Genomic DNA, 72,089 nt, shown 5'->3' with positions numbered 1-72,089 from the left:
AGAGGAGGAGATCAGAAACGCAGCAGGGCTCATATCTAGAAGGACTTTGCTCTTTGTCCTCTAAGAGCTGGGATTCCTTTGAAGGGTTTTAAGTATCTGTGCATCAGACCACTCCTGAGGCAGAACGACATTTAGAAGGCTAATGACATATACTGTCCTGACAAGAATTAAGTGGCCTGATCTGAAGATGCAGCACTGGCAATAAAGAGAGAACATAAGTTTAAAAGCTATTTTGAAGGTCAAATCAACAAAGATCTGTGACATACTGAATGGAGAGCATGGGAGTAAGGTATTTAGGATGACTCCTGGGTTTCTGATCTGGGGAGCTTGAAGGATGGAGGTATTGGTCATCAAGATGGGCCATAGAAAATGAGGAATGTGTCCAAGAGGAGGAAGAGGAAGCATATTGGGGTTGTGGTGCCTGTGTAAAATACACAGATGGAGATACAAAGTTGGTGTTAGAAATGTGGGCGTGAAGTTAGAAGAACATCAATACAGATGCTACAGTTTTGAGGGTCACTGAATACACTATATGAATTTTAGCAGCAGCCATGGGCATGGTTGAGCTTGTCCAAGAAGAGAATATTGGATGCATTGAATGAAAGAAGGAAGGGCTGATGATGAAATTAGAACCTGTGTGCCGCAAACTACAGAGCCCACGCGCTGTGGACCCCACACACCACAACTACGGAGCCCACACGCCCTGGAGCTTGGGCACCACAGCTAGAAAGAAGCTCCGTGCCGCAACTAAAGATCCCACATGCCACAACAAAGATCCCACGTGCCGCAACTAAGACCCGATGCAGCCAAAAATAAATAAAATAAATAAATAAATAATAAATAAATCTTAAAAAAAAAAAAAAAAGAGCAGGCAAAACGAAGATTCCAGCAAATATAAGACAGGTGGCAAGATTCATGGTTTGTAAGCCTAAAGATAAGGTCTTTTAATCTGGGTCCTGTTCAGGAACTGGGAGGTTGAAAAGGATCCCCATTTTTTTCTAGCCGTCACAGAGTTGGATGAGTAAATGAATTCAGCATCTTCAGTGTCCTTCTCACCTTGATTATGCTCATGCTTTTCAGTCTCCCACGTAGCATCATCTAATGGGAAGAATAAGGACTCTAGAGCCAGCAAGATCTGGGTTCAAATTTTGGCTAGGCTACATATTAGCTGTGTGGCCTTGGAAAAATTAATTAATCACTTTAAGTCTCAATATTCCCATCTGTAAAATGAGGAAATCTGCTTCTCATGGTTGTTGTATAAAATGAGTGCTCAGTATTTGGAGATTATTACCAGTAATATTTGAACTCAAATAAAATCATCTTTATTGCCAACATTCGAGTCCAAGGAGCCTACCTTCTTACTGCCATTTCTGCATTTATTAGACCTCTGCTGCCCTAATGCAGTTTTTAAGAAACTGCTGGCTTTTCAATGACTGTATTATGAGCTGTGAGGGATAAAAGATGCAGGAACCCCCATTCCTGCCCTCAATGAATTTAAAATCTATTAAGGTATAAGATACAGAACTTTAAAAAATAATAAACAAAACAATATTTACATATTCGGAAATATGTGAATGCATAAAACAATGCATGGAAAGACGCATCAAACTGGTAATAGTAATTATTTAGGAGTGGATTTTGGGATTAGGAGAGTTAATTGTACTGTCTAAATTTTACAGAATGAGAATGGATTAAAAATTAAATAGAATGAGAGAGCCAGGAAAAAGAAACAATAACTAGTAGTAAATGTAGCAACATAAAGAAAAGAGAGGTCCCTTTAGCCAGTGCCACAGGCATTACTGGCTGGGATCACAGTAGGAACAATGGCCAAGGGCTGGGACTGCCCAAATGAGTTTAGGAGACCATGAAGACAGACCATTTGAGTAAAGGCAGAGTGGGAGAGAAGCTTGGAGTACTAAATTGATGCCAAGTAATGGAGGGGAGTTGAATGCTAAAATATTTGGATTTTCAGTGCCCAAATTAAGCACATTCCAGAACTGTTATGAAGCCTTCAGTCTCTCTCTCCCACTTCATAATTAATACTGAATTCCAATCAAATCTTAGACAATTTCAGCTAAGCCATTGGGGCTAGTCACAAACAAGAGAGGTCCAGCCTTAACATGCTGCCATTGTGAGTTCATAGGCACTGGGGAGCCATTGAAGGTTCTTGAGCAGCAGAAAAATCGTGTGTTAAGAGTATCTGTCTATAGAAAAAAAAAAAAAGTGCTCCAGTTGGGGCATTGTTGTGAGATAAATACAGCTTTGTTTAAAGTTTATCTTTCCCTCACACCTGCCATGCTGTGAAGGAGAGTCTGTTTGGTGTTTGTTTTGTCTGATTCACCACCCACTGAATTATTCTGTCATGAGTGTAGCAGCTTCAAAAGTTAGGGTAAAGGCACAGACTAGAGTGAGTTCCAGATTCTATGTGACCTCGATCAACTCAGTCTGAGCTGTTTAATTTGTATTCAAGAGATGTGACAAGATTCTGTTTTTTAAAGGTGACAATGGGTCACCTAGTATTCTAGACTCAATGTGAATAAACTGTAAAAATTCACTTCCATATCTTTGTGTCTAAGGTGTTTTGTGTGTAAAATACTTGTGTGGTATATTCCTTTTATTACTTCTATAAATAAAACTGTATTCTTACTGTCTCAAAGAGTTCATATTACTCATATATGAAATCTCTGAGTTTTCAGTATTAAAACTAAATTTTCTTGGGTGTTAGAGAGTTTTTTACACACAGGCTTGTCAAGCACATTTTTTCCTGGCCCAAATGCAAGCACCAGATGATGTCTGACAGGATCTCAGCTGGGGTTCACCACTGAATTGGATGAGAGACATTTAGTGCCACTGCAAGGGCACCAGATACTGTGGTTTAGTTTCCTACACTGGACAAAGGGTTGATAGGGAAAAAAACCAAAACACAAAAAAGCACAATGTAGACTGGCCCCAAGAAGATAACTTAAATGAGATGTGCCTTGTTAGAGACTGGCTCAAATAAGTACTTGATACTTCCCTCAAACTTCAGGGACTTCTACAACTCCAGATTTCTTCCCATTCTCTCTCTTCATTTTATGTTAATTATTGTAGTATTCACTCTGTGCCAGACACTGTTCTAAACATTTTATCTACATGTATAATCATACAGGGTATGTACTATTATTTCCACATTTTAAAATTGGGAAACTGAGGCACAGAGGATCAAGTAACACGTCCAAGGTAACACAGACTAGTTAGGGTCAAAGTCATCATTCAAATGCTGGTGGTTCAATTCCAAGGACCATGGCTCTGGCCACCATGCTGTCCTACTGCTTGAATTTTATACAATGAGAATGTGTATGTATTTGGGGATCTCCTTATCTTCACCCATAGCCATATCCTTTCGAGGTTAGACTCTCCTCGTTTGATATTAATCCAGTTCTTTCCAGCTCCTTCAGTCCCTCTTCTCAGAGGCTCCTTTCCCACATATATGGTCAGTTGAGCTCCATTCTTAGAAAGCAAAATTACTAAGGCGCTCTCTCTTCCCTTTCTTCACCACCAAACTTCTTGGAACATTCATCTGAATTATTCCTCGTAGACACTTGAACACCTTGCAGTCAGGTTTCTATTTTGAGGCTCTACTGCAAACGCTTTCTCAGAAGTCACCTAAGGCCCCGTAATTACCACCATCTTGTGGCTTCTTTGCAACTCCTTTGCCAAACATCTCTGCTGGTTTGACTCTGTGGACCATGCTCTCCTTGCAAATCCCCTGCTCCCTTGAGGGTTACGACACCGTGACCTCTTGCTGATGCTCTTTCCTCCCAATTCTCTCTCGCCTCCTGTGCTCACCTAGCACTCCTGGCCCGCTTGCCCATGAGTGGGTGTTCTCCGAGAGCCTTCCTCTGCTCTCCCCTCCTGTTTGCTGTGCCTGCTTCCCTTGATGATCTTGTCCACATCCACAACTTAAATGATTACCTCCCTTTGCATCTCTATTTCTAGTTCCAGCTCCCTCTGACATCTACATCTGCATTTCCAACTCCATCTGGAGGCTCAATATGTTGCAAAGTAAACCCAGGTGTATCCCCCAGGACTCTCCTTCCACCTGGTAGGGCCTCACTATCGATTGAATACCTCTAGGATCAATGCACTTTTAATTCTGCCTTTAAGAACTATCAGTTAAAATGGTGACTCATTGCTAATAGCTCCCTATTAATGTAAAATAAAATTAATAGGGAACATGAAGTATAAATATGAATCAGATGGAGAAAGAAAGAACAGTTCATATTTTATATTGGCTATATTATGACTAACCAGGACACACTTTCATGTACTGTTGATGTATTCATTCCTTTCCCTGTCCATGGTTTCAAAAGAGCCATCATATTTTACCCTATTCTGTAAATTCCACAGATTCTTAGATTGTCCCCAGGATTCTTCAGATGAAAGTTTAGGGGCTCCTCCCTTTCAAACAGCACACTTGAGACTGTTTTCTCTCCTTTGATTAAGATCATGTATAATGGATCAGAACCTTGACTCCAGCAACACTACAGCTTAGCAGCAAACTAGAAGAAACTGGAAACTGTTAAGTATCATCTCTTTTGGGGTTTCCCTGGTGGCGCAGTGGTTAAGAATCCACCTGTCAATGCAGGGGACGTGGGTTCGATCCCTGGTCCGGGAAGATCCCACATGCCGCAGAGCAACTAAGCCCGTGTGCCACAAGTACTGAGCCTGTGCTCTAGAGCCCGCGAGCCACAACTACTGAGCCCACGTGCCACAACTACTGAGCCCACGTGCCACAACTACTGAAGCCTGCACATCTAGAGCCTGTGCTCCACAACAAGAGAAGCCACCGCAATGAGAAGCCCACGCACCACAATGAAGAGTAGCCCCTGCTCACTGCAACTAGAGAAAGCCCGCACGGAACAACGAAGACCCAACGCAGCCAAAGATAAATAAATAAATTTATTAAAAAAAAGAAAAAGAATCATCTCTTGGCACAACAGAAAGCCATAGAACACAATTGGAAAGAGATCTTTAGGCAAACGGAACTCATCCAAAACAGACAGTAGATTAACAATCTCTTTGTTAAGATTTCCAAGAACGGACACATGTCCTTCCTTGGTAACTCATTCCTGCAATTAAAGAATTGTTACAGACTCTCAGAACTAAGAGTAAGAGGCATAAATTGCCTGCAGAGATATTTAAATGTGTTTCGGTCTCATGTCCAAAGGATCTGTTTCAGAGCAATTGAGCCAAGCTGGCCCGTGTATCCTCTCCCTGATTAAGCAAAGAATGATGATGTTTCTGTGGGCATGTTCTGAGGAAGCTCTGCATGTTCTGTTGACCCTGCAACACAGACCAGGGAACAGACCATCCTGAGGGCAGGATGAGTCATAAGTCCTGGCACATAGTGAGTCCATTAACTCTGTGAGTGAGAGAGCAAGCACAATACAAGAGGAGCAGGGCAGGAAGGGCCAAAGGAAGGGGCTCAGGAATAATTCAGATTATCAGACATTATCCTGAAGGGCACTGGGATGATAGGGACACTGAAGGGGTTAACAAACAAGTGGATGGGGAACCTGGTCGGTAAATGAAGACTCTCTCAAGTGGGCAGGCTCTAATTAACCTTTTAATATTTCCCTTCATGGCATCACTCTTTGTGACACAAACCCTCACAACCCTGTCCCCAGGCCTTCCTCCACAGTGGAGAAAACCAGACCGTGTGGAGCCCTGCCTCTCATTACTGCTTTTACCTAATTTGCACGTGGTTTTTCTGATTATACTGCTCTTGCCATAAGATGGAGTCTTTGCCAGGGAAACCAGTAACGGAGTTTGCACAGCATCTTGACTGGGATCTTTATCTCATTTGGTCAGTGTTTGACTCAGTTCTTGGCCACCCTCACTTCTGTGGTTAAAAGTGTAAATCATCACATAGGTTTGCCTATTATCTCACCTTTTTCTCCCTCTTTCTCTTTATATGCATTTAACTCTGTTTTTCTCCTCGTTAAGGGTGGTCTCTTCTCACTTCCTATAGATTATCCCTCTAAGCAAGGTTGCCCACTGTACAAATGCCTTGCCCATAGTGGTCGTTTAACAAACATTTCGTGAATGAAAGAAAGAATGACTATCCTAATCATACCATCAGTTATGTCTATACTCTTGCTGCTTACTTTCTCAGCAAGCGTCAGATCAATCCCTCATTGTTGGCCAACTTTTCACAGGGAGGGCTTGGGTTCTAAATCTCTGTAAACATAATAGAGATTTTCTGCTTTTTCATTTCTCCCTCCCCCAACCCCTGACCAAATTCAGCATTCAGGAAACTCATACTGGAAGATGACAGGCCCTTTCCTAGACTCTGTCTTCCAGAATTGCTTCCAGGAAACAGAGCTGTGCCCAGCCTCTGGATGCCCAGGGTATGTCTGTCTTTCTAAGAGGAGGTCAAGTCAATTTGGTAGTCTGAGTTCTCACCTCCAGAAGCCTGACTCTACTGGCTTATTCACAGATACATGGCCTGTTTTCCTCAATATATCACAGCCTGGAGCACGGCAGAAGGTCACAAGAAATAGGCAAGAGGAATAGTTAACAATTCTAGACAGAGTTTCCCAAGACCTACCGGCATGAAGTTGCAGAGTAAAGAGCAGACACCTCCTGGGGGTCATCCTTGGGAATCAGCAGCCCCTATGTCTGACCTCTGGTCAAGGCTCCTACTAGACCTCAGCAGAGAACCCGAATTCTGACCCCTGATCTATCACCAACCAGCAGTGTGATCCAGGATGAACAGACCCTGGGTCTGTTTCTTCTTCTGTGAAATGAGCACAAATATAATTTTCCCACTAAGACAGAGAATTTCTGTGAAAACCAAAATGACACAAAATCAGAGCCTGGTTTAAATGAAGCAACAGAGGTTATAAAAGGAAAACGATTTGTCCAAACTTCTACAGCTTTTTTCAGAGTCCCACCCAACCTAAACTCCCAGCTTCAACTGTTCTGAGGGCCCCAGACTCCCAGCTGCTTCCACTGCTCCATGCTGTAGGTGAAAACACTGGGGAAATGATAATGTGCTGGGTTTGATATATTACTATTTTTGTTATTATTATTATTTATAATCCGTATAAAGATTGTTGAGAGTTCTTGTCCTATAATAGTATGGCTGATTTATATGCTCTCATCTTCCTTAAAAATAGAAATGACAAAATTTAATCATTACAAAACCAAATTTTTACACTTCCGGCTTTATTTTTTGGTATCAGACAAAATAACAACAAAAAACTTTCCTCTCAGGTTTTGAAGCCTGTTTCCTCCCTCCATAGCTCCACCTGTGTGTAGACACTGTGGTTCCAAGGAGACTCATATCTGTTTAAAAATAGAAAGTACCACCTACCTTCTCCCCACCCAAAATCCTTCATGGACTTTGGCCTGAGTCCATTGAAGAATGGGCAAAGAGTAAAGGTGGAATTCTTGGTGGCAGTTGTGCAGGGTGATCCAAAAGGTGAAAAAAAATCTGCCAGCAGTTTTCCAGGGCTTGCACAATTATTAAAATGAGAAAACAAAGGGCGGTGGGGGGGGGGGGGGAACAAAACATCTGGCGATGATAAGCTAACTCAGGAATTAAAAAAAAAACAAAAAAAACTGTTGTCCAGAAAGGAGCATAGCACTTCAAAACAGATGTTTTGCTTGAAATTTTCCAGAATGGAACAAATGAGAGAGGAGAAGCAAGACCAAGAACTGGAGCACAGACACTGGCCCTCCAAGAGTTAATGTGCATTTTGAACATGCACAGGCCCTTCATTTTTCACTTCCAAATTCTATCCCTTCAAAACTCCCTTATTTGTCCATGCCACATCCCCAGGTGCAGGGAGAGGTGTGCTTAGTAGCCAACTCCAGAAAAAAAAAGCACACCTATGGAAAACAACAAGCCAAAGGCAAGTCTCCTTTGATGAGAAAATGATTCCAGGTGGGGGAAGGAGGGAAGAGCTAAATAGAACCAATGGCGCCCCCTGGAATAACCAAGTTACAAACACAACTCAGGAACCAAGTTGGAGATCCAAAAGTAGGAAAAGTGGTTGAAGTTCCCTGCTCCTTTCTATTATCTAACCTGGGAGTTAAGCATGTGCACTGGAGTAAAAGTTGTGAAAGTCACAGACCAAAGTGTCACTGAAGATAAGATAAGGAACAACATGCAGAGCTGCAACGTTAACCTACAGCCGAAGGAGGCACTGTGTGCGGTACAGGAGTGTTCACAGTGAAGGGTTTTGAAAGCTCAGAACAGGACTAAACAAGTCATAAATGATCTTTTTCCTTCCAGTTTTATTGAAATATAATTAACATACAGCACTGTATACATGTTTAAAATGTACAGCAATAATGATTTGACTTACATACATCATGAAATGATTATCACAGTAAGTTTAGTGAACATCCATCATCTCATATATTGATAGATACAAAATTAAAGAAGTAGAAAAAAAGTTTTTCCTTGTGAGAACTCTTAGGATATACTCTCTTAACAACTTTCATATATAACGTACAGCAGAATTAATTATATTTATTATGTCATAAATTACATCTCTAGTACTTATTTATCTTATAACTGGGAATTTGTACCTTTTGACTGCCTTCATCCAATTCCCTCTCCCCCCACTCCTCTGCCCATGGTAACCACAAATCTGATCTCTTTCTCTATGAGTTTGTTTGCTTGTTTGTTTTCAAAGTATAATTGACCTTCAACACTATGTTAGTTCCTGTTATACAACATAGTGGTTTAATGCTTCTATACATTTTAAAATGATTACCATGATAAGTCTAGTTACAATATATCACCATACAAAGTTTTTACATAGTTACTGACTATATTCCCCACATTGTACATTTCATACCTGTGACATTTATTTTGCAACTGGAATTTTGTACCTCTTAATCTCCCTCACCTATTTCTCTCCTCCTCCACCCCCATCCCCATCCCCTCTGGCAAGCACCTGTTTATTCTCTGTATCTGTATCTCTGTTTCTGTTTTGTTATGTTTGTTCATTTGTTTTGTTTTTTAGATTTCACACGTAATTGAAATCATACAATATTTATCTTTCCCTGTTTTACTCATTTCACTAGGCATAATACCCTCTAGGTCCATCCATGTTGTTGCAAATGGCAAGATTTCATTATTTTTTTATGGCTGAGTAATATTCCATTGTGTATATATGGCATTTAGGTTGCTTCCATATCTTGGCTATTGTAAATAATGCTGCAGTGAACATATGGGTGCATATATATTTTTGAATTAGTGTCTTTGTTTTCTTTGGATAAATGCCCAGGAGTGGTATTGCTGGATCATATGGCAGTTTCTATTTTAAATTTTTTGAAGAATCTCCATACTGTTTTCCATAGTGGCTACACTAATTTACATTCCCATCAAAAGTGTATTAGGGTTCTCTTTTCTCCACCTCCTTGCCAACACTTACTTGTTGCCTTTTTAATAATAGCCATTCTGACAGGTGTGAGGTGATATCTCATTGTGATTATGATTTGCATTTCCTTGATGATTAGTGATGTTGAGCATCTTTTCATGTGCCTGTCAGCCATCTGTATGTCTTCTTCGGAAAAATGGCCATTCAGATCCTCTGCCCATTTTTTAAAAATTGGGTTGTATGGGCTTTTTTATGTTGAGTTATATGAGTTCTTTGTATATTTTGGATATTAACCCCTTATTGATATATCATTTTGCAAATATCTTCTCCCATCCAGTAGGTAGTCTTTTAGTTTTGTTGATAGCATCTTTCACTGTGCAAAAGCTTTTTAGTTTGAGGCAGTCCCATTTGTTTTTTCTTTGCTTTTGTTTCCCTTGCCTGAGGAGACATATCCAAAAAAATATCACTAAGACAGATGTCAAAGAGCTTCCTGCCTATGTTTTCTTCTAGAAGTTTTATGGTTTCAGGTCTTCATTTAAGTCTTTAATCCATTTTGAATTGATTTTTGTGCATGGTGTGAGAGAGTAGTCCAGTTTAATTCTTTTGCATGTAGTTGTCCAGTTTTCCCAACACCCTTTATTGAAGAGGCTGTTTTTCCCCCATTGTATATTCTTGCTTCCTTTATGATAGATTAATTGCCCATGTAAGTGTGGGTTCATTTCTGGGCTCTCTATTCTGTTCCATTGATCTATGTGTCTTTGTACCAGTACCATACTGTTTTGATTACTGCAGCTTTGTAGTACAGTTTGAAATCAGGGAGCATGATACTTCCAGCTTTGTTCTTCTTTCCCAAGATTGTTTTAACTATTCAGGATCTTTTGTTTTTCCATACAAATTTTAGAATTATTTGTTCTAGTTCTGTGAAAAATGCCATTGGTATTTTGATAGGGATTGCACTGAATCTGTAGATAGCCTTGCATCATATGGTCATTTAGGCAATAGTAATTATTCCAATCCATGAACACAGTATGTGTTGTGAATGATTTTAAGACAGTCATGGCTACAGTATAACAATATTTCTATTCAAGCATCCTTTAGCACCATGCAGCTGTGGGAAAACTTAATTGACCTGACCATGTTTTCTTATACAGTTACTAAGGCAGGTCTTTCATGTTCCAGTAAACATGTGACTCCAGACTAGCACTGTCCAAGAGAGATATAATGGGAGTCACATATGGAATTTAAACTTTTCTAGTAGCCACATTTTTCAAAAGGTAAAAAAAAAAGGCAGTGTATTGTATTTAACATGATATATCCAAAATATTAACATTTCAACATGTAATCAACAAAAAAAATTAAATATTTTACTTTCTTTCTTGCACTAAGCCTTCAAAATTTGGTGAGTATTATTCACTTACAGCACATCTCAGTTTGGACTAGCTACATGTCAAGAGCTCAGTAGCCACATGTGACTAGTGACTGCCACATCTAAACTGTCTAGCACAGATCTAAACTGTCACCAGTTTGACATAATGATTTTCCTTTAACCTATTATTTTTTGAAAACTGTACCTTAACCTTATTGCAAGAACTGCTGACAGTGTTTCATCTAACCTATCACAGAACATAATACATATCTTCAGTTGAAGCAAGAATAAATTTTACAGAACAATGAAAATTTGGTGGCACTCCTATTAAAGAGTCACAGTATGTCAGTGTGTCCTGACATACCTATTAGGAACCACTGGTATAGTGAGGGAAGGAGGGGTTGAGGAGGAAACAAAATGTTTCTAAAAAAAGATTCAACCCCAAATTATCAGAATGTCTCTTTGATGTCTTCAATAATAAATTGTCAACCTAAAGCACTTTGGAGCATCTGGTTCAACCTCCTTCATTTAATAGAAATAGAGACCCAGAAAAGTTAGTGTCTGGTTCAAGGTCAGCAAGAAGCTAGTGCCAGGACTTAATGTCTAATAGAACATTGAGGGTTTAATTTAGATCAGGAGAGTTAAAGGATCAGGAAACTATATAAATGTATAATATATGTTACGTGTGTATAATTATACATGTTTTAGACTTATTTTAAAAGTATGAAGGCAGAGTGCAGGGTGATTTAAATAACCTTCATCTGAAACTGTTTTATATTTTCATCACCAAGATGTTTTAAGACTATTCATTGTTATTATGTTTTCTGTGTAAATAATATTTGCTTTAGAGTTTAGAAATGCCCCTATGTTGAAAAAAAAAAAACAACTAAATTAACTATGGACATAGAGGTTGAAGGAAAGTGCTTTTGCCTTCTGGTAGAATAATTCACATTTTTGAACAACAGCCAAAACACTTAAAGAATATGCATTTGCATTCTGCATTTAATGTAACAAACAACAACAGAAAACATAATTTAGACACACTTCCCCTTATTAATTTGCTTTTCTGAAGTCAGTTGTAAATATGTTGATTCCCCTCTCTCCCTTTGTTTTTCTCCTGGGATGGTGCCTAACCACAGTGAGGCCGTAATTGGAGAACATAGAAGGATTGATTTGAAAATGTCACGAATGTTGTTAATAAACTCCCATTGACATAAAAGATTCATTAATTTATTCTGCAGGCAATCAAGTTCACCATATTGTAGAGAATGAAACTAAATGGCTGAAAAGACGATAAAATACACTTTTGATTATTTTAATTTTAAAGTAAAATAGCAAAAAATGTAAATCTCAGGGTTAGAGTTGCCAAAATGCATTAGGCCTTTATGTATACAACATTTCAGCTAAACAGCTCTGGAAAAAAGTCCTTTGACCACAGAAGAGTTTTCTTTTCACTCCCTAGTTATCTCAATTCACTGCTAAATCTTCAGTTATAATTTAATCTATGCAGATTACAATGACTTTGTTTTAGGGATCTAAATTTTTAAAAAAAGGAAATAAACTGCATATTCCTTAAATCACCCAGTCAAGGTCAAGTTTATAACTGATATTAAATTGACTTGATTTCCACAGTTGCTTTCAATTAGATCAAAACGGCTCTTTTTGGAATGTACAAAAAACAGAAAGGTACAAAATTCTTTTTAAAGTGGATAAAAAGGTACCCACAACTTCATTAGTTGTATTTTTCCATTGCATACTATTTATTAGAATAGTGCGTCAATAGCCTTGATCATATATGATCTAGAAGTCAAACTTATACTGAGAAATTTTTTACTTTGCCGTGCAATTCCTCCATTAAGATTTCATTTGTCAACTGAGAAAAATGTGAGTGAGTGCCTCTATGACATACCATGTAGTTAAACTCTGCATGAAATTTATAGTTTGGCTAATGAAGTCACTACAGAATTATGGAAGCTCTTTGTCACAAACTACTTAAAATATAAGATGAAGTTCAAAGATCTTTACATAGCTTGGAATTACTTACTAGAATGTGCTACTTTTACTCTCAGTATCTCAGACAATCAATTACAACTTATCTAGTAGCTGTAGTTAATAGTTAATGCTCATATGCCTTGAGTAAGTGGGTTGTTTTTTTGAGGAAATCAAGGAAAGGAGGCTACATTTTACTTCTGGATGGTTTAGAGCCTGGCTTAGCTGAGAGAAGGGAAATATGGAAGAGACTAGAGTGGGGTTCTGAGATGCACTGAAAGAGGAACCTGAAGCCAGAAATGAGGATGGAATTGGAGCCCTGGGGAAGGCGCATAAATCTTGAGAGGCCTGTGGTTGGAGGGACTCTAGCTGACTTCTGGAATGCAGAGATCTAATGAGAACCCCTGCCCACTTAAAGGTGACTGATTCAGAAGTCTGCGTGTGGGTGTGACTGAAAAGAGAAGGCCTTTCATTCTTAGCTACAAGGAAAGTCTCTGAACCTTACATTCCTAAAACAATAGTGCATTCAAATTTTACCCAAGCAGTGCTCACCATATCATAGGTACCTATTAAATAAAATTCAAAAACCAATTGAGCAAAGCTAAGGGAGTTTGGCACAATTCTAGAGGTGAGTCTGTGCTCACGTGTAGGCCCACACAGGAACAGTTAAACAGTAACTAAGTAAGAATGGGGCAGTCAAAATCAGTAAAACAAGGATCTTCACTTAGACAAATCAGATGTGCACATAGTGACTTGACATGCTTTTCCTAACCGATTTATGCTGGGAGGTAATTTTTCTTTCAGCCAACACAGGTATTCATACGTATTCCAATACATTGTACATTCAAAAGAAAACTAAATCTGGCTTAAATCAGTAGTAACACACTAATTACTGAAGAAGTTAGATTCTTCTCTCAAGATACCCAAGAACAATTTCCGAATAAACCAACCACAAAATCTACCACTGCTTTGGTGGTAACTGGCTTCTGAAAATGGCATTTTTACTGGACTGGATGTCACTAAGGACATCCTTCCTCCTTGAAAAACAAATTAGAATTATAGCATATTCCTCTTTAGTCAGCAAGTTATCATTGAATACCTTCTCTATGAATCATCTAGAGGTAATGGGGAGTATTATCTACATGGGAAGACAAGACAAACATATTAATTTAATACATATTTTCTTAATATATATGCAAACCCTACATGGCTGTCCTCCCATGGGAAGACGCTGTTATTGTCGTATACAAACTCTTGAGGTCTAACTCAGCCTAGGCTTAGCCCCAAATAGTAAATACACCTCACTAAGCATTAGCAAGCAATGTAGATTTACTGAAACTTTTGTGAGCACACAGGAAACAGGGTTTTAACTGTATACCACATAGAAAACAACCTCAAGGAGCTCCTTTTTGAACCTTTTTAAAATTTTCTCCCATAGCTTTTTTTAGATACCAGTTACTGGGCCTCCATTTCCCATCAGAACCCATTCCCCAAATCTCTGTTATTGTCCCAAACAGTTCAGCTCTAATTCTAAAGGGTGTGCACTCCAAGACAAAGCAAAAGCTGGTATAATTAACCAGGCCAAAGCTCGCTAGAAGTCAGTTAAGCGACTATATCCCAACATGTCCCTTGGGGTGAGGATGTCATCCCCAACCCAAATGGCTTATCTAATTATTCCCCTAACAAAAACAAACATTTCTGGCTCAGGGGATGGGGAGAGAAATTCTCTGCTAAGGAAAAAAAAATGAATTTTCTCCATGTCTTTGCTTTTACAATATGCAAGTCACCATAGCAAGGGCCGTAGAACATATAAACTTGTATAAGACATAGTACGTGGGAGATTTACTAATGATCCATTTATGATCCTCTCTGTGACAGGAAAGCAGGGAGTTCCTGTATATAGGGAATTTCCTATAGAGTGTTGTTGTAAGTTACTCAGCTTTGGGAAAGAATATGGAAAAATCAAGGTAAATATGTTTTGGTTTGGAATGTACTGATTTGACATTAGTGAATCAAATAGATTTTTGTGTTGGTCAATGAGACCTGGCCATAAAAATGTCCCAAATTACTAGTATTTGCCTTCCTAGACATTGTTAAACAGTTGATCCAATAGCCTAGGTCTAATAACCAATAGGCTAGGTAGGCAGAGTCTATGTTCTGATGAATAGGAGCAGGGAGGTCCAAAAAAGAAAACTGAAGCAGCTACTTGCCTTGTAATATAAGGAATCATGTTATGGAAATCTTCCTACTTTGGGTTGAGGTCTTCTAGTCTGTGGCCAATGGGAAACCACTGTTAGTTCATGAAGAGGGAAGTGAAGTGATATAACTGGTTTTTGTGAAGATTACTTTGAAAACTCTCTACAAAATAGCTTAGAAGTAGCAGAGAAAGAAGGCAGGGAGGCCAGGTATGAGGGTCTAGATAGGTAGTATGAGAGAAAGGAATGGGCACACAAATGCCGAGAATTGCTTTGAAAAAGTTTCCTAAAAATTGCTGACTGATCAGAATTAGAGGAAGAAGTGAAAAAGGGAAGAGTCAAATACAACTCTGATTTGGATCTCAAGTTACTGAGGTAACAGTAATGGCATTTATAGAAATGGGGAACTTGAGATGAGAGGCCAATCTGAGGTTGGGGTTAGTCAAAATTAGTCAGTCAAGAAACATTTAATACATGCCAATCACTGGGCAAGGTGCCAGGGATACAGGAGCAAGCAAAGTTGACATGATCTTTGTCCTCAAAGAGCTCACAGATGGGGGAAAAGACCAATATTACATAATGATTAATATAGTTTATATGTAATATAATAGGGGTAATAAATTCTGTAGAAAGAATAACCTACATTTTGTGTGGTAGTTTCAGATTTAGAAATGTTCAAGCCACTTTTTGTTTTTGAATGACTACAGAGAGGAGAAAAAGGAGCAAGCAGCAGTCAGGGCTCAGAAATCAGCCTGTATTCATAGCAGCATTATTCACAATAGGCAAAAAATGGAAGCAACACAGGTGTCTATCAACTAATGAGTACGTAAATAAAATGTAGAACATCCATACAATGGAATATTATTCGATTATAAAAAGGTGTGAGGTTCTTAGTCATGTTATAACATGGATGAACTTTGAAAAATTATGCTAAGTGAAAGAAGTCAGTCACAAAGCATCACATATTGTATAATTCCATTTATATGAAATGTCCAGAATAGGCAAATCCATCAAGACAGAAAGCCGATTATTGGTTGCCTAGGGCTGGGGGTTGGGAAGATTGAGGAGTGACAGCCAAAAGATATAGGATTTCTTGTCAGGGTGATGAAAATGTACTAAAATTGATTATGGAGATGGATGCACAACTCTGAATATACTCAAAACCATTTAATTTTATACTTCAAATGGATGAATTGTATGGTATGTAGATTATATCACAATAGAACTGTTTTTTTAATCACCTTGTGTGGTAGAATAAAGAGGTCAGCAATAGGAGAGAAAATGTTTATTAAAAACCCAGGAGTTCATTTTGAGTTCAGTTATATGTAAAGTGGTTAAAAATAGGTACAATTCAGGAACAGTCATTATCTTCTACACTAGCCATGATTTATGGTTTTCTACAATTATCTAAATATTGAGGTTTAAATGTCAGATGGGCAAAGACAAGCTCTGACCTAAAACTATGTAACAACTTTGGATGCTAGAGAACAGAGCATATCACATTTGGTCACACTTAGGACATTTGCTTAGTCACTGAGTTATCTAACCAAACTTCTTAATTTAGCTAAGCTGTAAATTCAGATTCCCCATAACCATTTTACAACATGGTTTCTGAAAAACAAAAATTTTTAGTCCCAATTGTTGTGCTTCATAACTTTCCTTTAACTGAAACTGATTTCCTTCTCAAAGGGAAACCAGTTGTTGTTGTTTATTTTTCATATTTTTCTTTCTATTTAAATTTCTTTTTTCTGCCAGGTCTAAGAGCCTAAGTGGGAATCTGATCTAGTCTGGGTGGTCAGGGAATGCTTCCGTAAGGAAGTGACATTTAAATTGTGATCTGTAGGAGTTTGATAGGCAGAGAAAAAAGAAGGAAAAAATGTCAGTCAGAGAGAAAAGCATGTGATTGGATCCTGGAACAGAAGAGATCCTGGTACGTGTTGAAAGTTGTGGATATATTAGAGGTAAGGAACTACCCAAATAGCATTGTCTGGTGGTTGGTTTTAGATACTGGATTAGAGATCAGGATTAAAGAAGAATCTTGAGATGTCATCAAAACAGAAGTAACCACTGAGAAGAAAGAGAGCAGGAAGTAAGAACTGCAACTGGGGAAATGCCCACAACTACAGAGAAAGCTGGGAAGAGGAGCCGCTGTGCGAACAATTGGACAAGTAGGAGGGAAATCAGGGAAGAGCAAAGGTACAGGAATGAAAAAGAGGAGACAGTTTCAAGATGGGCACAGTGATCAGTTGTGTCAGATGCTAGAGACATTATTGAAGGGGAATGAAGATCAGAAAAGGCCTGGAATTTGTCAATGTAAGTTCAAGAGACTTTAAATTTTTAAATAATTGTCTAACTCTCCCTCCCCACATTAAGAAATGGATAGAATAGCTGAGAATCAAAAACCCAACACTACATCTCACTACAGGACCAAGAGGATCAAATCATAATGAACCTGACATGCTTCCCCCTACAAAGTGAGTTTTTGTAGTGACGTGTGTTCTAGCTGATACTAATGCAGGGGAAATAAATAAAAAGAGAGCGTATCTTTTGCAGACCTATCCCCCAAAAGCTCAAAGAGTTATTTTGGAGGACAAAATTAGGTTTACCTTGAGAATTTTTTTTAGACTCAAATGAAAACAAAGACTAATTTAGAATCCAGGGGTTGATTTTACCATTTGTTATTTCTTACAATGGGATTTAGCACAGAAAGTCATTTAACACTGAACAGAAACAGTTGAGTTACTTGTCGATTTTCAATGGCTTTTTTCTTCTGTGTTCATTTATTTATCCTTGCATCAACAATTACTTGAGCCTTACCATATGTAAAGTGAAAGGCTTCACTTCCCTTTGGAAACAGACCTCCGTATTGAGTACAGTATTTCCAGAAACACAAAGAGTCTTCTGATTCAGAGGAAGTGACATGATGGTCTATATTTCAACAGTTCTTTTACAGTGAACTAACAAGACTTTGTGGGATGACACCGTGAAATTGGGCTTTAAACCCATGTGGGGGCTGAGGAGCAGGAGGACAACAATGAGGCTGATCCAGTCAGACCCCTCTGGGTGTTGGATTCGTTTCCTGTTCCTGCTATTACAGATTACCACAAACTTCGTGTCATGAAAGGACACGAATCTATTCTCTTACAGTTCTGGAGACTACGAGCCCAAAATCATTTCACTGAGCTAAAATCAGAGTGTGGGCAGGGATGGTTCCTTCTGGAGGCTCTGGGGGAAAATCTATTTCCTTGCCTTTTCCAGCTTCTGGAGAATGCCTGCACGCCTCGGCTCATGACTTCTTCCTCTCGTCACTACCATCTCTTGCTTTCATTATTACTTCTCCTACTTCCTCCTTTGACCTTCTTGGCTCCCGCATACAAGGACCCTTGTGATTACATTTAGGGCCCATCCAGGTCATGCAAGATAATCTCCTCATCTCAAGGTCCTTGACCCAGTCATATTTGTAAGTCTCTTTCACCACACAGTATTCACAGGTTCTGAGAATTAGTTGCAGATGGCTTTGTGGGGCCATTATTCATCCTACCATGGGTGGATTTCCAGTCCTAGATTTCCCTTCTCTGAGAATTACCTCTTCATCCACAACGGGGATGGAACCCTGCAGCCGTGTACTATACCTCTTGGCCAGAGCTATTTGAACCATGAATGAACACTCTCTCCAGTGGATTTATAATTAGGAAACAGAGGCCAGCAAGACCCTGCTGGAGTTACCCAACTCAGCTGCAAAGAGACCCAAAGCCCAGGTGGGATTTTAGCTTTGTGTCAGGGTGCCTTTTGAATGCATGTGCTAATTTAACAAGTTGCCTACTATTAAGCTATAAACAGTGAAAGGATGGAAGCCAATTTAATCTGCATTTCAATCTCAGACCTTATTTATCTTGTTTATAAAGTTTAAAGACATTTAGAAAATTTTGCCAACCATTAAAACTTGTCAGTCATTTCTTTCCTTCACTCACAATGTCACAAATGGTTATAAAGAGAACCCAGTGGGGAAATTCAAAGTAAAGATTAATGCCCCACTTATATGTATAAGTAAACTCAGTGGTTCATTTATCAGCTCCCACTAAGTTGCATTAACTGTCTTTCCAGATTATAAATCATTCTTATTAAACCAAAGGCATTTCAGTGGAAAGTTGGGCACTCTAGCCAGGGAGATAACTCACCCTAAATGCTCTTAAGGCAGAGGGGTCTGGATCACCTTCACCCTAAAATCAAAGGTAAGATTCCTTATTATCAGTCATGCATTGTTTCTCCTTCACCAAAAATATTTGATTTCACACTGATGAAATCACTATAATGAAAATTACCAATTCACTTATTTATTTAAAATTCTTCTTAAATGCATTTCTATCCCTCACTGCCTTCCACATTCCACTAAACAAGATTTAACCAAAGACAAAAGTGCTCGCTGAAGAACAATACTTAGCTCTCTTTTTATTTTAAAGGCCAAGAGTTTCTTGGCTCACTGAGGCCCTCGTGGTGTGTGGCACAAGACAACAAAAGGTGCTCTGCTTTCTGTAAAGATCTTAACTGCAATGGCTGAGCCCTGGAACCACATTCTAAATTATCCATTGTTCTTTGTAGGCATCCGCTGTGCCCCATCATGTCAGATAACCACAGCTAACATTCTGTAGGCAAACATGGCCCCATTCATTACATCAAGCAGTGAATAATTCATATAGCATGTTTTACCCTGGGCAAAATACACTGACATCAGGAGCATTAAACTGGAGTCATTCAAGGAACAAAATGGTTATTCATGCTTTCAATGTGAACCATTAAATCTTGCCAATTAAGTTAAAGAATGAATTAACTCAATTCTTTGGACATATCACACAAGTCCATAAGAACACAGTTGCACAAGCAAGTTTCTTACTTGGAGTATTCCTACCTGAGAACGGAAATGCCAGTCATTGTGTCAAGCAAGTCTATACTGGTCAGGGGAGGGGAGTGGTGTGGGGGAACCACTGCTTCCTTTGAACTCCCCTTAGAAGAAAATGGTTCCCATTCATCATTTTTGTTTTATCTTGTTCCTACCCTCATCCCCTTACTATTTTGCCACCCACCGTAGCCAAAAGAATGGTTCAAGGGCTGCTGGCTTCTCTCATCAACTAACTTGTGCCTAGTTGGCATTTGTTGGCTATTGCTGACTATGTGTCCACAGTCTGCTTTTTAAAAGAAGGATGAGGGGAATTCCCTGGCAGTCCAGTGGTTAGGACTCCTCGCTTCCATTGCAGGGGGCACGGGTTCAATCCTTGGTAGGGGAAGTAAGATCCTGCAAGCTGCACAGCACGGCCAAAAAATTTTTTTTAATTAAAAAAATAAAATAAAAGAAGGTTGAGAATGGTGGCTACTCAGGCCTTTTAGAATTAATTTTCCAAAGTCAAAGGCACAGTACATTTGATGATTCCTGAAATGGTGCTTCCCTTTGGCCTCCAGTCTCAGCTCTGGCTCCCGATAAGAATGGTCTCCCACAGACACCTGACTTAGCCAAAATTCCTCAGTCGGCCTCTGAGGAGAGTAAATTTTTCTCCAAGAAAAGGAAGGTTTCCAAACTGCGCGCGCGCACACAGATGGGTTTTCCAACCAACTTCCTCCTAGCAGCTGACCCAGCCTTTCTCTCCAGAGACCCTTGGCACCTGCAGTCAAACCCTTTATTGTGAAACTCAGGTTATTGTGTTTAAGGTTTCCAATCAGACTGAAGAAATCTGGAAAAAGAGTAAAGAGAGTGGCAATCAAATACACATAAGAAGGAAATAAATCCCAAGAAAACTCCAGGCTGAAGTATCATAAGTGCCATTATTGAGGTGTTCTATAGCATCATGATATTCCCGTTCCTATAACTTCTTCTCCCCAAGTTGCAGGTCTCAGGTGACCAGTAAACCATTGTGAGTTGATATTAGACTTTTAGCATTCATTATAGAGAGGAATTGACGATATGAAAGATGCAGAGGTGGGGAGAGAGAGGACCAACACTGTATATGTCAGCTCATTGAATCCCACCTCTGAGTCTGCATTATTAACATCTGCATTTTATAAATCAGGTTCAGAGGGGTTAAAGGACACATTCAGCTAATAAGTAGTTGAACTGCAATTTGATCCCTAGGGCTTCAAAGTCTGTGCTCTTTCAGCTACCCTACAGTGCTGCAAGATGATGATGTAATCTTTCTCTCTAGGGAAAAATAAAATCCTAAGTAAAATATTTAAGTATTCAAAGCATACACCAAACCTGCCTTTCTCAGCATAACTCTCGCTCTTTTCTTGCATAAACCTTCTCTAGCCAATCAGGTCTCTCACCGTGCCTTGAAACTGCTAGATGTAATTCAAAAGAATTTACAATCTAGTTAAGGAAAATGAATAAAGGAATGAATGGCTAAAATTTTTTTCAGAAAGTGCTGATTTTCACCGTGAACCAAACAGTTTTTTTTATCACTGTAAATGTCAGTCTTTCAGTCTTTTAAGACAGAATCAGCATGGAGTCATTTGTTCTTATACAGGTCAACAGACACACCAAGGCCAAAGGTTCTTTTTTTTTTTTTTAATTGAAGTACAGTTGATTTAGAATATTGTGTTACTTTCAGGTGTACAGCATAGTGATTCAGTCATTTTTTTTTCTGATTATATTCCATTATAGGTTATTATAAGATATCGAATAATTCCCTGTGCTGTACAGTAAAATCCTTGCTGCTTATCTATTTTATGTATAGTAGTTTGTATCTGTTTATCCCATACTCCTAATATGTCCCTTTCCCCCTCCCTCTCACCTTTTGTAACCATAAGTTTGTTTTCTGTGTCTGCAAGTCTTTTTCTGTTTTGTGTATAGATTCATTTGTATTATTTTTTAGATTCCACAATAAGTGATTTCGTATAGTATTTGTCTTTCTCTGTTTGACTTACTTCACTTAGTATAATAGTCTCTAGGTCCATCTATGTTGCTGCAAATGGCAGTATTTCATTCTTTTTATGGCTAAGTAATATTCCAGTGTGTGTGTGAGAGACATCTTCTTAAGCCAATCGTCTGTTGATGGGCACTTGGGTTGTTTCCATGTCTTGGCTCTTGTAAATAGTGCTGCTGTGAACATTGAAGTGCATGTACCTTTTTGAATTAGAGTTTTCTTTTTGTCTGGATATATACCCAGGAGTGGGATTGCAGGATCATAGGATAGCTCTATTCTTAGTTTTTTAAGAAACCTCCATACTGTTCTCCATAGTGGCTACACCAATTTACATTCCCACCAACAGTGTAGGAGGGTTCCCTTTTCTCCACACCCTCTCCAGCATTTATTATTTGTAGACTTTATGATGATGGCCATTCTGACAGTGTGAGGCAATACCTCACTGTGGTTTTGATTTGCATTTCTCTAATAATCAGCGATGTTGAGCATCTTTTTGTTTGCCTGTTGGCCATCTGTATGTCTTCTTTGGAAAAATGCCTATTAGGTTTTCTGCCCATTTTTTAATTGGGTTGTTTGTTTTTTCAATATTAAATTGTGCGAGCTGTTTGTATATTTTGGATATTAACCCCTTGTTGGTTCCATCATTTGCAGATATTTTCTCCCATTTCTGTAGGTTGTCTTTTCATTTTGTTGATGGTCTTCTTTGCTGTGCAAAAGCTTTTAAGTTTGATTAGGTACCATTTGTCTATTTTTGCCTTGCAAAGTTTATTTCTTCACACTTTTCAGTTTCCACTCTTCTCCTCTCTGGCTCTTCCACCCTTTATCTAGTTCTGGAACAAGAGAAAAGGGGAAATAAGACAGTCCATTTATTTCGTTTTAGGTGGATAAATGATTTCAATGTAAACTTAACCTTGCCCACTATAATAAGGTAGCAGAGTCCAGGGACAAAAGAATAGGTGTAAAGACATTATTGGGAGAATTGACAAAATTTGATTATTGGCTGTGAAGTAGATAATTGTATTTATCAATGTTAAGTACCTGATTTTGATAACTGTACTGTACATATATAAAAGAATGTAACCTGGAGTATTTAAGGGTAAAGGGGCATGATGTCTCCAACTTACTCTCAAATAGTTCAGAAAGAAGAATATGAGAGAAAGAGTGAGAGAGAGAGAACAATAAAGCAAATGGGGGAAAATGTAAACAATGGATGAATCTGGGGAAAGATTATATGGAAATTCCTTGTGCACCATTTTTACAACTTTTCTGTAGGTTTCAAGGAAGCTCAAAGTAAAAAGTTAGAAATAAAAATGTTCATGGAGTTAGTTTCAGTATCTCTTGGGGGAAAAAACAACTAATCATTACGGCAAGAAACAACTTTAGAGATCTCCCAGGCAAACCCTTCAATTCAAGGATGGGGAAATTGAGGCCGAGAGGTACAGGGTAACTACCTGTGTGAGCAGCTATAAGAGGCAGGGCACACAGGCATGCAGCACCAAGCCCACAGTCTCCTACTTGAATCCTTCAACAAGGCTATCCCTTTTTTCTCAGAGTTTTTCTTGACTACTTATATCCCATCTTATTACCTTCTCTGACTCTCTCAACTTCCCTCAAATCATTCCATGCATAGCACAGTGTATTCTATGCATAGCACAGTAATTCTGCAGGATTTTAATAGATGTTATATAAAGAAGTCTACGCACAACTAATAGCCTTAAGAAATATGGGGTCAAACAAGGTAAAACAGACTTCCCAAGGCCTTTAAAACACTAATGTGGGGCTTCCCTGGTGGCGCAGTGGTTGAGAATCTGCCTGCCAATGCAGGGGACATGGGTTCGAGCACTGGTCTGGGAAGATCCCACATGCCGCGGAGTGACTAGGCCCGTGAGCCACAGTTGCTGAGCCTGCACGTCTGGAGCCTGTGCTCCGCAACAAGAGAGGCCGCGAGAGTGAGAGGCCCGCGCACCGCGATGAAGAGGGGCCCCCGCTTGCCACAACTGGAGAAAGCCCTTGCACAGAAACGAAGACCCAACACAGCCATAAATAAATAAATAAATAAATAAATAAATAAATAAATAAAAATTAAAAAAAAACAAAAAAACACTAATGTGCACATAGTGGGATAACAGGGGATATAATATGCAGCATTTTTCAAACATATTTGGACAGGGAAGACTTTTGTTTTGCAGAGTCTTTGGGGCTACCCATTCCAATACATTTTTGGAAGAGCTTGTATAGAGCAGCAAATGCATCATGACTAAATGCTAAATGACAGATGCAAAGTGTCATCTCTCCCATTCAACATGATGAAGTGCCTATGTTTCTGGGACTGTTGGGACTTACTCTGTGGTGTTGCTAAAGGAGGAATGGAATATAGGGCTAAGTCCTAACTTTGGTTTGAATTTACAACCTACAATTTTGGGCAAATCAGCAAATCCCTTTGAGCCTGTTTTTTCATCTGTAAAAGAGAGGTAATATCTATATTGCAGAGTGCTTTGTATGGGTTAGTGGAAACTCTCTATGAAAGTTCTTTATACTCTACAGACCACTGCTTAAATATATAAGGTAGCATATGACTATAGCACTAAAGGTGAGGGTGCTCTTGAAAAAAACAAATAAAATTCTGCCACAGACTGTGGAAGAGCATAGGGAGGTGGTTTGCATAGATGGTGATTCTGGCAGAAGAAGCGGTTTGGAGAGAGCTATGTGTGCAATTCCAGACTTGTTAATAACTACCTTTGTAAATCCATTGGAAGAAAAATAATCAGGATACAGAACTGGCAGATGCTCAGAATTGTTTAAGACACAATGAGGAAAATACAAGTATTTGATTTTGGTTTGTCATTCTTTGGCAAGGAACACTGATGCAATGCCTCTGTCAACATTTGGCATGATATTTTAACTAAAAGGTCTCAATGGCCTAAAAGGCAACCAGTTCTTTACCTCTGGCAGAAGGAGCTTTCCGTGCATTGAGCCCAGGTCGGAGGGAACAATAGTGACTTCCTATTGTCCAGCAGATGGCCTTAACTGTGTCAAGCTATTCAGGCTCTGTTGGCCTCACATCCAGCCAAATTCACCATCTAAATATTTCATAGCTCCCATCACAGCCATAACTTTTTACCAACGTATCTCTCAAACATAAACTATTTAGTCTACTGTGGTTGTAGTTGCTGTTTTGATATCCCATATATGCATAACATTTAAAACCTTGAGATTCTTTAAATAAATTAGTTAATTGTATTCCTCTTCACAAGTTCTTTGAGGTGGGCTTGACTGACACTATCATTGCGGAGGTGAGGACACTAAGGCTCAGGGTAGTAAATGTATTCCTTAACGGAGGTCACAGTGCTGAGGTTAGACTCCTGTGATTCCTAGACCTGCACACTAATACCTGGTCCAGGCTGCCCCACCACCTTCAATTCCAGCATCTTGCCGGCAGGTCAGAAGCAGTATGGCTAGCAGGGCTGGTCTCTCATTTTAGTGGAAATAAAATAGTGGATTATCCAGTGTAGTAACCCTAGGTGTCCCCCAAACATCTCCCTACCTGGGTAATTCAGTGTGAAAACTGCACCTTAAAAAATCGTCCTGTCCAGTTCCTTTCTTTGATGTCTGGTTTTACCTGGCAAATTCTCCCCAAGGCAACACCTGAGACAAACCTGAAAAAGGTGAGAGGAGAAAGCAACTGGCAAAGACCCTGCCATCACGAACTAAGAACAAACCAGCACTCCGGGCATGGAAGGAGGGAAAGCTGTGCTGACGGGGAGGCAAGGCCGGCCTGGACCAGCTGTACCTTCTTCGCACTGGTCAAGAAGAAGGCATGGCATCGCAAAGACTTCCAGGTGCATGCGCAGTGGAAGAACGTGGTAGCTGAAAGCACCACTCTAAGGTGCCACGTGTGTCTCCGGGGTCCCGGAAGTGTCTGCTAGCACATGTGAATTCCAGAGGGGATGGGAGGCTTTTGTTAAAACTTAGGATCCTGCAGAACCCAGAAGGCCACAAGGCGAGGAAAGGAAGTGGTGGAAACAATTAAGAAATCTAAGCAGAAACGGTTGCCGGAGAGAGGGCCACAACTGTTCTTTCGACCACATCCGATATTTGCTTCAAATTGTTATGCAGGACAGTAATTGTCTCCTGGGAGGGCAAGAGGCAAATCGGGCCGGGCTGGCCTCTAATAGGTTTCAACAGCAAAGCACCCTCATAAATAGTGCATATTGTGAAACCAGAGGTTTCTCCTTTTCCAACAGACCTCTCCCAACCCTCCTCCTTTAATTAAAGAAACATGGCTTACCAAGAAACAAATACCTCTTTTCATAAGGCCTTAAGTATGGAATAAGGAGGAAGAAAAAAAGAAAGAAAAGAATTCTACACTGAAGAAGTGAATGTTTAATAAGCCATTCATGCAGAGACTATGATAAATAGATGATTCCATGTTTCTAATCGACAACACTGCTTGGTGATTCCCTAGCATCACCTATCTGGCAAGTGACAATATCGTGCCCCCAAGGACCGTGGCTAGGCTGGAATTTAATGCATCAAGACTCAATCTGGAGTGAACCTCTGTTCTGGTTAGTCCGTTTCTCACCACCCCCAGTTTATTACCTCCACCAACCTCTCCAGTCTTGTTCACACTGTATTTTCTTGTGCCATCTGGTGGATTTCAAGTGATTTTGCAGAAGAGTTCAAACCAGTTCCACCTGAGTGTTGACTTGTTTAGTTTTCGAGTTCACCTCAGAGAATCACGATGACACCTCTAAAGCCTTAATTTTCTTGACCTTTTCTAATCAATTTGCCTGTGCTTTTGTCGTATCTACTTTGACTTTTTAAAAATCACTTATATTTTTGGATCAGTAAATCAGGCACATGGTAGAAAATTCAAAAGGTGCATATGGTGAAAGTACAATAAGTCTGTCTTCTCCAGTTGCCCAGTTCCTGTTCTGAGAGGTAACTGCCATTTACCTTGTTCCAGAAGTGTACAGCACACATGTATACCTTTAACAAACTTTAGTGTGTTTTACACACTGATTTGTTTTACTTTTTTTTGGTATATAATGTTCTCTTGCATACTAGAGTGTACATTATATAACCAGTCTTTAACTTCTCGATATTCAAAACAATACTGCAATGAGTACTCTTGTACCTCTGTTACTTCAATCTAATGAAGAGTAAGTCCTGAAAGTTGGATTTCTAGATCAGAGGACATTAGAGGCACTTTAATTGTCACTAGACATTTTCAAATAACTCTTCAAAGAGGTAGTAACAGTTTACACTTCCATTAGCAGTGTATGAGCATGCCTTTTTCCTAGACTTTGGCCAATAGCATGTTACCAAACTTTCTGATCTTTGCCTATATGATAAATGAAAAATTGTATCACATTATAGTTTTACAATTAAAAAAAATTTTTTAGACTGGGTTGAGAATCATTTCATAAGTTTGTTATTATTTTTTAATTTATTTTTTATTTCTTTATTTTTGGCTGCATTGGGTCTTTGTTGCTGCATGCGGGCTTTTTCTAGTTGGGGCGCACGGGGGTTACTCTTCATTGCGGTGGCTTCTCTTGTTGCGGGGCATGGGCTCTAGGCACGTGAGCTTCAGTAGTTGTGGCACACGGGCTCAGTAGTTGTGGCTCGTGGGCTCTAGAGTGCAGGCTCAGTAGTTGTGACGCACGGGCTTAGTTGCTTCACAGCTTGTGGGATCTTCCTGGACCAGTGCTCGAACCCGTGTTCCCTGCATTGGCAGGCGGATTCTTAACCACTGCACCATCAGGGAAGACCAGTGCCTCTTTTTAAAATGTGAGAGCATGTCTGCCTTTTGCCTTGGGGTCCCAGTCTAAACTGGGAAACAGAGTCTTATTTTAATATCTTGTTACATATGATTTGATAAAAATATAGAATATTGTTTTGTGTGTTTTAAACTTACAGTGAATGGTTTCATAGTGTATGTAACACTCTGCAGTTTGATTTTCTCAGTCAGCATTATGCCTTGAAGAGCTATGCATGTTGATACATAAAGATCTAGTTCATTCATTTTAATTGTTGTCTAGTATTCCACTGTATACCACAGTTTATTTGTCTATTCTTCTATTCATGGACATTTGAGTTGTTTTGAAATTTTTATTATTACCAACTGCAATAACATCCTTGTACATGTCCCCTTGGGCACATATAAAAGAATACATCCAGGATATACACCTACAGTGAATTTGTTGAGTATGCACACTTTCAATTTTAAGAGCTATTGCAAAATTGCTCTCCAAATACACTCCCACAAACAAAATACTAGAATTCCCTTTTCTCTAAATAATCACTTCCTTGCCAATACTGGTTATGGTCACGATTCTTAATTTTTACCAATTTTCTGTGTGTAAAACAGCATCTTGCTTAAAAATTGAATTTCTTTGGTTACCAGTGAGAATAAGTATCTTTTCATATTTATTTATTTATTTATTTATTTTTCTTTTCATATTTTTAATTGAAAATTTTTATTGAGAAAATTGTAGATTCATTTGCAGTTGTAAGAAGTATTATGAAGGGATCCCTTGTACATTTTGCACAGTTTTCCCTGTGGTCATATTCTGCAAAACTGTAGTCTAAGGTCACATCCAGGATACTGACATTGATACATCCATCCGTCATAATCAGATTTTCCCGGATTTGTACTCATTTGTGTGTGTGCCATTTTCTTTTTTATTTTGGTAATTCAGATTTCCTCTCAGAAAATTGACTGCTTATATTCTTTGATGATTTTCTTTTAAATTGTTTTGTATTTATAGGTAATATAGGTAATTCTGGATGATAATCTTTTATCTGTCATATGTGTTAAAATACAGTACATTTGTTCCTTCTACTTTGTCACTCATATTTTAATTTTACTGTGACTTTCTAAAAATTTGTGTAGTCAAGTTTAATACTCTTTTTGTTTCAACTTAAGTTTTTGCTGTCTTGTTTGAGAAATCATTCCCTACCCTGAGATCATAAAATATTCTCTAATATTTTCTTCTAATTTAAAAAAATTTTTTTTCAGATTATAGTTATTAATCCATTGAGAGATTGTTTTTATGTACGATGTGAGGTAGTGATCTAATTTTACTTTTTTTATATGAAACCAGTTTTTCCAATGCAACAGTTATTTATTATCCCATCTCTCTGATTTATCTGATTTTTTCCTCCTCCATTATATACCTAGGGCCCATATATGCTTGTTTCATTCCTCAGCTCTCTGTTCTGTTCTGATGATCTATTTGTCCATGCACAAATACAACCATACCTTACATTAATTACTATGACTTTATAACTAACCTGGATATTAGGTAGCATAAGTCTGTACTCTTTGTTCTTATTTGAGAACAGTTTTAGCTATTGACTATTCTTGATTATTTTCTGACTTTCTCATGAAAAATAGAATTTTTCAAGTTTCATGAAAAATCCAATTCACTTTTTATTGACATAGAAGTGAATTTACAGACGACAAATTTTCTGCAGTGTACTGCTTTTAGCTACATTTTCAAATGTAGTTCTATTTTTTTAATTCAGTATTAAATAGATTTTAATTTTTATACTTGTCCTCCTTCACACTTGAGTTTTTCAGAAGTATATTTCTCCCCTAAAGGTATGACAGCTGTTGTTGTTTTCAAGTGTCTTTTTATTGTTGTTTTCTAATTTAATTATTTAGCTGTGATAAGATAATATGGACCATATGAATAGATTCTCTGGAACTTGTTGAGATTCTTCTCATGACCTAGCATGTTATCAATTTTTATAAATGTTCAATGGGTGCTTTAAAAGAGTGCATTCTTGGTCTGTTGGGAACAAGATTCCATATCTACCATTAGATCGAGATTTTAAGTTATGTCTTGCAAATCTTCTACATTTTTACTAATTTTCTTTTCTCTTCTTGACATATCAGTTTCTGAGAGAAATATATTAGAAGCTCCCACTATGATTTTGGATTAGGCTCTCTTTGTAATTCTCTCAAAGTTTGTTTTATCTATTTTGAGGCTAGGGTCATTAGGAGTAGTAGGCTCATGATTTATATATCTTCTTGGTTGATTGTTAAACTACCCTTCACTTTTTAAAAAAAATATTTATTTATTTATTTATTTATTTGGCTGCGCCAGGTCTTAGTTGCGGCATGCAGGATCTTCGTTGTGGCGTGCAGGATCTTTAGTTGTGGCATGTGGGATCTTTCTCTTGTGGCATGCGGGATCTTTCAGTTGCAGCATGCAGGATCTTTAGTTGTAGCATGCAGGATCTTTAGTTGCAGCAGGCAAACTCTTAGTTGTGGCATGTGGGATCTAGTTCCCTGACCAGGGATCAAACCCGGGCCCCCTGCATTGGGAGCGTGGAGTCTTAGCCACTGGAGCACCAGGAAAATCCCTACCCCTTCACTTTCAAAGATCCACAGTTCCCAGAAAGCATTTGTTCGTTCCTGAGTCACATAAATCACAAAATATTCCAAACTGCAGGTGTCAGTATACCATTGAGCTACTTCTCACTTGGGTCACTCTGTGTAGCATTCACCAAGTGGAGTAGCAATAGAAATGTACTTATGCATTGGTTCAAGATGGCGGAATAGAAGGACGTGCTCTCACTCCCTCCTGCGAGAACACTGGAATCACAACTAACTGCTGAACAGTCATTGACAGGAAGACACTGGAACTCACCAAAAAAGATACCCCACATCCAAAGACAAAGGAGAAGCCACAATGAGATGGTAGGAGGGGTGCAATCACAATAAAATCAAATCCCATAACTGCTGGGTGGGTGACTCACAAACTGGAGAACACTTACACCACAGAAGTCCACCCACTGAAGTGAAGGTTCTGAGCCCCACGTCAGGCTTCCCAACCTGGGGTTCCGGCAAGGGGAGGAGGAATTCCTAGAGAATCAGACTTTGAAGGCTAGCAGGATTTGATTGCAGGACTTGGACAGGACTGGGGGAAACAGAGACTCCACTCTTGGAGGGCACACACAAAGTAGTGTGCACTTTGGGACCCAGGGGAAGGAGCAGTGACCCCATAGGAGACTGAACCAGACCTACCTGCTAGTGTTGGAGGGTCTCCTGCAGAGGTGGGTGGTGGCTCTGTCTCACCATGAGGACAAGGACACTGGCAGCAGAAGTTCTGGGAAGTACTCCTTGGCGTGAGCCCTCCCAGAGTCCACCATTAGCCCCACCAAAGAGCCTGGGTAGGCTCCAGTGTTGGGTCACCTCAGGCCAAACAACCAATAGGGAGGGAACCCAGCCCCACCCATCAGCAGTCAAGCAGATTAAAGTTTTACTGAGCTCTAACCACCAGAGCAACAGCCAGCTCTACCCACCACCAGTCCCTCCCATCAGGAAACTTGCACTGGCCTCATCCACCAGAGGGCAGACAGCAGAAGTAAGAAGAACTACAGTTCTGCAGCCTGTGGAACAAAAACCACATTCACAGAGAGACAGACAAGATTAAAAGGCAGAGGGCTATGTACCAGATGAAGGAACAAAATAAAACCCCAGAAAAACAACTAAATGAAGTGGAGATGGGCAACCTTCCAGAAAAAGAATTCAGAATAATGATAGTGAAGATGATATAGGACCTCGCAAAGAAAATGGAGGCAAAGATCGAGACGATGCAAGAAATGTTTAACAAAGACCTAGAAGAATTAAAGAACAAACAAACAGAGATGAACAATACAATAACCGAAATGAAAACTACACTAGAAGGAATCAGTAGCAGAATGACTGAGGCAGAAGAACAGATAAGTGACCTGGAAGACAGAATGGTGGAATTCACTGCTGTGGAACAGAATAAAGAAAAAAGAATGAAAAGAAATGAAGACAGCCTAAGAGACCTCTGGGACAACATTAAATGCAACAACATTCACATTATAGGGGTCCCAGAAGGAGAAGAGAGAGAGAAAGGACCCGAGAAAATATGTGAAGAGATTATAGTCGAAAACTTCCCTAACATGGGAAAGGAAATAGCCACCCAAGTCCAGGAAGCACAGCAAGTCCCATACAGGATAAACCCGAGGAGAAACATGCCAAGACACATAGTAATCAAACTGGCAAAAATTAAAGACAAAGAAAAATTATTGAAAGCAGCAAGGGAAAAATGACAAATAACATACAAGGGAACTCCCATAAGGTTAACAGCTGATTTCTCAGCAGAAACTCTACAAGCCAGAAGGGAGTGGCATGATATACTTAAACTGATGAAAAGGAAGAACCTACAACCAAGATTACTCTACCTGGCAAGGATCTCATTCAGATTCGATGGAGAAATCAAAAGCTTTACAGACAAGCAAAAGCCAAGAGAATTCAGCACCACCAAATCAGCTCTACAACAAATGCTAAAGGAACTTCTCTAAGTGGGAAACACAAGAGAAGAAAAGGACCTACAAAAACAAACCCAAAACAATTAAGAAAATGGTCATAGGAACATACATATCGATAATTACCTTAAACGTGAATGGATTAAATGCTCCAACCAAAAGACACAGGCTTGCTGAATGGATACAAAAACAAGACCCATATATATACTGTCTACAAGAGACCCACTTCAGACCTAGGAACACATACAGACTGAAAGTGAGGGGATGGAAAAAGATATTCCATGCAAATGGAAATCAAAAGGAAGCTGGAGTAGCAATCCTCATATCAGATAAAATAGACTTTAAAATAAAGAATGTTACAAGACACAAGGAAGGACACTACATAATGATCAAGGGATCAATCCAAGAAGAAGATATAACAATTATAAATATATATGCACTCAACATAGGAGCACCTCAATACATGAGGCAACTGCTAACAGCTATAAAAGAGGCAATCGACAGTAACACAATAATAGTGGGGGACTTGAACACCCCACTTACACCAATGGACAGATCATCCAAACAGAAAATTAATAAGGAAACACAAACTTTAAATGACACAATAGACCAGATAGATTTAATTGATATTTACAGGACATTCTATCCAAAAACAGCAGATTACACTTTCTTCTCAAGTGCGCATGGAACATTCTCCAGGATAGATCACATCTTGGGTCACAAATCAAGCCTCAGTAAATTTAAGAAAATTGAAATCATATCAAGCATCTTTTCTTTTTTTTTTTTTTTTTTTTTTTTAATCTGAAATCTTAAAATTAATTTTTTGTTGCAAAAACAATAATGTAAACACAATCATTTCATTTAAAAAAAATCCATACAAAGCTAAAACCCCCCTTTAGTCATTGTTCTCCATCCCCATTTCCTCTCCTTCTGCCTGTCCTGCGCACCTTCCCAGAGGTGCTAACATGTTGGCATGTGATCTTCAAGATCACACAGACACACACACACACACACATCCCATAAGAAAAATAGAGAATTGTTCTGTCAAGCATCTTTTCTGACCACAATGTTATGAGATTAGAAATCAATTATGGGGAAAAACACATAAAAAACACAAACCCCTGGAGACTAAACGATATGTAACTAAGTAACCAAGAGTTCACTGAAGAAATCAAAGAGGAAATCAAATACCTAGAGACAAGTGACAATGAAAATACGATGATCCAAAACCTATGGGATACAGCAAAAGCAGTTCTAAGAGGGAAGTTTATAGCTATACAAGCCTACCTCAAGAAACAAGAAAAATCTCAAATAAACAATCTAACCTTACACCTAAAGGAAGTAGAGAAAGAAGAATAAACAAAACCCAAAGTTAGCAGAAGGAAAGAAATCATAAAGATCAGAGCAGAAATAAATGAAATAGAAACAAATAAAAAAACAATAGCAAAGATCAATAAAACTAAAAACTGGTTCTTTGAGAAGATAAACAAAATTGATAAACCATTAGCCAGACTCATCAAGAAAAAGAGGGAGAGGACTCAAAGCAATAAAATTAGAAATGAAAAAGGAGAAGTTACAACAGACACCGCAGAAATACTAAGCATCCTAAGAGACTACTACAAGCAACTCTATGCCAATAAAATGGACAAGCTGGAAGAAATGGGCAAATTCTTAGAAAGGTATAACCTTCCAAGACTGAACCAGGAAGAAATAGAAAATATGAACAGACCAATCACAAGGAATGAAATCGAAACTGTGATTAAAAATCTTGCAACAAACACAAGTCCAGGACCACATGGCTTCACAGGTGAATTCTATCAAACATTTAGAGAAGAGCTAACCCCCATCCTTCTCAAACTCTTCCAAAAAATTGCAGAGGAAGGAACACTCCCAAACTCATTCTATGAGGCCACCATCACCCTGATACCAAAACCAGACAAAGATACTACAAAAAAAGAAAATTACAGACCAATATCACTGATGACTATGGATGCAAAAATCCTCAACAAAATACTAGCAAAGGGAATCCAACCGCACATTAAAAGGATCATACACCATGATCAAGTGGGATTTATCCCAGGGATGCAAGGATTCTTCAATATACGCAAATCAATCAATGTGATACACCATATTAACAAATTGAAGAATAAAAACCGTATGATCATCTCAATAGATGCAGAAAAAGCTTTTGACAAAATTCAACACCCATTTATGATAAAAACTCTACAGAAAGTGGGCATAGAGGGAACCTACCTCAACATAATAAAGGCCATATATAACAAACCCACAGCAAACATCATTCTCAATGGTGAAAAACTGAAAGCATTTCCTCTGAGATCAGGAACAAGACAAGCATGTCCACTCTCACCACTATTTTTCAACATAGTTTTGGAAGTCCTACCATGGCAATCAGAGAAGAAAAAGAAATAAAAGGAATACAAATTGGAAAAGAAGAAGTAAAATTGTCACTCTTTGAGGATGACATGATAATACACATAGAGAATCCTAAAGATGCCACCAGAAAACTACTAGAGCTAATCAATGAATTTGGTAAAGTTGCAGGATACAAAATTAATGCGCAGAAATCTCTTGCATTCCTATATACTAATGATGAAAAATCTGAAAGAGAAATTAAGGAAACACTCTCATTTACCATTGCAACACAAAGAATAAAATACCTAGGAATAAACCTACCTATGGAGACAAAAGACATGTATGCAGAAAACTATAAGACACTGATGAAAGAAATTAAAGATGATACCAACAGATGGAGAGATATACCATGTTCTTGGATTGGAAGAATCAATATTGTGAAAATGACTGTACTACCCAAATCAATCTACAGATTCAATTGCAATACCTATCAAATTACCAATGGCATTGTTTACAGAACTAGAACAAAAAGTCTTAAAATTTGTGTGGAGACGCAAAAGACCCCGAATAGCCAAAGCAGTCTTGAGGGAAAAAAATGGAGCTGGAGGAATCAGACTCCCTGACTTCAGACTATACTACAAAGCTACAGTAATCAAGACAATATGGTACTGGCACAAAAACAGAAACATAGATCAATGGAACAAGATAGAAAGCCCAGAGATAAACCCACGCACCTATGATCAACTAATCTATGACAAAGGAGGCAAGGATATACAATGGAGAAAAGACAGTCTCTTCAATAAGTGGTGCTGGGAAAACTGGACAGCTACATGTAAAAGAATGAAATTAGAACACTCCCTAACACCATACACAAAAATACACTCAAAATGGATTAGAGATGTAAATGTAAGACCGGACACTATGAAACTCTTAGAGGAAAACATAGGAAGAACACTCTTTGACATAAATCACAGCAAGATCTGTTTTGATCCACTCCTAGAGTAATGGAAATAGAAACAAATGGGACCTAATGAAACTGAAAAGCTTTTGCACAGCAAAGGAAACCATAAACAAGATGAAAAGACAACCCTCAGAATGGGAGAAAATATTTGCAAACGAATCAACGGACAAAGGATTAATCTCCAAAATATATAAACAGCTCATGCACCTCAATATTAAAAAAACAAACAACCCAATCCAAAAATGGGCAGGAGACCTAAATAGACATTTCTGCAAAGAAGACATACAGATTGCCCAGAAGCACATGAAAAGCTGCTCAACATCACTAACTATTAGAGAAATGCAAATCAAAACTACAATGAGGTATCACCTCACACCAGTTAGAATGGGCATCATCAGAAAATCTACAAACAACAAATGCTGGAGAGGGTGTGGAGAAAAGGGAACCCTCTTGCACTGTTGGTGACAATGTAAATTGATACAGCCACTATGGAGGACAGTATGGCGGTTCCTTAAAAAACTAAAAATACAACTACCATACAACCCAGCAATCCCACTACTGGGCGTATACCCAGAGAAAACCATAATTCAAAAAGACACATGCACCCCAATGTTCATTGCAGCACTATTTACAATAGCCAGGTCATGGAAGCAACCTAAATGCCCATCGACAGATGAATGTATAAAGAAGATGTGGTACATATATACAATGCAATATTACTCAGCCATGAAAAGGAACGAAATTGAGTCATTTGTAGAGACGTGGATGTATCTAGAGACCATCGTACAGAGTGAAGTAAGTCAGAAAGAGAAAAACAGATACCGTATATTAATGCATATATGTGGAACCTAGAAAATTGGTACAGATGAACCTGTTTGCAGGGCAGAAATTGAGACACAGATGTAAAGAACAAACGTATGGACACCAAGGGGGGAAAGCGGCGGGGGGTAGGGGTGGTGGTGTGATGAATTGGGCGATTGGGATTGACATGTATACACTGATGTGTATAAAATGGATGACTAATAAGAACCTGCTGTATAAAAAATAAAATTAAATTAAATTGATAAATTTTTTTTAAAAAAAGAAATGTATTTATGTATCCCATACAAAAGGATACTATATAAAGAAGATCAATGATTCTCCTGAAAAAGTGCCAGGGAAAACAGCTAATTTTAAATAAAATATTTTCTTCCATTATCCCCAGTTCATGTTGGTCTCATCAGCCTCCTCACTGTCCTCCAAATGGCTAGTGCTTCTTGAAATGTTTGCCCTCCTCCTGCACACTGAGGCAGACACTACCCATCTGTCAAGACCTGGTACAGGCCCCATTTGGTGTCCCTTTATGCTATATGGGAGAAAGCTCTGAAACCAATTTGTCTCAGAATCAAATTCACACTTCAGTACTCAGTTGCTATGTGATTATAGAGCGATTGAGAAATATGACTACCTCCTTTCTGTGTCTTTGTTTTTACATAGATTAAATGGGGATAATGCCTGTCTCAGAGATTTGTTTCGATGGTTAATTTAAAAAAAAAAGAACGTGATATTCCTTGAACTTAGTTATTTCTTCCTTCTTTTCCTTCCTTCAGTATTTTACCTGAAGAACCTAGTGCACTGTGCTTCTTTACTATCTTGTGTTTGAACATGATTCATTAAACATTTGCCTTGAACGCTGAAAAACAAAAAATCTCTGGTCTCATGTTAGTTAGAACCACAAAGCTTAGTACACAATTGGTTTCTGTCTTTTCATACAAGTGCATTTTGTTTCTTTCTGAGAAATTCATTCTAGACTGAGAAAAGCCCATGAAGGCAGGGAATATTTCCTGTCTCTTTATATTCCCTATGGAGCTTAGAAGAACAGCTGAGCCCATAGTAGGAGACTTAGAAAATAGCTGCTTGCTGACAGAAGGAATAAATTGAAATTTACCTAATTAATTCTTCTTCTCTTGCTCAACCTTTGGTGGAGATTATAACCAGCAGAGGAAACCACGAAACTAGACAAAAGAAAAGAGCCTGGATAATTAGACCTTCTTCCATCATTGGATTCCTATACCCAAGTCTCACTAACAAGGAGAGAAATAAACAAAAGGGGAGGGGGTCAAATATATGCCCATAGTTTCTGATACTACATTTTCTAAGAAAAAGTCAAATTTCTTATTCACCAAGTTTGACTTTGCAGGTGAGAATTTGCATGATTTCTTTCCTTTGGAAAATATTGTAACAGGCACAGGTTTCCTAAGTACAAAGAGAGCCTCTCTGTATCACCTCTCTACCCACAGAGATTAGCAGAGGTCCTGAAACAAGGGAAGCTTCAAGGGAATGTTGCAGATTGATAACTGAATGAATGAATAAATTAATGATGCACAAACAACTCTATAAACCCAGAGACTAATGCTTTACCCTGCATGCAGGTTCTGATGTCTCCTTCTCAATGCTGCCTAGCCCAGGAATGCACAATTGCAGGCAGTGGCTTTGCCCCCAGGGGAGTCCAGTAAAGAAAGCAGCTGCTCTGAGATATACTTAACCTCTGTCAACAGAGCAACCTGTTGCCTGCAACCTCCAAAGCTGGAGTCCCTTGAGAGGCTGAGCTAGGCCAAGATTGGCCCAGGGTAAAAATGTAAACAGCAATTATGTTCCCAGTATTCCGTCCCCTTCTCATTCTATGATTCTGTGCCTTTCCTCCACTTCCCGCCTCTGGCTTCTATAGTACTAAGCCCTACACCCATGTGAAAATTAGCATTCTGTGCTTCCCTCTAAGAGAAAGAAGTGGAGATAATGTTAGTGCATTAAAAGCAGTGAAATAGGATGGGAGGTAGGGAAAGGGGTAGGAGAGAAAAAGGAAGAATAAAGGAGAGTAACATCTGTCTCAGACAATGTAGGAAACTTTATGCTGAGCACCTTTTATACATTGCATTCAATCCCCCCAATAACACTGAGGGGTCAATATTATTATGCCCAGAGAGGTTAAGTAATTTGCAGAAGCTTATATGACTAGGAACATAACACAGACCTCAAATTCAGGTGTGTCTCATTCTAAAGCCAGTGTCTCTCCATGACATTATGCCCAAGTAAATAATTTGATTAGTTTTCCACACGGTGTTGGAAAGCTGTATATTACTAGCTTAAAATGCAGAGTGACCATAAAATCTAGTGACACAGATAAATTACTTTTTTACAGATTGAACCCACTTGGTTACTTCTTCTGGGGCACAATAAAGAAACAGGTTTATTCAGTGCAAATCAGAGACACAAATAAAGCAATATATCACACATATGCATGTACAGAGATAGAAGTGCTGAATTAATAAATTGTTTCTTGCAGTTTTGCACAATGCATTGAGATATGGCTCTTTAACAAGGGACAACAAAGTGAGCACATTATGTAATGTCATTGAACATATTCTGTTTTTTTATAACAATTATCCATTTATCTTGTGTTATTACCTATGTTTCCAGAGTTTTTGGCCATCCTGTATAATCCAGGAGTCAAAGAAGTAATACTACCTTGAACCCAAAGGAATAACTGCATAATGATTTTCAGTGTGAGGGAGAAGTAGGATAGATATTTTTGCAATAGTAATGACTCCTAGACTCACAATGTGTAAGTGATCTTCTGTTCTTCCCCTAAGATGGGATTGATTCTGGGCTCATTTTTCACCTTATGTTACTCCAATGGTCTGACTATATTGCCATATCATGCTGAATCTCCAAACTTATCTTCAAGAAGAGAAACTTAGGACTTCCCTGGTGACACAGTGGTTAAGAATCCGCCTGCCAATGCAGGGGACACGGGTTAGAGCCCTGGTCCGGGAAGATCCCACATGCCGCGGAGCAACTAAACTGTGTGCCACAGCTACTGAGCCTGCGCTCTAGAGCCCGCGAGCCACAACTCCTGAGCCCGCATGCCACAACTACTGAAGCCTGCATGCCTGCAGCCCGTGCTCCGCAACAAGAGAAGCCACCACAATGAGAAGCCCGCACACTGCAACAAAGAGTAGCCCCCGCTCGCCACAACTAGAGAAAGCCCGCATGCAGCAACAAAGACCCAACACAGCTAAAAATAAATAAATTAATTAATTAATTTAAAAAAAAAAAGAACCTTAGAAATCAATGATTCCCTTACTCAAAGTTCTGGAATCCCAGCCCATCAGAAAATGGTCATCCTTGTATTCTTGTTATTGACCAGTCTGGAATGATCTAATGTGCTGTGCTTGGATCACCTGCCTCCCTTCACCACCACTCCTCCAGTTCAGCACCCGATAAAATAAAAGATGGCAGAGACTGATGAAAATAGGAATGAAGGAGTTAATTCAGCTGTGGCCTTTACCACAAGTCTATAACATTGATCTTACTGAATCTCGATAAATACTTACAACTCATCACTACTGAGTGTAATTAGACATTTATTGCTTATGTAATTCTGAGTTAATGGCATAGCAACAAGATTTATATCTCACATATTTGTTACACCTCAGCACTCTTCACTTTAATATTCAATTGATATATAGTTAACATACATTAACTATCCTATTAAAACTAAATTAAATGCTATTCTGATTTGATTTTATTAAATAAATGCTGGCAACACTAATGAGGTGCAGCCCATTTAAATCCATGACAGAACAGCCAAATTCACCCCCTCTGTTAAGTGAAGTAATTTCAGAGTGAAAAAAAAAATGAGCAGATGTGATCCTTGAGTTGACAATTTCATAAATACTGCACAACTCAGTCATGATGGGTTCCTGACCAACAACTCAGAAGACTGAAAGAAAATTCCATAATGTGCTTCATTTCTAATAAGGCTGTGCTAAATATGTCATAGAGAAAAACACACTTTCCCCTTGGCCTCCATTATAAGGTCACTGATTTTGAGAAGAGCAAGATAGTGTTGCTCCATGAGAGGAATTCAGCTTAGCCCCCAACTTTTCAGAGAAAAGTACTTCTGAAACAAGCTAAACTGGACTTCCTCAAGCATTTGAGTATTTCTCTTTGGGTGGGGAACTGGATGTTGTTTTACCAAGAAAAAAGAACTGAAGAAATCAATTACACAATAAATATCCACTCATTTAACAATAATCAAGTACCTGCAGAGTCCCAAACGAAATAGAATATGATCCTAACTCATAGGAACAAATATTCTGAAGTTTCTTCCACTCACTGTGCCAGGTTCTGCGAGAAATATAAAGAATGAGGGATGGGCTGTGCCCTCAAGTCTAAAATATAGTCAGGGAGAAAAGTCACTGACATGTAAAATTTACCTGGAGCTCATGCATCCGGAGTCTGAACACACTGCTTTTAAGTAAGGTCCCCATCGTAGCCCAAGTGTCATGTAAAACATTCTTAATAAATATTTGTTGAGCAAGTGAAAGCTTTTGTAACAAAATAGACATGTGATTCTCTTGATACAAGTCCTCATCCAAAAGCACACCATTTGAAGTTTATTCTTCCACAGTTGCTAATTCCTAGTCATAAAGACCAAAAGAAAGGTAGAGTAGCTGGCAATGGTATCTAGGTGCCAGCAACAATAGTCAAAAAAGCATATTCAACCCTGTATCTTGGCAAAACATTGTACTGGCAACTCCTCACTTGTGTGCTGCAAACCTACAACTGATACATAGAGCTTGTTTTTCTACAATTGAGAATTCATACTGTTCCAGCAAAGTCTGTAATTGGGACCTTAAGCTGAGCAGGTAGCTCAGGTAGGGAATCACATCCTGGTTTGCACAGGACAGTGTCTGTTTTTAACCTGTTTTTTTGATGTGATTATTAATAGTACCAACTTTCACTCTCAAGGGTGTGCCAATTCAGATGATAAATTATATAATCACCATGGGTACAGGATAAATAAAGTCTGCTGAGCCAGGGATATGCAGCAGGACTTCTGGTTAAGAGGTAGATTACACACACTTTGACCTCACTTTTGCCAACTGTGTTCTTTTCATGTGGTTAAGGTTTTCAGCACTTCCATTTTTTAGAAATTTTATTAGAGTATAGTTGATTTACAATGTTGTGTTTAATTTCAGCTGTACAGCAAAGTGACAGTAATACATGTGTGTATTCTTTTTCATATTCTTTTCCATTATGGGTTATCACAGGATATTGAATATATTAGTTCCCTGTGCTGCACAATAAGACCCTGTTGTTTATCCACCCTATATATACTAGTTTGCATCTGCTAATCCAAAACTCCCAATCCTTCCCTCCCCATGCCTCTTACCCCTTGGCAACCACAAGTCTGTTCTCTATATTTGTGAGTCTGTTTTTGTTTCGTAGATATGTTCATTTGTGTCGTACTTTAGATTCCACATATAAGTGATATCATATGGTATTTCTTTCTCTCTCTGACTTACTTCGCTTAGTATGATAATCTCTAGGTCCATCCATGTTGCTGCAAATGTCGTTCTTTTTAATGGCTGAGTAATATTCCACTGTATATATAGACACATCCTCTTTATCCGTTCATCTCGGTGCTTCCATTTTATAGCGTTTAACTTTAATTATCTTCTGAGCTTTGTCTACTTGTTGACTCTAAAATTAAGAGTAATTGTGGTAAGTTATATTACTGATTATTAAATATTCTGATTTTCCTTCCTGTGGGATGAATATATATCCCTGCCTGTTGAAGTCAAAAGCAATCATATTACTTGCTTTGACCAGTGTGGGTAGAAACGATATGTGCCATTTCCAGACAAAAGTTTTAAGTGCTAACACATGGATCACTGCCTCTTTTCCCTCTCCCATAAAATCATAAGTGTTCAACTAGTGGCTGCCCCATCAGCATTGGGCCTAGAATGAAAGTGACATAAAGTAGAGCTGTGGCCACCCCCACAATAGACATGTAATGAAAGTAAGAAATAGACTTTTGTTGTTGTAAGCCATGAATTTTGGAGCCATTAGTTACCTTGGCATAAGTTAGCCCATCCTGACTATTGTTAATGGACATTAGGTGCTGTTGTAACAACAACAACAACAGCAAAAGTAAGTTTCACTGACTCCAGGGCTCATTAGTGGAAAGCAAGGATATTGTTATTGGAGGTGGAACGATAATGATCCATCTCCTTAATAAACTTGTATTTTTAGGAGAAGACATGGGCAAACAGCATGTTAGCAGCTTCAGTTGGCTGCTTTTGTATGCATCTGACAGGAAAGAGATGAGCTCAAAAAGAATTGGTCCTTTTGGAAGCAGAGAAAAAAGATAGCATCCAGAAACTTGGGGAATTTTTATGGTTTGGAAGACACAACTGATTCTCATTTCCACTCAGTAAAACACTGACAAAGAATATCTTTGAACAACAAAGTCCTACTAAAACTTAGCTTTGTGTCAAGGACCGAATCAAGGGGTTGTTGCATGTCATTTGTTGAAACTTTTTAACCTTTTAAGATGGCATCCAGTAAATCCTTTGAAACAGACAAAAAGGCTCAAGGGAAAGAGATTAAGGCCTGGGTCTCCTAGAGAAATCTGATAGATACAAGGTACTAGCAATTAAATATGTCTATAGAGGCGTATTTCAAAACAGGATAGGAAGTAGATAAGAAGCTAAAAGTTGAAAGTGTTGTACCACCAAGAGAACCACTAGCCTACATTGAAAGATATTGTTCAAGACTTAAAACAACCCTTGCCTTTCCCTCATCCTTCCTGCTTGAGCTGGAAGAAGGGGGAGAAAGTTTTCAGCCTCCAGAAGATCATGTTCTACAGTTCTTTCTTGAGATGCAGTCAAAGAGATTAGTGGAAAAGAAAGTCTTCCCCCAAAATAGGTCCAAGGATTAAGGAGGAAAATGTCTAGGAGCTATTCCCAGGGAGTCGATTCAAGGCCTAATCAAGAAATGCATCCTTCTCCCAGACAACGGCTGTCCAAGGGGATTTTAGAATATGTAGAAACTGGTGACATCTGTGTGTCTCCCATTTTTCACCTTTCCAAATAAGAGTGTTTATTATGGTTTCCCTGTCCCTGTTCCATCACTGCATATTGGGTATGTGAGGGGCAGATAGGTTCTCCTTTGTTCCTACAGCTTTGGATCAAAAGGAGCTATATCTAGACCTGATACAGAGACTATCTCATATCACCTGGAGATACTGGCCTTTACCTTACAAGTAAAGGTGAAGACCAAGTTACTGTTTGGGACTTCTAGTTGTCTCTCTCAGAGAAGGGGTGAGTGTGTCCAGCATATGGGAAAAGGAGGATACTCTACTGAATAGTGGAATACCAGAAATGTGGCCTGGGAGAGTTTGTGGTTACCAAGTATTTTGGTTTCCATCCCTGTGGTGCTTCTCTCTGTGGGAAGATTATACACACCCCTTGTGTTGAACTCAAGAGTGGCTTTGGCCAATTAAATGTGGGTGAAAGTGATGAATGTCATTCCTAAGAATAGTGGTAAGAGACATGGATCACATGTCTCTTTTCTGTCTGCCATGAAATGGATAATGTTCCAAACAAAGTCCGGGTTCCAAAATGAAGATAACATACCTCTGAGCCTCAGCTGATCTATGACAGACATTTAATGTTAGCAAGAGGTAATTTTCTTTCTTTATTTTATTGTTGGAAGCATCTGAGACTTGAGGTCATTTGCAGTATAACCTAGCTCATTCTGACTGCTGCAGCAATAAAATATCCTAACAATATCATGATTGTATAAAAATTATTCACCATGGTCCCAAGAATGTGACTGGACCTATAAAGAAAAAAGATAAAATTTCACATACCTAAAGGAGAAAGCTTCCATCATACAGTGGCACAAAATCTTGCTACTCTTACTTCCTTATATAGCATTTATTTTTTTCCTGGACTTTCTAGTTGCCTTTCTATTTTTGCTCTGGAAAATTTGGGGATCTTTGTTTTATCCGTGGTACTCTGAAATTTCACCAGAACATTTATAAGATGTGAGTCTCTTTTTGTTTATTTTGCTTAATGTTCTTTTTTCTGAATACAGTCCCCTTTTCTCTACTGCCTCATCTTAAAAACCTGTCTCAGGCTTTCATTTATTATTTAGCTCTTACCACCTTATGTACCCAGTTGCAATTTTCTTAGAATTACATTAGGTTCTTTCTCTTCCACTAGACTGTGAGCCACTTGGGTACAAGGACTGAGTCTTGCTCCACTTTCTACCCCTCATGTAGCATGGTAACCGTGGCAGAGAATAAACTTAATAGCAAGATGGTGAATTTTTCACTGCCTATATGCTTCCTGGTGACAAAAGTAATCATAATATGTTAAATTGGATTTTAATAGACAACTATCTTCACTTTTCAGTAATGAATGATGGACATTGTCCACTAATATCTTCAAGGCAGGACAGGAAAGATGAATGGGTTCCAATGTACAGATGCCCTAACAGCAGGAAGCAGTGCATGGTATTTCTCTGCTTCCTGAAATCCAGACTGGGCTAAGAGACAGCATTCATGACCTAGAACAAGGGTGATTCAATTATAGGAATAATTCCGATCAAGCTCTTAGCACAGTTTGACATCTGATTTTACTTCCTTGACTATTTGACTTCTGCATTCTAGCTTTTCTCCAGAGCTTAGGTGGAGGAGGAACTAGAGAAGTGTGTATTTAGGCTCCCTAGCACAAGATCTTAGTCGATCTTAATGGCTTCTTTGACCTCAGGTGTCAGAACAATATCTTTCTCTAGATCTAACCAGAACTATGACCTTAGTTGGGGCCTTATGCAGTGAGCAACCAGTGCTTTGAGAGCTTCAAGAAAGTTTCTCAAAGAAACTTGCAGAGCTTTGAGAAAGTTTCTCATCACTCCAAAATATCTATCCAATTTTTGGCCATACCCCAAATTAAGCTTTCAATTCTTTAGCTTAGAATTTTAAAAAACAAACTTTTTTGTAATACATTGAAGGTAATACTATACAGAAGCCAGCTGTGGCATACCTTCCTCTTAAATCAGGCTTTGTGGAAACTCTATGGAACTTAGATGGTTTTGAGGAACAGTTTGAAAACCACTGAAAAACTCAAGGTTATATCTCCCTAGAGATATTTGTATAAATATAATTAAAATGTTACCAGTGGGCTTCCCTGGTGGCGCAGTGGCTGAGAATCTGCCTGCCAATGCAGGGGACTCGGGTTCGAGCCCTGGTCTGGGAAGATCCCACATGCCGCGGAGCAACTGGGCCCGTGAGCCACAATTACTGAGCCTGCGCGTCTGGAGCCTGTGCCCCGCAACGGGAGGGGCCGTGATAGTGAGAGGCCCGCGCACCACGATGAAGAGTGGCCCCCGCTTGCCACAACTAGAGAAAGCCCTCGCACGAAACTAAGACCCAACACAGCTAAAAATAAATAAATAAATAAATAAATAGAGTAGCTATAAAAAAAAAAAAAAAAAAAAAAACAAATATGTTACCAGTCAGTGACACGTCAAGGCAGAGGAATTTGAAGTTCTTTCCTAAGAGAAGATTTTTCTCCTGAGTGAAAACGCACAGTAGACACTGGTCTGTAGGGCATAGAGACTCTTTCTACCCCCTACCCCACAGAAAATAGGTGTGGGACACGTAAACTAAAGGTTCTTCAATATGCCTCTGCACAACTTCTCAGAGGACAATCCCTGATCTTGGCTACCTCCCTATACTATGCTAATACCCCTCAGACGCAGGAGGTTCTATAAGACCCATCTGAGTTTTAAGAGGGGCTCCATAAATACAAATTGAATTGAAGTTTTAGGCAGCCAAGAGTCTGCTAGCTTTCTGGAAGATTCCAGTCCAGCCCCCACACTACCTAGCTGCCTGCACCTGACTGGCCTTTTGGATAATTGATCACAGCTGGTGGCTTAACTGGGCCTGTCACAGGAAGGCCAGCTCCTTCTAGATGCAAGGTTTCATCCTGCCATGGTGCCCTCGGGGCCAGTGAACTCACTGGGAGGAAATGTGACTCCCACTTGTGCAAGTGAACAACTTGGGACATTTCCTAGATGGGGCCCCATGCCAGGAATCTGGCCTAAGCTTGGTGGGCTTGAGAGGAGAGTGCAAGTTCCCTCCCTTCTACTCTGAGTCTTCTCATCTCTCTCTAGTTTTGTATAATTTGCTTTTTAAGGTTGTATGAGGTAGGGGTGGTTTTCTTTATTATCAGTTCATGGTAGGGCAGTCTGAATTAGTGAAAAATGACAATTATAGGCATTTTTAAATTTCTTATTATTGAATTTGAGTCATCCCAATAGCAAAGCCTCTGGCCCCTTTGATTGACCACTTGTCCATTTTGAAGAGTTAAGAGATATGACAAACTTTTTGCCTTCATGACTGAGACAGGAGAATGGAGCTGACCATGGTCCAGAGCAAGGCCACATCTTGCCAGAGGGGCCATGAGGGCTCTATGAAGGGTAGAGGGCCAGCCATAGAGCTCTGACTGTGCTGAAGTGTGTTCTTACCAGGATGTAGACTGACATGCATTGTCCAAAGGGACACTGATTACTTGAGGTTGAGAAAGCAGATAAGGAGGGTTGGAATGGAAATAGTTAATGGGTAAACTGGTGCTATTGCACTGTGATCTCCATGGGACAGGGCTGATTCCTCTTCTTCCTTGATGGTTATGTCAATTTAGGGGAAATATGTTCAGTTTTGAAATCCCTTGAGATTCCTGTAGGATAGCCAAATAAAGACTGCCATCAATGGGACTTCCCTGGTGGTCCAGTGGCTAAGACTCTGTGCTCCCAATGCAGGGGGCCCGCGGTTCGATCCCTGGTCGGGGAACTAGATCCTGCATGCATGCCGCAACTAAGAAGTCCGCATGCTGCAGCTAAAGATCCCGCTTGCCTCAACTAAGACCCAGCGCAGCCAAAATGAATAAATAAATTTTTTTTTTTAAAAAGGCTGCCATCAAGAAGTTGAATTCTCTCTCCCTCTCTCCCTGTCTCTGTCTCTCCCTCCCTCCCTCCCCCTCTCCCTCAAAATCCCTCTCTGTTACACCACACAGACACAGACACACACACACACACACACACACACACACACACACACACACAGAAAATGGCAAATAGCATGACTTTTTATGCCAAATTAACTAAGGCTGTAGAAGCACATTAAGGCAAAACAAAATAGTTTAGGGGAATAAATAAATAAACAAACTGACATTTGAGCAATTCCGTCCAGATATTGAAAGGCAAACTGACTGCGATGGAGACATTTATTGTCAACCGACTGCCTTTTTTCCAGGCTAAGAGTACCCTGATTTTTGTGTCTGAGTAGTCATATCCTTCAAGGAAAGTAGCCTCCAGCCCATGATCATGGGATTCTCATTCCACACCCTAATGATTGGTTAAGCATGGACATGTGACATATTTCTGGCCAATGAGACATGAGAAGACTTCTGGCAACTTCTGGGAAGGCTCTTTGCTTGTTCTTTAAAAGGGACATGTAGTGTGGGAGGGGAGCTCCCTTTTCTGACTCTGTCTCTCAGGATTGTCATGTGTGTGTGTGATTCCTGGAACAGTGATAGACATTTTGTGAGCCTGAGGATACAAGGCTGAGGACAAAAGCCAACATGCTGAGGATGCCTATCTCTCAAGCACTGGAGTTCCAAAGATAGGAAGAAACTTGACTCCTGGTGCTATCAACAAGCCATTGAATTACTAACCTTAAAAACCTCCTTCAGAACTTCCTGTTACAGGAGATGATAAATGTCTGTATTGTTTAAGTTCCTTTTTGTTTGGTTTCTGCTATTGAATTTTTAAAATTTTATTTATTTATTTTTGGCTGCTTTGGGTCTTCGTTGCTGTGCGTGGGCTTTCTCTAGTTGCGGCGAGCGGGGGCTACTATTCGTTGTTGTGCGCAGGCTTCTCATTGCAGTGGCTTCTCTTGTTGCGGAGCACGGGCTCTAGGCGCGCGGGCTTCAGTAGTTGCGGCTTGCGGGCTCTAGAGCACAGGCTCAGTAGTTGTGGCGCACAGGCTTTGTTGCTCCGCAGGGTGTGGAATCTTCCTGGACCAGCGCTTGAACCCGTGTCTCCTGCATTGGCAGGCGGTTTCTTAACCACTGCGCCACCAGGGAAGCCCTCTGCTATTGCATTTTGAAAGCATCCTAACTGACACACTAACAAAGCCACAGTGGGATAACTTATGGGTGACTTAGTAATAAATTAACACAGCCCTTAATATTTGCCTGGCATGGTTCTAAGAGCTTTCGCCCATTTAATCCTTGTAACAACTATAAAAAAGAGATACTATTGTTTTCTTCATTTTCTGGATGAGGAACTTGGTTACAGAGAGATTAAATCACTTGTTCAGTGTCACACGATTAATGAGTGGTACAACTAGTACTACAAAGGTAGGCAGTCTAGCCACCAAATGCAAGCTCTTAACCAGGATGTTAGACTACCTCTCAGATTAACAAATAGGAGCTAGGTTACTCCTATTCAAAGTCAATTACTGGGAACCATTAAGAATAGCAAAAGAGAAGTCAGACCAACAGACTTTTCACTTCTTCTTTAGTGAAATTCTTTCTATTCACTCTCCCCAGCATCACCCAGGTTTCTTACCATCTCCCAACTCTGCCTCCCGAGCAAAATCTTCACTCAGATCCTGCTTCACCCTAAAAGTGTAAATGGCTAAATAACAGGACTGGATATTAACAGCTATCAGAGCCTTAAACCAACTTGAATTTCATGCATCAGCCTGCCTGAACTTAACCAGTGAACAGTTCATTAAACTCAGATTTATTTAGAGCTGAGATTACACAGAAAGAAGCAATATTCCTTCCCCCAAGGGGCCTGTGGTCAATGAGGGGAAACGGGGAACTGAACGAGGGATGACCATGAAACTTAGAATATAAGCTACACATAATGGTAGATGCCTCTTGGAAGGGCACTTGGAGGGAATGGGAGGTGGAGTGCTGTAGGGAACCAGCTGAGGAGCACTCAGTGTCCACTCGAAGTCTGTTTTATGCTGTTCTATATGCTAAGAATTCTTTTCCCATGTGCATGTACTACCTATTCAAAACCAATCAGAAAAGTTTAAAACTCCATAAAATGTGATAAATGTCTTCTAGAGAAGAGTATAGGAAGAATACTTTAAGAGTACAAAGAAGTGAAAAAGGAAGGGAAAATGTATTAGTTTCCTAGGGCTGCTGTAACAAAGTACCACATACTTGGTGGCTTAAACAACAGAAATTTATTGTCTCACAGTTCTAGAGGTCAAAGGTCTAAGATCAAGGAGTTAGCAGGGGCATGTTCTCTCTGAAAACGCTAGGGTAGGATCCATTTCAGGCATCTCTCCTAGACTGTGGTGGCCTCAGGCATTCTTTGGCTTATAGATGGCCATCTTCTCTCTCTGTCTCTTCATATCATCTTCCTAGTCTATGCATGTCTGTCTCTGTGTCTGAATTTCCTCTCTTTATAAGGATACCCATCATATTAGATTAGGACCCATTCTTATGACTTCATTTTAACATGATTACCTCTATAAAGACCCTATCTCCAAATAAGGTCACATTCTGAGGTACTGGGTGTTAGGATTTCAGCATATAAATTTGGGGGTTGGGGGCACAATTCAACACACAACGGAAAGGTATAGGAATGCGTTCTGGAGAAGGTCTGTTCTTTTCACGTAGAAATGACAGGAGACGTTTTGAAGTTTCTTCTCTTAGAATAATAACTTTTCTCAAGTTCTTGTAATAAAACAACCCCTTAACATTTTAATACAGTGAGATGAGGCCATATGGACTCAGTTTGGAGGGGCACAACTTGGAAAATGGTAAATGTAATACATGACAGGCACAAGTTGAATCAGGAAGCCTAGTATCTAAGTAACAGGCCATTTGTAATGCTGTGCACCCCAGCTCTGGCTCACTTCCCCCATGTAACTATAAAATCAGAAAAGACATATTGTTGAAGCTTGAACACTTACAGGCAATTTCTGTTCTTATGCTACTGATATTGCATTTGTGGAAACATAAGGAGTCCCTGGAGGCTGATTCAACATGTACAACTTCTAGAATTTTACTTTATAACCAAATAATGTATCCCGCTGAAGAGAGTGTTGCTTCGTGCAGAGACAAGGTAATTTAAAAATCATGTTCAAGTTATGTTTACAATAAAAATTCAAGATAAAGTAATGTTTCTCTCTGGTTGATGTTAAGAGTGTGACTTGTAGGTTGGAATGCCAAAGAATGCAAGAAGCTAGAGTAGAATCATGAGGATTATTGTATGTCCATAGGCAATGGGAGTATACAGTGGGTAGGCAAGATACTGCAAAAGTAAGCCTGTGATCAGAAATTAATATGAATATAGGCAATCTGAATTTTTAAAATTAGTATTGTGATTATCATTACAATTAATAAGTAAATTAAAATTAATTATACAAATTTAAATTAATATATATGTTAATTAAATTAATAAGTTTTATAAACATGGATACCAGTCAAAATAAGAAAATACAGAAAAAATGCAGAGCATGGAATAAGCAGGGATTAACCAAGATGGCGGAGTAGAAGGACGTGCTCTCACTCCCTCTTGCGAGAGCACCAGAATCACAACTGGCTGCTGGACAATCATTGACAGGAAGACCCTGGACTTCGCCAAGGAGGATACCCCACGTCCAAGGACAGAGGAGAAGCCACAGTGAGATGGTAGGAGGGGCGCAATCAGAGTAAAATCAAATCCCATAACTGCTGGGTGGGTGACTCACAGACTGGCGAACACTTATACCACAGAAGTCCACCCACTGGAGTGAAGGTTTTGAGCCCCACGTCAGGCTTCCCAACCTGGGGGTCCGGCAACGGGAGGAGGAATTCCTAGAGAATCAGACTTTGAAGTCTAGTGGGAATTGATTGCAGGACTGTGACAGGACTGGGGGAAACAGAGACCCCACTCTTGGAGGGCACACACAAAGTAATGTGTGCATCGGGACCCAGGGGAAGGAGCAGTGACCCTGGGGGAGACTGAACCAGACGTACCTGCTGGTATTGGGGGGTGTCCTGCAGAGGCAAGTGGTGGCTCTGTTTCACCGTGGGGATAAGGACACTGGCAGCAGAGGTCCTGGGAAGTTCTCCTTGGCATGAGCCCCCCCAGAGTCTGCCATTAACCCCACCAAAGAGCACGGGTAGGCTCCAGTGTTGGGTTGCCTCAGGCAAAACAACCAACAGGGAGGGAACCCAGCCCCATCCATCAACACTCAAGTGGATTAAGGTTTTACTGAGCTCTGACCGCCACAGCAACAGGGAGGGAACCCAGCCCCACCCATCAACAGTCAAGTGGATTAAGGTTTTACTGAGCTCTGACCGCCACAGCAACAGTCAGCTCTACCCACCACCAGAGCCTCCCATCAAGCCTCTTAGATAGCCTCAACCACCAGAGGGCAGACAACAGAAGCAAGAAAAACTACAGTCCTGCAGCCTGTGGACCAAAAACCACAGTTACAGAAAGACAGAGAAGATGAAAAGGCAGAGGGCTATGTACCAGATGAAGGAACAAGAAAAAACCCCAGAAAAACAACTAAATGAAGTGGAGATAGGCAACCTTCCAGAAAAAGAATTCAGAATAATGATAGTGAAGATGATCCAGGACCTCGGAATAAGAATGGAGGCAAAGATTGAGAAGATGCAAGAAATGATTAACAAAGACCTAGAAGAATTAAAGAACAAACAAACAGAGATGACCAATACAATAACTGAAATGAAAACTACACTAGAAGGAATCAGTAGCAGAATAACTGAGGCAGAAGAACGGATAAGTGACCTGGAAGACAGAATGGTGGAAGTCACTGCTGCGGAACAGACTAAAGAAAAAAGAATGAAAAGAAATGAAGACAGCCTAAGAGACATCTGGGACAGCATTAAACGCAACAACATTCGCATTATAGGGGTCTCAGAAGGAGAAGAGAGAGAGAAAGGACCAGAGAAAATATTTGAAGAGATTATAGTCGAAAACTTCCCTAACATGGGAAAGGAAATAGCCACCCAAGTCCAGGAAGCGCAGAGAGTCCCATACAGAATAAACCCAAGGAGAAACACGCCGAGACACATAGTAATCAAAGTGGCAAAAATTAAAGACAAAGAAAAATTACTGAAAGCAGCAAGGGAAAAACGACAAATAACATACAAGGGAACTCCCATAAGGTTAACAGCTGATTTCTCAGCAGAAACTCTGCAAGCCAGAAGGGAGTGGCATGATATACTTAAAGTGATGAAAGGGAAGAACCTACAACCAAGATTACTCTACCCAGCAAGGATCTCATTTAGATTTGATGGAGAAATCAAAAGCTTTACAGACAAGCAAAAGCTAAGAGAATTCAGCACCACCAAACCAGCTCTACAACAAATGCTAAAGGAACTTCTCTAAGTGGGAAACACAAGAGAAGAAAAGGACCTACCAAAACAAACCCAAAACAATTAAGAAAATGGTCATAGGAACATACATATCGATAATTACCTTAAACGTGAATGGATTAAATGCCCCAACCAAAAGACATAGACTGGCTGAATGGATACAAAAACAAGACCCATATATATGCTGTCTACAAGAGACCCACTTCAGACCTAGGGACACATACAGACTGAAAGTGAGGGGATGGAAAAAGATATTCCATGCAAATGGAAATCAAAAGAAAGCTGGAGTAGCTATACTCATATCAGATAAAATAGACTTTAAAATAAAGAATGTTACAAGAGACAAGGAAGGACACTACATAATGATCCAGGGATCAATCCAAGAAGAAGATATAACAATTATAAATATATATGCACCCAACATAGGAGCACCTCAATACATAAGGCAACTGCTAACAGCTATAAAAGAGGAAATCGACAGTAACACAATAATAGTGGGGGACTTTAACACCTCACTTACACCAATGGACAGATCATCCAAAATGAAAATAAATAAGGAAACACAAGCTTTAAATGACACAATAGACCAGATAGATTTAATTGATATATATAGGACATTCCATCCAAAAACGGCAGATTACACGTTCTTCTCAAGTGCGCACGGAACATTCTCCAGGATAGATCACATCTTGGGTCACAAATCAAGCCTCAGTAAATTTAAGAAAATTGAAATCATATCAAGCATCTTTTCTGACCACAACGCTATGAGATTAGAAATGAATTACAGGGAAAAAAACGTAAAAAAGACAAACACATGGAGGCTAAACAATACGTTACTAAATAACCAAGAGATCACTGAAGAAATCAAACAGGAAATAAAAAAATACCTAGAGACAAATGACAATGAAAACACGATGACCCAAAACCTATGGGATGCAGCAAAAGCGGTTCTAAGAGGGAAGTTTATAGCTATACAAGCCTACCTAAAGAAACAAGAAAAATCTCAAGTAAACAATCTAACCTTACACCTAAAGAAACTAGAGAAAGAAGAACAAACAAAACCCAAAGTTAGCAGAAGGAAAGAAATCATAAAGATCAGAGCAGAAATAAATGAAATAGAAACAAAGAAAACAATAGCAAAGATCAATAAAACTAAAAGTTGGTTCTTTGAGAAGATAAACAAAATTGATAAGCCATTAGCCAGACTCATCAAGAAAAAGAGGGAGAGGACTCAAATCAATAAAATCAGAAATGAAAAAGGAGAAGTTACAACAGACACCGCAGAAATACAAAACATCCTAAGAGACTACTACAAGCAACTTTATGCCAATAAAATGGACAACCTGGAAGAAATGGACAAATTCTTAGAAAGGTATAACCTTCCAAGACTGAACCAGGAAGAAACAGAAAATATGAACAGACCAATCACAAGGAATGAAATTGAAACTGTGATTAAAAATCTTCCAACAAACAAAAGTCCAGGACCAGATGGCTTCACAGGTGAATTCTATCAAACATTTAGAGAAGAGCTAACACCCATCCTTCTCAAACTCTTCCAAAAAATTGCAGAGGAAGGAACTCTCCCAAACTCATTCTATGAGGCCACCATCACCCTGATACCAAAACCAGACAAAGACACTACAAAAAAAGAAAATTACAGACCAGTATCACTGATGAATATAGATGCAAAAATCCTCAACAAAATACGAGCAAACAGAATCCAACAACACATTAAAAGGATCATACACCACGATCAAGTGGGATTTATCCCAGGGATGCAAGGATTCTTCAATGTACGCAAATCAATCAATGTGATACACCATATTAACAAATTGAAGAATAAAAACCATATGATCATCTCAATAGATGCAGAAAAAGCTTTTGACAAAATTCAACACCCATTTATGATAAAAACTCTCCAGAAAGTGGGCATAGAGGGAACCTACCTCAACATAATAAAGGCCATATATGACAAACCCACAGCAAACATCATTCTCAATGGTGAAAAACTGAAAGCATTTCCTCTAAGATCAGGAACGAGACAAGGATGTCCACTCTCACCACTATTATTCAACATAGTTCTGGAAGTCCTAGCCACGGCAATCAGAGAAGAAAAAGAAATAAAAGGAATACAAATTGGAAAAGAAGAAGTGAAACGGTCACTGTTTGCGGATGACATGATACTATACATAGAGAATCCTAAAACTGCCACCAGAAAACTGCTAGAGCTAATTAATGAATATGGTAAAGTTGCAGGATACAAAATTAATGCACAGAAATCTCTTGCATTCCTATACACTAATGATGAAAAATCTGAAAGAGAAATTATGGAAACACTCCCATTTACCATTGCAACAAAAAGAATAAAATACCTAGGAATAAACCTACCTAGGGAGACAAAAGACCTGTATGCAGAAAACTATAAGACACTGATGAAAGAAATTAAAGATGATACAAATAGATGGAGAGATATACCATGTTCTTGGATTGGAAGAATCAACATTGTGAAAATGAGTATACTACCCAAAGCAATCTACAGATTCAATGCAATCCCTATCAAATTACCAATGGCATTTTTTACGGAGCTAGAACAAATCATCTTAAAATTTGTATGGAGACACAAAAGACCCCGAATAGCCAAAGCAGTCTTGAGGGAAAAAAATGGAGCTGGAGGAATCAGACTCCCTGACTTCAGACTATACTACAAAGCTACAGTAATCAAGACAATATGGTACTGGCACAAAAACAGAAACATAGATCAATGGAACAAGATAGAAAGCCCAGAGATTAACCCACGCACCTATGGTCAACTAATCTATGACAAAGGAGGCAAAGATATACAACGGAGAAAAGACAGTCTCTTCAATAAGTGGTGCTGGGAAAACTGGACAGCTACATGTAAAAGAATGAAATTAGAATACTCCCTAACACCATACACAAAAATAAACTCAAAATGGATTAGAGACTTAAATATAAGACTGGACACTATAAAACTCTTAGAGGAAAACATAGGAAGAACACTCTTTGACATAAATCACAGCAAGATCTTTTTTGATCCACCTCCTAGAGTAATGGGAATAAAAACAAAAATAAACAAGTGGGACCTAATGAAACTTCAAAGCTTTTGCACAGCAAAGGAAACCATAAACAAGACGAAAAGACAACCCTCAGAATGGGAGAAAATATTTGCAAATGAATCAACGGACAAAGGATTAATCTCCAAAATATATAAACAGCTCATTCAGCTCAATATCAAAGAAACAAACACCCCAATCCAAAAATGGGCAGAAGACCTAAATAGACATTTCTCCAAAGAAGACATACAGACGGCCACGAAGCACATGAAAAGATGCTCAACATCACTAATTATTAGAGAAATGCAAATCAAAACTACAATGAGGTATCACCTCACTCCTGTTAGAATGGGCATCATCAGAAAATCTACAAACAACAAATGCTGGAGAGGGTGTGGAGAAAAGGGAACCCTCTTGCACTGTTGGTGGGAATGTAAATTGATACAGCCACTATGGAGAACAATATGGAGGTTCCTTAAAAAACTAAAAATAGAATTACCATATGACCCAGCAATCCCACTACTGGGCATATACCCAGAGAAAACCGTAATTCAAAAAGACACATGCACCCGAATGTTCATTGCAGCACTATTTACAATAGCCAGGTCATGGAAGCAACCTAAATGCCCATCAACAGACGAATGGGTAAAGAAGTTGTGGTACATATATACAATGGAATATTACTCAGCCATAAAAAGGAACGAAATTGAGTCATTTGTTGAGACGTGGATGGATCTAGAGACTGTCATACAGAGTGAAGTAAGTCAGAAAGAGAAAAACAAATATCGTATATTAATGCATGTATGTGGAACCTAGAAAAATGGTACAGATGAGCCGGTTTGCAGGGCAGAAGTTGAGACACAGATGTAGAGAATGGACATATGGACACCAAGGGGGGAAAACTGCGGTGAGGTGGGGATGGTGGTGTGCTGAATTGGGCGATTGGAATTGACATGTATACACTGATGTGTATAAAATTGATGCCTAATAAGAACCTGCAGTATAAAAAAACAAACAAACAAAACAACTAATACTAAACTTTCATTGGGTTATTTGTATGGAAATATGTTAATATAAATGTTTCAGACATTACATGAAATTTCTAAAAATCTTATATTTGTATTTGTATGGAAATATGTATGGAAATATGTTAATATAAATGTTTCAGACATTACATGAAATTTCTAAAAATCTTATATTTGTATTTGTATGGAAATATGTATGGAAATATGTTAATATAAATGTTTCAGACATTAAAAAAAAAAAGAAAATACAAATCAATCAATCTAGAAATCCATTAATCTTTGTTTTTAGTAAATTGATGTTACATGAAAATTGACTAAATCTGGCGTTTCAAATCATCATGGGAAAAATACATTATCTATTTGATCCCTACCTCAAACTATAAGTCAAAATCAATACCAGATATACTAATAGAAAAGTTTTTAAAGTAAAAAATATATTTCTGCATGAAAAATCTGAGTCCATTAAGGAAATCAACCTACAGATAAAAGTATATAAAAATTTAAAACTTTTCCATATTAATGAATTATAAAACTTAAAAGGCAAAGAACAAACCAGAAAAAATCAGCAACACATAAGAAAATAGTGAATTTTAAAACTTGAGCACTGCAACAGAAAGATGGTCAAAGTAAATGAAGGGCGATGCACACACACAAAAAGAAATACTAATTATACCAATAAATAAATGAAAAAAAAAAAAACCTTTAACTGCAACACTGATCAAGAATGTGCAAATAGGGTAACTTCTATACATAACAACTTGACTGCAATGTTGGTTGCAGCACAGAAGGTGTGTATAAATTGGTACAACATTTCTGTAGGCCAATCTGGCAATCAAAATTTATCATATCATAGAATTTTATTTATCCGATGTTTATCCAGAAGGAAATCATCATGGATATATGCTAGCAAGTGTTGCCAGTTCCCATCCATATCCCTCTATGCATGCATCCTGGTTTCCAACCACCAACACTGGCAGCTCTCTGCCTGGGATCTTTTCTGGGTAAGGAAGCATGCCAGGTCACCCATGAGGCTGTCTGGAAGTTCCAAGGAGTTAACACCTCTGGGAGCAGTCCTCAACCGATGATGGACAGAAGTTAAGGATTCCTCACTATCAATGGGGACAACTATGAGATGAGTTCAATACAGACTCCCAAAGGTCCCAGTGGAATTGAGCCCTCGGTTGCCCATGAATAGTTGCTCATTAACACACCCTGTATTGACTTTCTTCCCTTCCCTTTCTCACTTCCCTTACTGATGTTTCCTGGATCACTCCCAAATAAGCTACTGATGCTCAATTCCTTATTTCCAGATCAGCATCTGGGGGAGCCTAACCAAAGATTTATCAAACATTTATCAAAAAAGATCCTTACCACAGTATCATTTATACTACTGGAAAACTGGAAATATCATAAATTAATGATAATAATAGGTTCATCGTAATATGATACAGTATTACCCATTAAAATGTGATAGAAAGGAGACTGGGGAGGGATAAATAGGCAGAGGACAGAGGGCAGTGGAAATTCTCTGCATATCATAATGATGGATATGTCATTATACACTTGTCCAAACCTATAGAATGTATAAGAGTGAACTCTAAGGTAAACTATGGGCTTTGAGTGGTTGTGATGTGTCAGTGTAGGTTCATCAAGTGTAACAGTCTTGGTGGGGGATGATGGTAACTGGAGAGGCTATGCTTGTGTGGCTGCAGGAGGTATATGGGAGATATCTGTACTTTTCCCTCAGTTTTTCTCTGAACCTTAAACTGCTCTAAAAAATAGTCCTAAAATATATGATAGAAGAATATTTAATGTCTTGAGAAGGAAAGCAGTATAGTGTAATGTAAGATAACAGGTTCTGGAATGAAACATCATTTCAAGTTCTAGCTCCACCAATTACCAGCTCTGTGACTTTAGGCAGTTACCAAACCTCATTAAGTGTCTGTTTCCTCACATGTAAATGAGAGGGTTACTGTGAAGATTAAATGAGATAGTTCCCATGAAGTGATTAGCCTGGTGCCTGGCACATAGTAATAACAATCATCACTATCATTATTAGTGTTAAAATATGAAGTTTAAAATACAAGTTTATGAGAATATAAAAAATTCTCACATACATATATGTTTATAGAAGCATAGGAAAAATAGGGAATATTTGCAAAAAAAAATTAACTGTACCTGTCTGTGTGCTAAGATGGTGTATATTTTTCCATGTGCTTTTCTATATTTTCTTAATTTTTATGATTATTACTTTTATATTCATATGATAAAAGTTACTTTTAGTGAATTTTACGAATAATTTTAAAGTGACTCAAAAAGAATACTTAGCCAAATGTCTTCACATAAAAACATACAGTTTTTGGCCTAGGGCTAGTCAGTCCTTGATTGGTGAAATACTACTATTCAGCCAGTTCAGTCTTCTTGAGAACTGTGGGTGCATTCAGTCATTGACCATTGCAATTCTGACACTAGGTTTATATTGTTGGTGATGGGTCTCAGTGTCAGTGAAGTAGAATGTATTGTCACAGAGCCATGCAAATGCAAACATTGCCCAAAAGTTGAGCACAAGTAGCTTTACAAACTGAGAGACACTGATATGACAGATACTTGATCATTCAGGAGCCTTCCATGTTTAAGCATCAAAAGCAAGCAAAGAAGCTTAAAGCATCAAAATGAGTGAATTGCTTCTGAAAGTGTGATTTCATTTTCTCAGATAGTTCTGCACTGCTTCAGAATTACTGATTCCATTAAATTCAGGCCAGGTCACAGTGGAAAATAAGCCCAGCTTCTCTTTGGGGACTAAAGATTGGTTTCTTCAGGATACTCATTAATTCCTAGAAGTCCTTGATCTAAATTTGGTAAATACCCTCAACAACTTTCTGCTACTCAGTCATCTAGCTGGTTAAAATAATCTAATCTTCGCAGTCAACTTCTGCATCTTCATAATAACCCATAAACTGTCAAATGTTAAGGGCATTAGAACAAAGAAAATCCACAATTTTGATCACTTACAGCATTGAATCACGCAATGAATTAATTTGAAAGTGTTATGGTCTGAATTCTGATGAATCATACAACAAAAGAAGAAAACACCAAACTTCTCTTTGGATTTAGAAAAAAAACCCATAAAAACATATTTCTTTTTTCATTACAAGTGCCCTATATATGGCAAATGAATTCCACTTTTTTTTTCAGGTTTAGAGCAAAGTTTTTAGATGATTTTACTTGCAGTAAATTGTATGCTCAATTTGGTAAGAAAGTCTTTTTTCTCATGAAAAGTCTCAGCCAGGCCAGACCCCTGTCAGGTTAGCTGCTCAAGTAACCTTTGAGAAAAGGTTGAAGATTAAGAAAGAAAGTAAAAATACAGGATACACTGAGTGCAATGAGCAGGCTGAGCTACAACCAAGAAGCAGAAGATCTAGACCATGTGCTGAACATGCCACCAAATTAATTATGTGACCCTGACAATTAATGACTGCTCTTCTGATTGCAGCTATGTTATCTCTGACATGAGGGTTTATAAGTGATGATCCTCCTACACCCCAGCTCTAAAATCATGATATTTCACTAGGACATGAACAATCCAGAGTTTGTATAAGAAAGCAGGAAAATGAATACATCTGTCAAATATCAGTGAAATAGAGAAGAAGGGAGGAATAAAGCTAAAATGAATTATTTGACTGGTTCTGTGTGCAGACTTGGTTAGAAGCATTACCTCAGTCCTCCCACCAACGTTGGGAGACAGATCAACCATCCATTCACTCAACAACTATTCACTGAACATCTGCTATGAGTTAGGCTATGTACCAGGAGTTGGGAATGCCACAGTAAACAGGATCAACATCCCTTACCTCCATGGAGCTTATATTCCAGCAGTGGAGACAGATTATACAGAAAGTGATTTCATTATGTTCCTGTTATGTGTTGTGAGGAAGTAGGACAGGGTGCTTAAAGTTGGTGACCATGTAACTGGGGCCTTAAATAATATGGAGATCATGTCAGGAAAGCTTTTTTTAAAAAAGAAAATCATATTTACAATGAGATATTATGCATTAATAAAAATTGACTAGACAGGGACTTTAGACCCAAAGCAGAAAAGAACTTGATAGGTCCAAAAGGCATTGTAATCTTTACCCTACAGACTGGGCTTAGATGTATATTTGTCTTTTAAGTCACCTGATTATCTCTTTGGTATTGAGCAGCTGGAGGGTGAGGTTTAATATTCAGTCTGAGTTCAGAGACTTTTATTTTTCCTGATGAAGCATGCCTGGTTCCTCTTTGATGACTTGATGACTCCATCTACATCTTATTGGAATCAGAGTTTTGAGTTGGCCCCCAAATGCACGCAGTTGAGTCTCCCATCTGCTGGAAGAAGACCTGTTGGTAGTAGATCATCCAGACGCATCCTTGAAAGGTTTGTGCAGAGCTGAGCAAGTTCATCTGCTGAGAATCCACAGCAGGGAGGATTGGTGAAGAGCTAGTGAAAGGCCTTTATCTTCCTTGTTCCCCAAAGATAGACTGAGAAAACCTTCTTGCATTTTGCAAAGCCTAAAGGAACACTGGGCATTATGTTTACATTGTGCAAAAGATCACCATTATGACTTATCTACCATCTTTAAAGTTTCTAGTTACTGACTAACAACACTTCTAACCAACTGTTAACGTACCAAGTTGATTATAGTTATTATTAAGCTGAAAGTTAAGAAACTGCTCACAAGAAACCAGCATCCTGTCATATACCAAAGCCGCATATATTTGTCCCAGTTCTTTCTCTCTAAGCGCAGATAAACATTTCCCCTTGTCAGGGGGCTTTTCAACATTTCAAAGGCCTAGTGGGACGCTCTTTTGAGCCCAGAGGGCAATTACTAAAACTTAAGGTAAGTGGGGAAGGGAACAGAAAACATGATTGCCAATCCAAACAAGTGAAGTCCAGGGGACGGCTTAAGTTGTGCATTAAGTATAATCTTTTGACTTTGACAAGAAGGTGAGGTGACCAGTAATTAGCCATTCAAGTTGAACCCTAAGCAGCATGATTGAGATGGGAAGTAGGCGGCAGCCCAGCCCACAGTTTCTGGCATTTGAGAGCTTTGCAGGCAGGAACTCATCTTGAGCCTGGTAAAATGATTTGCTAGATTGAAGTTGTGTGTTGGTTTGTTTTTGAATATGTGCATTTTTATTTTTTCCTCCCAAAATATTGGCAGAGTTTGATTAGGGCACTGGCTAATTGATCCACACCAAGGCCTCAGAAAGACTGAGAAACTGGTGTAGTTCTTCTCCTCCTGCTCCCTTTCCTGCACCTTTCCTCCCTCCATAGCTCAGCCCATGGTGCATATCCATCCCAAGCTGGCAGAGATGTATCCCTAGCAGCTGTCAGGGAATCCTTCCCATCAGCAAGGTATTCAACAGATATTCAAAATAGGTGTAAATCTCCTTCTATAAATTCATGTGTTCAAGAAACATGAACTTCTTCGATTTCCTTACATTCTGAGTAACCAGCCCACCAGGCTAGCAGGAAATTTAACCCAGCCATGCTTGGGCTGCTCCCATGCCTCACACACGAGGTTTCTACAGAAGTGTGGGTCTAACAGAGTGCAGGGTTTTGTATGGTGTAGCGGTATTGGGAAGACTCCTCCAGTATTTTGTCATCTGTCTACACTGGTTAGCACTCTCTCCGTGGCTCACTCAGGTTCCACCTCTGCTGCTTCCAGACCATGTATGGGGTGGGAATCTCTGGCAAAGTGAGCAGACCTGCAGCTGGGGTCTAGCCTACCTTGGTGCACACATAGCTTTCTCCTCCATGGGGCACAGTTACAGGGGGATACCCAGAAACACCCTACTCACAGGAGCCACAAGCTGTGTTCCTGTCTCAGCCAAGGATAGCAGCTTTTTTCTTTCCTCATCCTTTCAAAAGCAGGCTGTCTCCTTCCTTGCCTTAAGCAAGAAATAAAAAGCCTAACTACCTGTGTGAAATGAAAAGTGTAAAACATATAGAAAGCAAATACAATTGAGTTCCCCAGAGTCAGCTTCTAGCCGTGTGTGTGTGTGTGTGTGTGCGCACGCATGCACACACAGGAGGGGAAGTGGGGCTATATCTAACTGGCTGTCAGTTGAGGATCTCATTTACTCAATTCCCTTTGTATATTGGTTGGTGGTTGGATCCAGCCCTGTACAAAATATTCCTCTGCACACTGGAGTTTGAGAATCACTGAGTTAAACCAAAGGAAGGAACAAGAAGAAAGTCTATTTACAAAAGTCTAAAATCCTTAGTAGTAAAAAGAAAATGGGTGGAGAATACGAAAATATTCCAATATTCCTGTTTGCCTGCATTTTGGCCTTGTTGGGTCTTCGTTGCTGCATGCGGGCTTTCTCTAGTTGAGGTGAGCGGGGGCTACTCTTCGTTGCGGCACGTGGGCTTCTCATTGCGGTGGCTTCTCTTGGTGCAGAGCACAGGCTGTAGGCACGTGGGCTTCAGTAGTTGCAGCACGTGGGCTCTAGGGCGCACAGGCCTTAGTAGTTGTGTCACGCGACCTCAGTAGTTGTGGCTCACGGGCTCTAGGCGCGCGGGCCTCAGTAGTTGTGGCGCACGGGCTTAGTTGCTCCGCGGCATGTGGGATCTTCCCGGACCAGGGATCGAACCCGTGTCCCCTGCGTTGGCAGGCGGTTTCTTAACCACTGCGCCACCAGGGAAGTCCTGAATTATACCATTCTGATTTAATATACCTTAAAAATACATTGATGGGGACTTCCCTGGTGGCGCAGTGGTTAAGAAACCGCCTGCCAACGCAGGGGACACGGGTTCGATCCCTGGTCCGGGAAGATCCCACATGCCGCGGAGCAACTAAGCCCGTGCGCCACAACTACTGAGGCCCGCGCGCCTAGAGCTTGCGCTCCTCAATGGGAAAAGCCACCACAATGAGACGCCCGCGCACCATAACGAAGAGTAGCCCCCGCTTACTGCAACTAGAGAAAGCTTGTGTGCAGCAAAGAAGACACAATGCAGCCCAAAATAAATAAATAAATTTATGAAATACATTGATGGGTTATTATTGAAAGGATTAAAGGAGAGAATTTAGCTATTTTTCACAGGGATTAGATTCTAATTTAATTTTTTTGTTAAGTTTTTTTCCCCTTTTCTGTTCTATAGTTTTGCTATGTATGGATTTATTATTTTCTCTTTAATCCTATTTGGTACTTGTAGAGCACATTCAATCCTAGGATTGTCTTTCTTCATTTCTGGAAAATTCAGCTGCTAATTTAATCAGAACTAATGTGATTTTACTGTGTTTCAATAAGTTATTCTTAAGGAGCAGTTACATGTGAGGCAGTGTATTTACTGGAATGGAATGGAGTGGGGTGGAGGTGACTAAATCCTAGCATGCCAAGGGGAAAAGCTCGGAGTAGAACTGTGGCATGATAAGAAATATATCTGGTCTTTGTCTCTGGTTCCTGGTGCAGAGTTCCTAAGACCCTCGGAATTTCCTAAGTGATGGGAATGTCTTTGGTTATTCATACAAGCCCTTTCAGCACACCTGAGTGTATGCAAATGAGGTGACTTAGGGTAGGGCCCCTTGACAGCCTTGGGATGGAGCTGGTCACAGAAAGACCAAGGGATTAGAGGGCTGGAGATTAAACTTTATAAAAACTCTTGAACAAGGAGATTTGATGAGCTTCCAGGTTGGTGAATATGTGGAGGTGCTGGAAGGGGTTGCACACCTGGAGAGAGCATAGAAGCTCCACGCTCCTTTTCCCATACCTTGTCCTATGCATGTCTCCTATCTTGTTCCTGACTTGTGTTCTTTTATAATAAATCAGTAAATGTTCCCCTGAGTTCTGTGAGCCATTCTAGCAAGTGATCAAACCAGAGGAGGGGGTCATAGGAACCCTGACTTATAACCGTTCAGTCAGAAGTACAGGTGACGACCTGGACTTGCGGTTGGTGTCTAAAGTAGGGGCAGTCTTGTGGGACTGAGCTGTTAACCTGTGGGATCTGATGCTCTCTCCAGGAAGATAGTGTCAGAGTTGAGTTAAATTTGTGGACACGCAGTCAGTCTCTGCTAAGAATTGTAGAATTGTTTAGTGTGGGAAAAACACCCACATATTTGGTGACCAGAAATGAAGGATTCTGAGTGTGAGTGTAGTGAATAAAGGAGAAACAGAAGAGTTTTTCCTAGAAGGATCATTGTAAGGAAAGCAGAGGCAGGGCATCACACCCAAGTCCTTCTTTAAAGAAGTACAATGGAGTTTCCTCACCTGCCATCATAACAATGTTCAGAAGTCACTCTCTCTTCAGAAAAGATCTTACTCAGGATCTTTGAAACAGCTGCCTGGCTGAAGCAGTGCTCCTCTTTTCCCTCTGTCTGGGGGTAGCCCTGGAATTCCAGGAGCACGCAGGAACACTGAGAGACTGGGCCAGCTCTACCAGTTCTCCCACTGCTGGGTTTGTGGCCCACAGGTGATAGAATGCCCCGCAGAAGCTAATTAAACTGACTTTTAAAGAATCCCATCATCCAAGTAGAAAAGTGTATTTGCTTTCGAAGCCTACTCTATGTCACAGTTCTGGGAGAGTCAGCTCTAAAAGATTCTGTTAGTTATGCAGACGTGATTGTGTCTGTGAAGGAAAGTGTGGGTCTCTCTCTGGCGTGAAGAAGATAGTTGAATCTGAACTTAGAGGCATAGGGGGGCCTTTGGATGACAGAAAAGATGTGTAGACAATGACTTGAATTATCTGACTTTGAAGTTTTAATATGAAATTGAAAGCCTTTCAGTGGGGCATGGCCCTCAGTTTGTGACAAGTTCCACCACTCCCGATTGCTTTGTACTTGGCTGGATTCACGCATTTATGATGACTGCCTGGCCACCTTAGCATTTGAGTTCACGGACCCTTGGCCTACATGTAAAGCCAGCACTGTCTCTGGATTTATCCAAATCAATGAGGCAGAGAATCCTCCCCACACATTCCGTCTTCTCCTTTGACCATTCAGTCTTCTCTGATTTGTACTCCTTTCTGCCACCCCCAGCTTCAGAATTAATCTCTATTATCCCTGTCAGCTGTATTTGTACCTCTCTTACAGCATAATACGGTCTGCCTCATATTACCATTTTGTATATATATATATACCTATTACTCGTTAAACCGTATCTCTGCAGAGACTTGGACAATGCCATGTCTTCATGAAGTGGCAAATAATTATTCTTTGACTTGTTCTCAGCTTGGATTGGCTCTGCCCACTGTGGTGTCCAGAAGAACATAACCATTGTCACAGCTTCCAACACCACTACTGCCTACCTCCATTTATATAAACCACCCCCCCTCCCCGCCCGGGGAGAACAAGACCAGGGTCAAATCACTCAGATCAAGTGATATTTGATTAAGTGAAACATCATGTGAGAAAAGAAAAGTACAGAATGTAATGGACTCTCATTTTTAAAAGGGAACTAGGCTTCCTCCTTGCTGCTGATGGATTGGGAGTAGGGGAACGTGAGCAATGAGTGTTTACATACAAAAACCAATTGCTTGTTCCATTCCTTTCGGTCTCTTAGGGTTCTGATTGGTTGCTGGTTATTTTAACAGCAAAGCTCAAGCCACCCACCCAGGTGATGGCTCTATCACCATCCCAGATCACTTTGGAACACTAGGCAAGGTTCATTAGTGCCTTTTCAGCTATGAAATAGGAAGAAGTGTATCACTGTCATGAATGGAGCTAGGAGAATGAATAGATGAAAATAAAACCACAGGCAGTGCTATGCTACATCCATTTAAATAAAGAGAGCCACCATACTTTCCCAGGCAAGAAACAGAAATTGCATTAATGTGCTGTTAATTGCAATCAGGACTATATCACTTTGACTTTTTATTCAGTTCAAATTTTTGTTACCCCATATTAAAAATCATACACTTCTCTGCATTTCCCTAAGTATTTTAATTGGTACATTTTAGTCTGGATGTGTGTACATTCTCTGTTACCTCCCATCTGGGTGTAATTTTCCATAGTCTCCCCTGATGATCTGCATTTTCTCCTTCAAGTCCCTCCTCTAAACCCACTTCTGTGGATCTTGCCTTCACATTATGCCATTAAAAGCTCCAGCTGGAAGGAAGTGCCTCTGAATGGAGTCCAAGAGAAGAAACAAAGAAGATGGAAACCAGATGCCTTGAAGTCATCCCTGTGTGAGTCATCATTTTCTCCTGGAAAGTGTCTATCTCAATGCTGTGCCTCTTCAATTTGAAGCCCAGTAGAGAGAAGCCCTCCCTCAATCTATGTGTGTTTTAGCCATCCTCAGTAGACTGATATATTCTGAATGCTATTGGCATACAGTAAATATATACATAGTACTAGCAATAACAAATAAATATTTGTTAGGTTTTAGATCCAACATAAGATAGTCATTTCCTTCATGGGTCATTCCCAGAGTGACTTCAAGAAATAACTTTTAAAACTCTACAAGAATGGTATTCAGTTAAGCCAGTGGTTAAAAAAAAATGTAATTGGCAACATCTAAACTTGTTTAAATATAAATATATCTGTTCAGGACTGAGCACATGACTTTATGTATACTCTCTTTCAAAATTCTGCTGAAGAGTCAGTAAAGGGAATAAATTGATAACCATGCTGAAGATAAAAAAAAGAACTATCAGCAGAGATTTTGATAATTTTCTGGAAGATAGAAAGGAAGTGAACAGTACTGGTGGATAAAGCAGAGCAAAGGAAGCAGCATCCCAGATTTTCTCAGGAGAAGGCTGTGGAAAGGGTGGAAATGTTCTTTCCAAAGAAGCCTTGGAGAATCTCCACATTGGGCATTAACATGTTCAGAACTCAGGACTGGAAGAGGAGCCAAAAGCAAGGTTATCCAGAGAAGGGCTATATCATGTGGTCTTTCTCATCCTTCTGCACCTTTCTCATACATGCAGATGAAGTGAAGATTTAGAAACCCTCACCTCCTCCCCAGATCTGCTCTTTAAAGAAGATAAGATTGCTGCCTGGACAGAACTAAGGCTCCTTGTATGGGATTTGGCATTCCACAGTGAAGCCCTCTGTTCTGGGTGTTTTGTGGGGAAAAGAATACCATTTGCATGATTCCATATGCTTGCACCCTAAAGGGAAGTTTGTTAGTTGACATGTCCCACCCATATATGCAGCCAGTACCCATCTTCAGAGGGAAATGCCTACCAAGGAAACATACCTATCCAGTGGCAGAGAACAGACTGCACCAGACACACCCAGCCACCTTTGTTAATTACCCAGTCCTTCCTTCATAAATATAAACAAACAGCTTGAATGATCAAGCTGACAGAAGTGGGAAATGTGGGGGTGAAAGGGAATTCATGAATATGATGTCAGAGGATACTACCTGAAACCAGAGGCTCAAGAAACAGAAATTTAAGTAAAGGTATCCCCTGCTTTTCAGAAGTTTGCTTTACACCCCTTCACTTTTACAAAACACCTGCATTAATACATGTTTTCACTAACCGAAAGAAATCTGAAGAGAATTTTTGCTTTTACAAAAAAAGGTGAAAAGCAAAAGTAGAGTAGCATTCAGCATTTGTTTTGCAGTGAGCCGTGGTAGAGGCAGTGCACCCTGAGCAGGGAGAGTGGCATTGTCAAGCTCCTTTCCTGGGAGCTACACTCAGCATCTCAGCATCAAGCCCCCAGAGCTTTGAACTGTGTCTGTGAACATCTGTGCTTTATCTCAGTTTATTTTGTGTATCCATTAGCAAGATGCATCCTAAGCTTTCTCCACTTTACACCATTTCAGCTTGCAAAAGATTTCTTAGGAATGCTCTGCTTTCAAATAGTGGGTGAAACTTGTATATTGTTTAAAGTTATAATCGTCATTGTGGTTTGCCATCTCATATCCATTTCCCCTTCATGTGGCCAACAGAACTGTCCTCTTAGTTTGGGGTAACTGTTCCTCTTCCACTCTTAGTCTACATGGTTTGGGTGAATTTGAATGTAACCTCTGTCCCCAGGATGGAATTTAGGACCTAGGCCAAGGCCAGAGTGTGAGATCCATGCCCTTGGCCCCAATCACTGGTTTTGTTTTTTTTTTTAACATCTTTATTGGAGTATAATTGCTTTACAATGGTGTGTTAGTTTCTGCTTTATAACAAAGTGAATCAGTTATACATATACATATGTTCCCATATCTCTTCCCTCTTGCGTCTCCCTCCCTCCCACCCTCCCTATCCCACCCCTCTAGGTGGACACAAAGCACCGAGCTGATCTCCCTGTGCTATGCGGCTGCTTCCCACTAGTTATCTATTTTACATTTGATAGTGTATATATGTCCATGCCACTCGCTCACCCTGTCACATCTTACCCCTCCCCCTCCGCATATCCTCAAGTCCATTCTCTAGTAGGTCTGGTCTTTATTCCCGTCTTGCCACTAGGTTCTTCATGAACTTTTTTTTTTTTTTTCCTTAGATTCCATATATATGTGTTAGCATACTGTATTTGTTTTTCTCTTTCTGACTTACTTCACTCTGTATGACAGACTCTCACTCCATCCACCTCACTACAAATACCTCCATTTCGTTTCTTTTTATGGCTGAGTAATATTCCATTGTATATATGACAATCACTGGTTTTGAATTGAGCAAGCCAAGCTCATCTGCTTGGAAATACTCCTTCCCTCCTTCTCAATTCCATGGGAGGAGCATACGTCTACATTTTATTGATTTGGGGTACAGTCATTTGACTTTCTTTGGCTAATGGTATGTGCTTGTGCATGTGGTCTTGTGCTCTTGCACCTTCATCATCACCATGAGAACATGCTTGGGGTAGGTCACTAGTCCCAGGAGGAAGATGAGAGACACAAGGAACACCACTGAGCTATCCTAGCCCAGAGTTGTAAGCAGTCCCAACCAAGATCAGCAAAGCTACCCAGCCATGCCCAACATAGATCAGCTGACTTCAGCCAACCCACACATATATGAGTTAAATACTTATCGTTGTACACCACTGAGATTGTGTGTGTATGTTTTAACTCAACATTACTGTGGCCACAGTTAAATAGCACACAATAAAGACACATGCTTTCCTTCCTGCTAGTCTGGAATCTAAGACAATATGAACCTATGGCTCCCGCAGCTGTGGCCACCACATAGAATTTAAGGATGAAGCTTACAGACTGCAGAGAGCTGAGCTGAAATCGAGTTCTGCTCACATTGTTTGAACTCTGAATTCAGCCTTCCTAATGCCTCTGATGTTCTTGTTTATATGAGCCAGTAAATTCCCTTTTTATTGCTCAAATCAGATTGATTTGGCTTTTCTTCCACTTGCAATCAGAAGAATCTTGAGTGATACAAAAATTAATTCCTCATCTTGTATGGCAGGGGTCCCCAAGCCCTGGGCCACAGACCACTATGGGTCTGTGGCCTGTTAGGAACCAGGCCACACAGCAGGAGGTGAAGGGCGGTTGAGGGAGCAAAGCTTCATCTGGGGCTTCCCATCGCTCGCATCACCGCCTGAACCATCCCCCGCCCCCCGCCCCATCCATGGAAAAATTGTCTTCCCTGAAACTGGTCCCTGGTGCCAGAAAGGTTGGGGACGGCTTTTGTATGGCATAGTCAATCCAATGTTTAAAGTAGGTGAATCAAGAGATTAAATTATAGGCATGTTTTCTGGACTTAATAGAGATAAATATGGGAAAGGATTGAAGTCAGAAATAAACAAACATGGTTACCTATGATTACTGGACAGGGAGTATGACAAATGCATGAGGTACTCGTTTTTTTTTTTAATCTCCTATAGGTCTGTGCTGTCCAGTACACAGCCATTAGCCACAGGTGGCTATTCAAATTTAAATGAATTAAAATTAAATAAAATTTCAAATGCAGTTCCTCATTCACAGTAGCAGCATTTCTAGTGCTCTATAGCTACACATAGCTAGTAGCTACCATACTGGATAGTGCAGATACAGAATATTTCCATCACTGCAGGAAGTTCAGTTGGACAACACTGTAGTAGTAGAATGTCAAAGAGTCACTGTGTAAAGTCAATTAATTAAAAACAGAAGTTAAATATACCACTCAAAATTGTACTTTAGGGGTTTAAGGGTACAGGCCCTGGAGATAAACTGCTTGGGTTCAAATCCCAGCTCTGACACTTACACATTATAGAACATTGAGCAAGTTACTGATCTTTCTATACTTCAACTCTCTTACCTAGAAATGGCAAAATACACACAGACCTATCTCACAGGGTTGTTTTGAGGATTGAATAAGCTAATATATATGTTATTATATTTTTTGTGCTTCCAAGAATGTCTAGCATTTGGTAAGCACTCAGTAATTATTATTATTTTTAATTTTCTGTCCTTCTGTAAGTCCGACTTTACCATGTACACATGTTTTAAATTATATGTATATATTTGAGATTTATATATCAGTATTTATATATGTCATATTTAATATTTTATATGTGATATATAAACACACATGTATCTCAGCTCCAGTTCATAGGATATAAATACTTTCATTTTCTTCTTTATACATTTCTACATCTTCTAAATTTCTACACCAATTGTGTATTGTCTTTATGATCAGAAAAAACAAAGTTTTTATTTTTAAAGACACCAACATATTTGAAATGAATAATGTGCTACATCTGGATCATTTGCTTTTGCTGATTTGGTCTACAGAGGCCCATTATATAATCTTTGTCATTAGTCATTTGGGGCTTCGTGACCTCTTCTTAGACTATTACAAAATCCTCCTGGCTGGTCCCCTGCCCCATGCAGCTCTGCTCCAGCCTCCAAGTCTAGTCTCCACAGTGCTGCCAGAGTGATCCTTCCACAGCACAACACTTATAACACTCGCCTACTTAAAACCTGTCAATGTTTTCCCATCCTTTACAAGTTGAGTGTCCAGTCGAGAGCATGACCCATCAAAGCCTTCCCATTCTAATCTGGCCTACCTTTCCAGTCTCCTACCACTACCCTCCCCACAACCCCCATAGCCATCCAAGCCTCTACACACAGGCTGAAAGGAGGAACGCTCTTCTACACCTTTTCCATCTAGGGAAGTCCCGTTTATTCTGCAAGACTCACCTAACACCTGCCTTCTGTGAAGGTTTTCTTATCTCCAAAGCAGAGTTCAGAGCTCCCAATCCAGCCTCTGACTCAGAGCCTTTTCCACCACACAGCAATCATTTGTTTACATTCTCCGCTCACCCTCAACTATGTGCTCCTTGAGGGTGTGGCATCTTTGCCTTCCTGTATGAAGCCCAGAAATTGACCCCAAGTAATGTTCAATAA

Source organism: Balaenoptera acutorostrata, chromosome 16, assembly GCF_949987535.1.
Source record: "Balaenoptera acutorostrata chromosome 16, mBalAcu1.1, whole genome shotgun sequence".
In the NCBI taxonomy this organism is placed as follows: Eukaryota; Metazoa; Chordata; class Mammalia; order Artiodactyla; family Balaenopteridae; genus Balaenoptera; species Balaenoptera acutorostrata.
Note: the sequence above shows the minus strand (reverse complement) of the source record.